This window comes from Callospermophilus lateralis, chromosome 3 (genome assembly GCF_048772815.1).
Source record: "Callospermophilus lateralis isolate mCalLat2 chromosome 3, mCalLat2.hap1, whole genome shotgun sequence".
Taxonomy (NCBI): domain Eukaryota; kingdom Metazoa; phylum Chordata; class Mammalia; order Rodentia; family Sciuridae; genus Callospermophilus; species Callospermophilus lateralis.
This window is the reverse complement of record NC_135307.1, coordinates 76,046,502-76,118,590: the sequence shown is the minus strand read 5'-3', so window position 1 is coordinate 76,118,590 and position 72,089 is coordinate 76,046,502. Positions and strand designations below refer to the sequence as shown.

The 72,089-nt window shown below is 40.2% G+C and overlaps 1 protein-coding gene and 1 long non-coding RNA gene across 5 annotated transcripts; one reads left to right on the top strand and one right to left on the bottom strand.

Annotated features, from left to right (window-relative positions):
* Positions 1-31,221: 31,221 nt before the first annotated feature.
* On the bottom strand, positions 31,222-38,263 carry Bmp4 (bone morphogenetic protein 4). 3 transcript variants are annotated; one of them, XM_076848376.2, is made up of 4 exons: positions 38,214-38,263; positions 34,731-34,855; positions 33,269-33,595; positions 31,222-32,297 (listed from the first exon to the last, which is right to left on the bottom strand). In XM_076848376.2, exons 1-4 carry the CDS (start codon positions 38,261-38,263, stop codon positions 31,441-31,443), a joined length of 1,359 nt encoding a protein of 452 aa, XP_076704491.1. In that variant the 3' UTR covers positions 31,222-31,440. The 3 variants fall into 3 exon arrangements, with proteins under 3 accessions (XP_076704491.1, XP_076704489.1, XP_076704490.1); XM_076848374.2 differs by having other exon boundaries at positions 31,225-32,297; positions 33,269-33,648; positions 38,007-38,258; XM_076848375.2 differs by lacking the exon at positions 38,214-38,263 and having other exon boundaries at positions 31,225-32,297; positions 33,269-33,648; positions 34,731-34,893.
* A 146-nt stretch (positions 38,264-38,409) lies between these two features.
* Positions 38,410-54,027, top strand: LOC143393876 (uncharacterized). Of its 2 annotated transcripts, none has more exons than XR_013090651.2 (4): positions 38,410-38,544; positions 40,892-40,946; positions 48,870-49,028; positions 53,798-54,027. It is a non-coding gene; the product is annotated as an uncharacterized LOC143393876 (long non-coding RNA). The 2 variants fall into 2 exon arrangements; XR_013090650.2 differs by lacking the exon at positions 53,798-54,027 and adding an exon at positions 50,719-51,869.
* The last annotated feature ends 18,062 nt before the right edge of the window (positions 54,028-72,089 follow it).

Sequence of the window (72,089 nt, the reverse complement as noted above, 5' to 3'; positions counted from 1 at the left end):
GAGGACAATTAAAATTTGAAAATATAAAGTTTTTCAATTTATTAATGTAATATCTCTCTCTCTCTCTCTCTCTCTCTCTCTCTCTCTCTCTCTCTCTCCATTTATTTAGGTCTTCTTTTTCCATCAGTGTTTGATATACAAAGCTGCACATATTTTCTGATTTTGACCTTAGTAGTTTGTGCTGTGGGTGCTATTTTAAAAGGCACTCAAATTTTTAATATTTTTTTAGTTGCCAATGGACCTTTATTTATTTTTATTTATTTATATGCAGTGCTGAGAATCAAACCCAGTGCCTCACACATACTAAGCAAGCTTTCTACCACTGAGCCACAACCCCAGCCCCATAAAAGACACTCATTTTTAAGTTTCAATTTTCAATTACTTACAGGCTACTACATATAAATACTACTCATTTCTATATATTTATCTTCGTTGATCTTGCTAAACACATTTATGAATTCTAGCAGAAATCTGTTGTTGTAGATTCCTTTGGATTTCCCATACATGACCATCTCATCTACCAAGGAAGAGAGATATTTTCAATTTTGTTTCATACTCTTCTCAACCACAAGGTGGATTTCAGACATCTACCTGAGGATAGATATGACCTTCACAGCCTTAATAGGACTGGGCTTAAACATAACATTCCCATTTTGTAGAAAATCCCTTGTTCCCTACCTCCAGCTCCAGCTTAGTCTCTTTGTGCCTTCATAAACAGATACCCGAGACTAGATAATTTATAAACAACAAAAGTATTCTCCTCACAGTTTAGTAGAGCGGGAAGTCCAAGATCAAGGAGTTTGTAGGTGCAGTGTCTGGAGAAGGTCCACTCCTCTCATAAGTGGTGCCATCTAAGTTTCCTCGCATGGCAGAAGGGAGAGAAGGGCAAAAGAGGCCTAGCTAGTTCCCTTCATTGCTTTTTTTTTTTTTTTTTTTTTTTTTTTGGATTGAACTCAGGGCACTCAACCACTGAACCACATCCCCAACCCTACATTGTATTTTATTTAGAGACAGGGTCTCACTGAGTTGCTTAGCACTTCACTATTGCTGAGGCTGGCTTTGAACTCGTGATCCTCCTGTCTTGGCCTACCAAGCTGCTGGGACTACAGCACAGTGCCTGGCTGCTTCATTGTTTTTATAAGGTTGCTCATTTCATTCATGATGGTGCCTTCATGATTATCATATCCCAATGGCTCCCCCTCTTAGTACTTTTGCATTGAGAACTACGTTTCAACATGAACTTTGAAAGAGACACAAACATTTGAACCATAGTGCCCCGTCACTGAAAGATTTTTACAATTCCCATATTAGTGCAGGAAGTGGAGAGGGATGGTCAGTCCTCAACTCTCACTGGAATCTCTGACTTCTGTTTTTTGCCTCTAACTACCAGTTCAGTCTATGAATCATTTAGAGGGTTGATGCATGTTATCTTTCCTCCGTAAAACATGAAAATATGTAAATCACATAAAATATGATGCATGTTATTCCTCTGTAAAACACTCCTGCGTAAAAGCTCTGTTGGATTTCAAATAAAAGGGTAATTTTTTTTTTAAATCACATGGATTTACTTAAGTTTTGGTGAAATGAAGAAGATTTAAGTTGGAAATTTGCAAAACAGCATAAAATTAGAAATCAGTCACCCTTTCTCCTAAAAGTTCTCTTGGCTGCCACCCTTGTTAATGTCCAGGCTACTCCAACAGAACACTCCAGGTTTCCTCCTTCATTGTCCTACATCTGTCCTCCACCATCTTTCACTCCCCACCAAATGACTCCAATTAAAATCTCCTGTGTGATAGGATAAGACTAGCATCATAGACTTACCTTTAAGCACCAAATAGTCCTGTCCTGCATATGAACATGACTAGACACTTCTTCAAAACAGGTTTTGGGATGCCAGTTGAAATACTATAACCCCTAAGTTAAAAGAGAAAAACATGACCTGTGATTCCTCCTTGGCCATGATGTTTTGGTTCTTCCAAGAATCAAAATTTGTATTTCCATTTAACTCCTCTGTCATAGACTGGGATTTTCCAAATAGTGATCCATGTTTGAAAAGGTACACTATAGTCCTAAGGAGCTGACAGCAAAAGAACAACTGGACTTTAAAAATTGCAATCAATGTTTGTATCATCCTGTAAATTAAAAATAGGTTATTTTTATTTATTTATTTATTACAGAACTAGGTACTAAACCCAGGTCTTCATACATGCTAAGCAAGCACTCTACCACTGAGCTACATCCAAAGGCCTTTTTAATTTATTTTGAGACAGGATTTTCCTAAATTGCTGAGGCTAGCAATGCCTCAGCCTCCCAAGAAGTTGAGATTATAGGCTTCACCATCATGCCCAGCAAGAGGTTACTGTTATCTCTCTCTCTCTCTCTCTCTCTCTCTTTCTCTCTCTCTCTCTCTCTTCTCATTTTTGATGAATATAAGATAATGTTAAGAAAAAAGTAGAATTTGACTGATGGAAGGAGTGGGGGAGAGAAAAACTATTAGAGTGAAAGTGTTTATCAGACTTAGTATTTGCACAGAGATGATTCTTTTTTCAGCAGTAACATGTTTCAGGGTCATTTTCTTCAAAAGGCTACAGGCCAGATTTCTGTGGGCTATTCAATCCATGAATTAAAGTGATTAAACCTATAACTACTACCAACCATAACAATCAAAATGTCAACTAATGATTCTCTAGCTGAAAGTCAGAGCTCAGGGGTATAAAATAATTTTCCATTAAATAATAATCATTTTTCCCCTGAAGTCTTAGTCTCATGTTCCTTGAAATTAAGTTCTTGCCTAAGTTTTCTTTAAAAGCTTTCCTACCAATTCCAGTTCCCAGAACCAAAATGCTTGTCTAATAATTGGGAGTCTTAATAAAGATAATACAGGACTGTTTACACCCTGTTTTTCATATTTTTTTTTCAAAAAAAACTGTTGGAATTGCATAGGTCCTGTTATCATCCTTCATCCATCATAACAAAGGGAGATATTAAAGATGTTCTCAGTCTCAGAGCTGAATTATGTTGCATGCCTGATTATTATTTCTTGCCATTTCACCAGCAACAAAATTGTTTGGTCTAACACACATGTAAAGTCTGCTTATTAAGCTCAACCACAACTAAATAATTATAAATAACAATAATGAAATATTTTCCTTTTCATCCAATGGGTCAGGTGTATGAGAAGGTATGACAATAGCAAGTAAAAGCGATGGTTCCAGGATGTAAACAGGTACGCACACAGTTCATGGGAACACAAAGTGGTGTATCCCTTTTTAGTATAATTTCAGGATCTATGACATTTTAAATACCCATTTATAGTCATCCCACTTCTAGAAATCTGACTTATGTGCTTAATAGGGATACATGAACTCATACATTCTTTGCAGGATTGTTGCTTTAAAAATTAAAGATCGGATAAAAGCAATGTGTCCCTTAATGGAAGAATGGATGAAGAAGCTATAATAACCCTATGCAATGGAATAGCCTGTGAATACTAAAAGAATGAGAGATCTATATGAACTGAATTGCCTGGAAACTGCTCATGACTTGGTTACATTAAAATTTTCAATACAAAATTAAAGCAATGTTTTTGAAAAACTAACCAGTTATCAATGGATATACAGGAATAACTGACAATTTATATTGCCCCCCAGAGTCATGTGTTGGTGAAGATCAAGTTCTTTGTGGGGTAGTGCTGCCTTCACTCTGTGTTAGTAACATTGTTGCATTTTATAACAAGTTCACAGAAAGTCTCTGATCTAGAAGAAAGTATCACTTATTTGAAAAGCCAGATCTGTACCATAGATTAATTCAGAAGTAACTGTCTATTTCACAATAGGTCAGTTTACTTTCAAATGGATTCAAATCAAGAATCTTTTAAATGGCTATTTTTGTTGGTGCTTTAAAAATATGCTCCATTTACATAAACTTTAGAAGAATATATCTGTTATGTAAATCAAGGAATATAAACAATCTAAGATCCCTGGCATTCCCTTTTTAAAAAGTATCCTGAACAACCTTTGAATCTGTCTCTCTTTAGTTTGCAAGTACAAATGGAATTACCCCATCATTCCTGCTCTCTCTGTTTACAATTCATCACTTTGCACAATGCAGGTCAAGTGCAGTGTCTAAAGACCTAAGTTTTATCACCAGAAGCCACACAGGTCCTCAGTTATCATTCACTCAAATGCTGTTACTTCAGAATTTGCTGGTATATCATATTTTTACATAAGAAAATAAGTTTCTATGAACTGCATTTTGGCAGGGGTTGGGGAGGTAAGTCACAAAACAGGAATCACAAAACACGTTGGATTCAACTGTCTAGCCAGTGAGCGACAAAGACAAAGATCCCTTTAATCAGAGGTACTATTCAAAGCACAATTCAGCTGGAATAGACATCAGAAGTAGCCAGGTTCTGGGCCAAGCACAAAACATCCCCTCTATGACCTTAGGCAAGGATTTAGCAACTAACTTCAGTTTCTTCTCACCTGTAGCAGATCCTCATCGTTTTTCTCAGAGACATGTATAAATTAATTGATATTCAGAAAGGGATGTGGGGAAAAAATGATACTTGAAAACGCTAAATATTCAGTGCTTTTCTTTTTGGCTTTCATGGTTTTATTTTGGCATCAGAGATCACATTACATACGCTGAGAAGCAGGGAATATCACCAACGTGCATCTGATTATTCTTTCTTAAATGACATAAGGCTTAACCTCAGGAACTAAAAATAATTCCAAAGAACTCATAAATCATCATACATTATTAATAAAAAATTTGTCATTTCCAAGGCATCTTATTGTCCTAGTAACACCGCTTGTTATTTTTATTAGCTATGTTCCACAAACACTCAGAGGTATTGTAGTTTTGTCACCATCTCACTGCTTAGGAAATAGGCGAAGATTGAACAAGGCCCCTGCACAGACAACTTCCCAAAATTAGACATCTTGGTTTCTAAATTCCTAATACTCTCTCCTAGGAATTACATCTTGTATATAAAATAAAGTGTCCATACACGCACCCATAAGCATCTAAACAAAAAAGAAGTATGGTTTTTAGAGACTTTGCAAATGTCAGAAACAGCTTTATCCTGTCAAGAAAAAGTTCTATAAGCTCAAAAATTCCTTCTGAAATTTTTTTCATTGAGACAAATCATGTACTGAAAATTGACTTTGTTGTTGTTGTTGTTGTTGTTAGATACACATGACAGCAGAATGAATTCAGACATATTATACATACAGGGAATATAACATTCTAATTAAGACCCTTTCTTGTGGTTGTACATGATATGGAGTTTTACTGGTGATGTATTCATTTATGGACATAGGAAAATTATTGTCTTTTAAAAAAATATTTCTTAATACCAGAGATTTCATTAACCTGCATTACTACTATCTTGCTAAAAGATGATCTGTTATCTGCTCCCCAAGATAAGCAAAGGGCAGACCAGGACCAGCTCTGATGCCACACTGGGGTGGGTGTTTGAACAACACCCACCTACTAACAACCAAGGGGAACCCAGGGTGGAGGGATAAGAGGAAGTTATGTGAAATGCTCAGGTTTACAATCTGGAAAGCTCACTCTGACTTCCTGAGGATGGATGGTCTAGAAAAAGACAGTGCTATATATAGGGAGTCAAATTAGGGAACAGAGGGATTGTGAGAGATTGTGATGGTTTGAATTAAGACAGAGGCAGTGAAGATGGAAATACAAAAGGAAAAAAAAAAATCTAAAATGTAAGGTAGGCAAAAATCAGTGAGGCCAGAGGGAATGGAATCCTGAGCCCAGGAATAAGGATTGACCTTAGGCAGAAAGAGGAAGATCTTTTCAATCATGACAGGGGAAAGGGGAGAACAAATGATAAAGAAGAAATGTGCCAAAGCCAGCAATGAATGTCAGAGGAAGTTGAGGGAACGTGGCCAGAAGATGGTGGTCAGGAGAAGATAGCAAAGGACAGAGATGTCCTCAGAGGAACAGCGCTTTCAGCAACCATGTAAGGAGAAGCAGGGGAACGGGAACCTGGGAAAGCAGCCTGAACTGTGGAGTCGCCAGAAGAAGGACCCCTGGAGAGCAGCCATATCTGCAGGAGGCAGAGAGAAGCTCTGTGAACCTGGGAATGCGTTTGCCATAGAATAAATTTTGTTCTGCTAATTCCTCAGCTTCTATCAAAAATTTTCTGAAGTCTAATTCTGACCTCAAATGTATGCTTTTAGGCTTTTGCTTCCAAGAAAGTGTCATCTATAAATTAAAAGGGTCATGTTTTCTAGTTCTACTCACCAAAGGAAATACTGAAATATCGGGCCACGGGGAATGTGCAGACTGCTATCAACCTAAGGGTGGGCAACCTTGGTTCCAAAGCTCCATGCACTCTGGGACATGTGGTCCCCATGCACTGATCACTAGGCATGATGAATAGTCTCAAAAGTCTTCTAAAGTCATACAAAATAAGACAAATTTCAGAGATGAGAACATGAGCATGCACATGAACACACATACACCAGGAATGGTGTTATTCAGGCCAGATATGAAACAAAAACATGTTTTAAAATACTAATAAAATACCAAGTAAATGTCCCCGTGATGATATGAAGTGCTTCATAATTGAAATATAAATTTAGATAAATAAAATAATCATCTAGGGAAATTTTGTAATGTAGCCTACAGAAAACGAACATTAAAAGCCCTAAGTTCATCTCAAACATTGTGCTTGTCAAAATATTTCCCAAGTTTACTAATACAGACCATGAGACAAAATAATGTCAAGGACTCTTTAAAGCAACATATAGTACTCTGCTCAGAAAAAAAAAAATGTGTTTTTTCCATTCCATAAAAAAAAAAAAAGGTCATCAATTCAACCCAAATATTCATATAGAGGTTCTTCCAAGCTATGGAGTCTATTATGCAGCAGAAAACATCAGTTAGGCAGGTGTCTTTTACGAAACCCTTCTAACTAGGGACTTCCTTTTAATGCTTATCTCCTTTCACTTAATCTCATTAATTCCAATTTCTCGAAGCCAAAAATGACACAAGCAGAAGATGCTATTTATGGAATTTTTTAAAAGCTTAATCTCTATCCAAGCTGAAATAGTAATGATACACATGTTCTGTTGCAACCACAAAATAATTATCTCTATTCCCTACCACATCCGTCCATGATTTTGTGCTTCTAGAAAACTTTCTATCCCGGGACACATAGTTTATATACACAGGGCCAGATACAGAAGCTCAGCCATTGTGCAGGAGAAACTGTGTAGGGCCAGGTCGCCTTGTTTGTTTTTTCTGGCAAGTTTCCCTGGAGGACCCTGCTGGAGGGAAAATGCATAGTCTTACAGACAAAGATGAATAACCACCCCTAGAATTGTCCTTCCTCTTTCAATTATTATTATTATTATTTTAATCTTGAAGAGTAAATTCAAGAAAAAATTTACTTCTCTTTCTAGGTAGTAGAGAAAACTCCAGGACTTCCCTGTAAAGGAAAGGAAGCCAATTGCATGCAGCCATGTGATTAGAAAAGGAGCTTTTACTCGTGTCCTTCTCCATATAGATTTAAGAGGGTTTCTGCTGACATGAAGTATGTTCTTTACTGAATTCCTCAAGTGAAGCAAAACCACACATATCTGGTTCAGAAGCAACACACTGAGTCACTAGTTTACATAGTAAATGTGAAATAGTCATTTGCAAGCCTGTGGTGTACCTGTGAAGTAGACTGCTGTCTGGGAAGAGAACAAAAAAAATTTTTTTAATTAAAAAAAAAACACATTTTAAAATTATCATTCCAAAAATCAGTTTACAAACCACCTTCACAGCTACTTGATAATAGAACTTTACCAACAGAGAGGATGCTGGACAGAAAGCAGGGAATCCTGGTGAATAGATTTTCCTAGTGAATGAACTCTCATAGCTTTCGCAGAACAGACACACCTGATGCAACCTAGTTTCCTCCTTTGAAATTCAAAGGAGTGGCTGCTCTGAAACCCTCTGCTAGGAGACTGCCTTTCTTGTAGTCTTTGGACCTCAGGGTCACATCTTGGTCTGGTCGTCTACTGTGGCCACGCATGGCATAAGTTACCCAGCACCCCTCAATGCTACTTCTGTCATCTCAGCCTCAGGTTCATCTTTCCTTTGTCTCCCACTGCAACAACCTGGGTTTTGGCTCTGGTGATCATTGGTAACTGGTGATCATTGGTAACTGGTGATCATTCCTAACTGGAGTTGAGATGCCCCGAGCTTTCCCTGCCCTGCACACTAAGGCCAGATTAGTTCTCTCAGAACACTGTTCATCTAATGGCTAGAAATGAAAAATTTTAAATCCTTAGGAGCTCCATCCTCTGCCCACTTCCCATCTATAGCATAGCTTTATCACCCACTCATACCCTAGCACATGCCCTACCCTCAAGCTACCTGGCTCAGTTGCTATTCTTCAAGTCGACCTTTTTTTTTTTTTTTCTTGTCTTTATTTTTATGCCCTTGCTCCTTCTTTTCCCACTACCTAGGGTGCTACTCCATTCATGGAAAGCCTCACCATCTCTGAAAGGCCAAGACAAATATCTCCTTCTGTGTGAAATTTTCTATGAAAATCCAGGATATATTTTCTTTTTCTTTCTTTTTCTCTCTCTTTCTTCTCTGAACTTCATTCATTCTACATAAGATGCTTCCAAAATTTTCCTGGCATTTTTTAAAATATATGCTTGTGTTTTAATTCCCACCTTATTTATACATTCAAGGTATGGATATTAAGAATTTATTGGGGTAGGGGGCAGAACTCAGGGACAGAGCATTTGCCTAGAGGCCCTGGGTCCAAGCTCTGGCACCAAAAGAATTTATCAAATTTCAGGCACTGCACTAAAAGTTGAAGATACTGGAGAAAATGAGATGAACATAGTCCCTGCTCTTGTAGAGCATTAGTCTCACAGACAAACTAACGAATACATTATTTCTTGGATAAATAATTACAGAATGAGTTTTATAATGAATAACAATGGCAATTAGTATTCTAATTTCAGCCTTCATAATAGGGACCCTCAACCTATAGGGCGCATCAGGCAGAGTTTCCCAGAGGATGTGATGTTTAGACTGAGATGTGAGGGATTTACTATTCAAAGAAAACTTTGATGAAGGACTAGGGCTATGGTTGAGTGGCAGAACGCTTGCCTCGTATGTGCAAGGCACTGGGTTCACTCCATAACACTGCAAGCAAAAATCAGATGACAAGCATACCAGGCCAAGGAAATTGCAAACCAGCGGAAACCTAAAGAAACCAGTAATATTTGACCATAGAAGGAAGTGGAAAGAAAAAAAAATTACTCAGAACAATGATGCATAGGAAAAACGAAACAGATGATACAGGGAATTCCAAGCCATTTAAGAATTTTATACTTTATTCAAGTTCACTGAGAAACTTGTTGAAGGTTATTAAGTGAAGGTAAGAGGTAATTATATATACATTTTAAAAAATCACTCTGGAAACAGCATAAATACTGGAAGGAAAGGGCAAGAGAAGTTGTAGAGAGGCCTGTAAGGAAGGTATTTCAGGCATCCAAAGAACCAATGTTTGGACAAAAATGATATCACAAAAATTAAAAAAAATGAACACAGTTGATAAGTATTGAGTTTAATCATTTGAAATGGTGTGCTTTTTTGTAGTAAAAAGGGATTGCTTGCAGTTGCATTTTTAGAAAGCAGGTGTAGCAGGACTTGTACTTCAAGGGGTACAGGAGATACAGGAGACAGTGTTAAGGAGAATGTCCCATTTTCTGAATATAGAAATGATAATGCCACTTACTGGAAGGAGAAAGGAAGGAAGAGGAAAAGATTTGGAGAAATAAATCATGATTTACGTTGAGTTTTATGAGAACCCTCTGTGCTACCCAAGAATGCATTTGTACATTGTGATCTGGAATTAAAAGCAAGATCTGGGGATGAAATTTAGATTTGGAAGTCACCAGCATATGGAAGCCATAGGAGAGGATGAGATCACCTAGAGGAAGGGAAAAAGAGACAGACAGACAGACAGAGGGAAATGGAGCCAGAGTGCTTAACAAGTAGTGTTATTAAAAATCACCTGTGGAATCATCTTTTTTCAAAATACAAACACCAGAGGCCCAATAAATCAGATTTTCTGGGGTTTGGATATGTGGGCCTTAAAAAATACAACTCCCCAGGTGCTTCCAATGTACATCTGTGATTAAAATACCCAGAGGAGTAACATGAAAAAAGACCCCAAGATAGATCTCAAAAGAAAAGCCAACACTCGAATTTAGGGAGGAAAGGGAGGGATGGCAAAGGAGACTGGGAAGGAGCAGTAAGAAAGGTAGAAAAGGAGTGGAGAGTAGAAAATGAGGAAGTGGCCACATGTGTCCAGTGCTCCCAGAGGTGAAATTAATAGTCGGAGAGCTAAAAAGTGAACTCCCAACATGATGACCTCAGATAGAGCAGATTCCATGGAGTGAGGGGTAAGAACATAAAAGAAAAAGGGCTAAAGGTGATTAGGAGGTGGGGAAGGAGAACTAAGAAGCTTAGCAGGGAGTGTAGAAATGAGCAGGGGTGACAGCGGGCAGGGTCAAGGGGACATGTGGTTTCCACTGGGCCATAGTTTCTTTCCTGGGAACGGGAATTAATCCTATGTGGGACTTCTCTGCCACTATCTCTAATGCTCAGCACATTGCCATATACACAGCTCATAATGAAAAGCGTCTTAATTTAAAATCTTGGTAAAGTGCATCTTTTAGAACTTGAATCCCCACAGAGACATATACTTCAAACCAACTTGATTTCATTACTTTCATTGATTCCAAAGACTCACAGTGTGACCCCATGATGTGCCACACACCCTGCTCACCACCAAGTGTACACAGATGGCGTGGTCTATCATTACACACTTTTTAATGGGCTTATGCCCAATGGGGACCATATAGGCACAGAGGAATGGGTTCTGGGGGAAAACAGGAGATTTCTCGAGGTTCTTCACTGTAAAGCCTAAATTGAAAGGTCATTTGAATTTACAGCATGTCACTCAAGTCACGTGAGTATAACTATATGAACTATATTTTTGAACTTCCTAAAGGTTCCTATGAGAAGGTCAAGAGAACTGGGCTCCATCCTCTCCTTCGGAAGCTGTGCAGGAAGGATAAGACGCCCAAAGTCAGGAAGCTACCCCCAGGGAGCCCCAGCTCACAGCTTTGGTGCCTTACTGAGATCTTCTGTCTGCACTGCCACTTTGAAGAACACTTTATGGCTTTGTGACCTACCTTCTGCTCAGCTGGCCTCTCCCTTCCTTGGAAAGCCTGCTGAGGTAAAGGACAGAACTCCCTGAAACATTTTGAAACCAGGGAATCAGACTATACCCAAGACCCAAGTTCAGAGAAATCTGAAGAAAGGAAGAGCTAGGACTTCAATTAGGATAAGCTCCCCAAAAGAGGGGGCACCCAGCACCTGATTGGGGTAACCTGGCCACTAGGGGGCTTTAGCGACACACTGGAAGACGACAAGATTCAGGTCAAAAACATTACACCTGTTCTCCAGTACACTGTAGCGCTCTTGACCAGTTCTTGAGAATAGATTCATATTTTCTCCACCGAATCAGATCTTCCCAATTCTTAAAGGTCTCATAATATCTACTACAAGACGTCATTCAAACCCTAGGGTCAGAATGAGCATAGAGCTTTTAAGCAGTATTGTCATAAATGATTCATGATTAGCAACTTCTGCAAGGATCTAGGAAAGTAAAATCACAGACTGTCCATGAACAAAATGAGAGGTTGTGGAGGGACAGCCACCAACTGAATCCATTGACTACTTTCAAGGGAGAAAAAAAAAAAAAAAAAACTAGAAGAAGAAGAGACTTAGGAAGAAATCGACTGGAAGATGCTTTGGTCATCTCTGGGGAATTCGCTACTCCAGGGCATAGTTTGATTTCAGAGGCATTTGGAGTTAAGACCCTTGCTTTATAAATGAAATCCAGGCAAATCTAAGTGCTTACTTTAAAAACATCCTTTCCTAGCTGTTCAAAAGAGAACAAACTTAGGCCCTGTCATAAAATGTGCCTGGAAACTATTAATGTATCAATGGCCTTAAATGGAAACATTTCCTGTAAATACACAAGATCCAACACAAGTTAAGTAAAAGTCACTTTTTTTCCACAGGATTTCATACTTCGTAACTATCAAGTAGCTTTGGTAAAATTAAACCCTTCATTTACTAATACGCCTTTACATTCCAAAATTTTAAAAGCTTCATCTAAAATTTTTAGATATTGGTAAATAAAAAGTACTATATGGACTTCATTAGTCTCTACAAGTTTTAAAAGGCCCACCAATTTAAGAGCAGTTTAGCTTCTTTCCGTTTTTTGTTTTTTGTTTTTTTAATTCTCTAGATTGTGGGTTTTTCCTTCTCCCATGAAAAGTCTATGAAAAGTCATATACATAAAAAAGCAAAGAATGGAACAAAGCAGTAGGTTCTTTAATTTTGCAAGATGCAGCCCTGATTAAAGTCATATTTCTGTTCCAAATACATTTATCTAAATAAATCACAGAACTCTACACCTATGTGTATAAATAACTTTGCTAAAACAGCTCAATCTAAGGATGATATTGTTTCATTTCTTTGGTATCAATTTTAGGTTTCTAAAATGGATTTTTGATGATATTTTTAGGTGCGATATCATGAAGTTGGTATTCATATTTTTTTGCTAATTTAAGCAGTTTAAAAATTTTTTCAAGACCATGTATGTACAATAGAGTTAAATAAACTTTGAAATATTGCAAAACAAAAACAAGACTCTCAGAAGAGATGAAGTGGGCTTACTTGTTGTGCTAGTTTGCAAGGGCTTCCATAGCAAAGTACCACAGACCAGGCACCTTCAACAACAGAAATCTATTTTTCACAATTCTAGAAGCCAGCAGTTCAGGATTTAAGTGTCTGCAGGACTGATTTCTTGAAGCTTCTCTCTGTGTCTTATCGATGGCCCTCTCCCTGTGTCCTCAAGTGGGTTTCCCTCTGTATGTGTCTATGTCCAGATTTCCTGTTCTATAAGGACTCCAGTCAGATTGGATTGGGCTGAGCTAAAAACTTTATTTTCAATTATGTCTTCAGAGATCCTGTGTCCAAATACAGTCATATTCTGGGTTATTGGGGGTTAGTAACTTCAGCATATGAATTTAGGGAGACATAATTCTGGGAGACACTTATCTTGGATGCATTTGTGACATGTTCCTAATTTATCTGGCCTGTTGAAATACTTCATGCATATTAAAACAAAAGTTCACAATATACTATAAACACTTTTAGTAATATTCTGCACATAGAAATTATTTCTATAAATGAAATCAAAATATTTGAGCAAGCCAGCAGTTTATGGAATAAATATTAAATAGAGCTCATTTGGTAAATATCTTAGGAAACACAATTTTATTCAAAAATTTTTAATTTACTCTTTTTTCTAATTAAAAGGATGTCATAAAGAAAATATTTAGAATTTGTAAAATCTAAAGAAAATTTTCAATTCATTAGATAATTAAAATAATCTCAAATCTTATCCCCCAAATTGTCATTGTGAACATGATGAACAGTCTGCCAAATAACTCTTTCTCTCTACACACACACACACACACACACACACACACACACACACACACACAGTTTAAGACTGAAGGAATTGTCCTACATAGTTATTTTCAAAATTGTCCTTTTTTAACTAAACAATATGCTATTGAAGTATATTTCTATGCCAGTGAATACAGTTATGACTCATTCTTTTTAAAGGCAACATACAGTTTCCTTATATGAATGCACAATAATTATTTTAATCTATTCCTTATTGTTGGAAAGTTAAAACTCCAGCCATCTTTTTTCTGCAATTATTTCCAATGCTGTGTTGATTCATGTATACATGTTGGTATATCTGAGATAAATTCCTAGAAGTAGAATTTTCAATTTTGACATTCAGTAACAGACTGCCCTCCAGAACACTGTACCAATTTACACCCCATTAATAATTTGTAAGTTCTGATCTTCCCTCATTCTTGCAAATTTAGAACATCACCAATCCTTAAATCTTTACCAAACTAAGTTCAAATATGATACCTCATATTTTCTTTACTTGCATGTGTTTAGTTACTACTGAAAGCCTCCACCTTTTTTACATTTTACTTAAAATGTTTTTATTTTCATTGCATTTATTTGGTGAAAAATGCTATTTTGAAACTATCACAGAAAAATACAAAATAACAAGATTATAAAGTATTGCAAGCACCCACATACATCTTGTCCATTCATTCTTCCTTTACAGTGAATTCACCAGCCACATCCATAGCTGAAATGGTGATAACTTGTGATCTGGCCCTAAAAAATGAATTGACCAATGACTTCTAACCTCCTGCTCCTCTCACCAGGATATCCCAGGAAAGGCTGCTGGTTTGCAGAGCTGAATGTTGAAGGATCACATGGAGGTAGGTCTTTGTTATCATCAGCCACTACCATGAGTAATTTAAAACTAGAAAAAAAGGGGTCTGGGATGTAGCTCAGTGGTAGACCTGGGCTTAGCATGTATGAGACCCTGAGTTCAACCCCTAGCACACCAAAAACACAATGAATAAGCAAATAAAATTAGAAGAGAGAAGATATGACAGAGTTTTATGGAAGTGGCGGGGAAAGTCTTACTTAAGAAAAACAAGTCCTGAAGCAAAAGTTCAAAATTTTGGCTAAATCTTTTTGTAGCTAAAGAAGTGTTTGGTTCAAGTGTGATACCATTTCCTATTCTTGGTTGGGGGAGGAAGTAAATGAAAATGGGTAGACAGAGAGGAATGGACAAATAAATAATATTTGAACAACTTAATAATAATTAGGTATATAATGATGTACTTTACTGACTGCACATGGCTGGCAAATTATGGGATGGTGAGGAAAATGTTTCTCTTTCTCCTTATGAGTTTAGCCAGAGATTGCAAACCTGAATATTTCTAAGGACCAAACTGATATTGTAATTGTAAAGCAAGTGTTTGTCCACCTTAAATGATTCAGACTTAGGATTATTCAACATGATGTTGATCAAACAGATCATGTTCAGAAGCCTAAAGCTATCTATGACTTGCCAAAGTGAAACCTGCTCTAGAATATACAGAGAATTTGTGTTTTTCCTGGTCCAAAAACAATATCTGAGCTCACATAAAACTTTCCATACCTCTGTTATCACTCACCTCACCCTCATGCCATTCTCATGAACTAGATTCATATGAATCCCAAGAGTCCTATGTTGAATCCCTGACCCCCGGATCTCAGACTGTAACTCTGTTTGGAGATAGGACTTCTAATGAGGTAATTATGTTAAAATGAGGCCTTCGGAGTGAGTGCCAATCAAATCTGGCTGGCATTCTTTTAAGAAGAAGGAATTTGGGCACACAATGAAACACCAGAGATTCTCACACACAGAGCAAAGATCACATGAGGACACAATAAGAAGGTGGCCATCTGCAAGCCAGACAGAAGCTTCTGGAGAAAACAAACCTGCTAACACCTTGATCTTGTACTTTTGGCCTCCAGAAGTATGAGAAAATATAATTCTGTTGTTTTAGCCACCGTGTCTGTAGTATTTTGTTATGTAGACTCTAGGAAACTTCTGCAGTTGTTATGTATACGTGTGTGTGTATACATAAATATTATATGTGATATCTAATATATATACACATACATATGCACTCGTATACTATAAATGACATATAATAAATAAATAAATGTGTGTGTGTGTGTGTGTGTGTGTGTGTGTGTGTGTAATGCCAGTGTTTTCAAATAGACTACATTCCTCTGGACCAATAGTTAGTACACCTACTGCCTGGTATAGTGAAGCACATGGAAGTAGTTAGTCAGCAATTTATTGAATTAATGAGGGAGTTTTTACAAATTGTATAGATTTTTGCACTTAGCAGCCATTAGTTTTTTAAAGCATTTTACTTTGTGACTTAAGAGAGTTACCAGTTGAACAGGTTGAGGGGAAAAAAAGCCAAGGATTTCCACTTGATCTGACAGCAACCATGAGCCAAATGAGGGGTGCAAAAGAAGAATTTGAGTCATTTTTTTTTTTCTGTTCAGAGATAATAGCTGTAGGAGAAATGGAGAAATGCTACAGCGAGCATCAGCGTTCCTCATAACAACCCTGACCCCAACACACTTGGAACTGAGTTTTCTCTATTATGGAAGGGGAGGCCTTGTCCTCCCAGGTCCTCTCTGGGATGACGAGAGGAAATGGCCCGAAGCTTCAGCACCCCTCCATTCCCTATATACGATGAAACTGAGTACACCAAGCCATAAAACTAACGCTGCGGGCCTCGGCCATTGATCTGCCGTTGTGCAATTACCTAGACTCTAGGCCATATTTTCCCAATTTGTTGAGAACTATATCATGTGGGAAAGAATTAAAAGGTTTGCTAAGGTCAATACAAACATAATTTATTGCTTCCCCTCAGTCAACCAAGCTCATCTACTTAGGTCTGTGACTAGTTAGCTAAGTTGGTTTTAGCACTGTCCGCTCAGGGGCAAGGTCAAGGTATCAATTTACAAAATCTGTTACTTTCCCTCTGTGGCACAGTCACAGACTATGGCCCTAATAATTCAGTATTATTTTGGTCCCAGGAGGAACCTGAAGGAAAAAAAAAATCAATATGGAAAAGCTATGCAACTCAAAGACTAATGAAAAACCACCTCAAAGTCCATGCTGGGTATGACAGGCCAAGAACTCCTGAAGGAATCTTAGTGAACTGGCATTGCCGTAACAAACTACCATAGACTAGGTGGGATAAACTACATTGCTCACAGTTCTGGAGGCTGAGAAGTCCAAGATCAAGGCAGCAGCAGAGTCAATATCTGGAGAGGGCACTTCCTGGTTTATAGATTACCATCTTTCTATTGAGTCCTTACCTGGCCAAAGGTGTGAAGTGTGTTCTACTGTCTTTCTCTTCTTATTTTAAATATACTACCGTCATTATTGGGACTCCATACTCATACGACTTCTTCTAAACCTAATTACCTCCCAAAGGCCCTAGGAAAAACACAAATTCTCTGTATATTCTCTGTATAATGGCATTTCACTGGAGATTAGGGTTCAGACACATATGAATTGGGGAAGGGGGGGTGATACAGGCACAAACATGCAGTCCATAGCAAGACCTTAATTCTAAATTTTTAGAAACTAGTTCAAGTTGTATTTGCTCCACAAAAGCTTCGATTTCAGGCAATTTGGGATAAACTTGAGAATTTGCACATATTAAAGCTAAATTGTCAGGCTGATTGGTTCCCATTTAAAAATACATTTATTATTCATTTAAACATCTTATCAGTCAACTCTGAATTCCTCAGAAGGTTTGTTTCACATTTTATGATAACTTCACCTGAGTGTTCTTTGACCCTAGGACATTAATTATCAGTACCTATAGATTTGAATACTGCCGGATCGATTTCTCACAAGTTCTTCTTCATGCCAAGTTTAGTTTTCTTTTCTCCTATCATATTTATTATCTGTTCTTGTTTCCATCTCATAATGAACAAATGTAAAAAATCTAAAATTAAAATGAATAGCCTTGTTATCAGCTATAAATGATCTCTCTTCATCAAATTAAAGGAAACACTTCAGTTTCTCTTCTTGATCTTTACCTTTGTTGGAACGTTCCAATTTCACACCCAAAACAACCATAAGCTTTCCTGTACCTCCTTGATAATACAACCTAATTCCTCATTTTGAGACCCTGCAGTGATAGTGCTCAAAAGCACACTTTATTTTTTGAAGTATAAGTACTGTAGATTAATCCAGTACTAAATAATGCAACAGGGCTAGGGGTATAGTTCAGTGGTAGAGCATTTGCCTAGCATGTTCAAGATTCTGGGTTCAAATTCCACCATGCCAAAATAAATCACAGTGAAGTGAATTCTATTTAAAAGTAATGCAATAAAATTAGTTTTCAAATATTCTTTGCCTTTCTCCAAATCAATCACTTTGTAAATGAATGACATATAATTCTCATTAATGATTTCATATTTCCTTAGCTCAACAGGCAAACTAAAGTTTTTATTGAAAATGAAATTTAAAGAAGAGAATAAAATTTGCATGCCTGAAAAAGTATAAAGAGATATTGAGAAATTCAAATCCAATGTAAGTGAAATTGCAAATCAGCACTAAAATATTTGAAAACAATGTTTTCAGTACCACAGTAAGTTTCTCTATTTTGCAAGTTCACTACTAAATGCGTTTAGCCTATTTAAATGTTTATGAATAAATGAACTGCTGATTAAGCATCTTTTACAAGAAACTTACAACATGATATTAAAGATATTTTAAGCATCTCCTTTAATTACAAAGAAAGGCTATTCTCAAGTATTTAAAAAAACAATTATTCTAAATTAAATAGAATGGTACTTCTTTGTTTGCCTAATAGTATTCATTAAAGCACTGGAAATGCTGCTCAATGCCTGACAACTGTGTTAATTCTGTGTTTTATACCAGCAACTAAAGCACAGGTTGAGAAACTATAGAAGCACATGTCAATTTTATAATGTCCCAAAACACACTTTATTTTTTAAATTATAAATTTAAAAATATATTTTTATGCTATGTTACATTTAAAATTACTAAATAAATGTTTTTATATCAAATGTCATTGGTGAGCCAATAGTATTATAAATACTGTGTGCAATTGATTTTAACTTTACAACTGTGTTTATTTTCTGCCTTAAGTGTTCAGATAATCTTATAAATAGCACACAAAGATTGTCTAGCTTGCAACATTAAAATTATTTTTTAAATTTCATTGAAGTTGGTTGTGGTAGAATACACCTGTAATCCCAGCTACTCAGGAGGCTGAGGCAGGAGGATCACAAGTTCTAGGCCAACCTGAACAACTTATCAAGAACTTATTTCAAGAGAAAATATAAAATGTGTTGAGGATATAGCTCAATGGTAAGAGTACTTACCTCATGCTTACTATGCATGAGGCCCTGGATTTGATCCCTAATACTACAAAAAATTTTTTAAAAAATTAATTTTATAGCATTTAAAATGTATCGTGATTTAAATTTTTAAGCCTAGATGAAAATTATATTTGCATGAATCAAATATATATTTCTAGCCACTATGTTTCTTTATACCTATACACAAGTTTTCCTGGACTATAAATTACTAGTATGTTTTACAGAAATAAAATTTGCTTACTGTGCACACTGTAAAGAAGTGGTACAAAGCATATATGAACTGGATAATTAATTATGTGTTCACTTATGAAAATGATGATGATGATATTTCACTTACATTAAGCCCAGTCAAATCTCAGTTCTTCAAGTTTGTATGGTGGCAAAATATTGACATACTCTACATCAGACTCACAAAATCAGAAATTTGCCAAAAGTTTCAAAAGAACCCAAATGAAGGTTCACTTTCAAATGACAATAATGACAAGAGATGCCCAAGCACCTCTTCCAGTTTAAGAAAAGAAAACATCATTTCCCAAATGACTTAACAGGTTGTCTTTACAGAGTGCTTTTCTCCCATGAATCTGGACAAGTCTTCATAAACATTAATTAATTCTCACTATCCTTATGACTCCCACTTCCCAGTACAAACTATTAGGCTAGGCCGGGTGTCGCGTCAGACGCTACAGATGCTATAATTACATAACAGTTCTCCTTTGACCAGTGTTCATCCACGGAGCTCACGTACACACCAATGGATTCTTGCACTGCAGATCAAACAGCCTTGTCTGCAAATACTAAGGTGGGCACTCTGGCATTCATACCTTACTGGAATGGGGCTACAGAGCACCTCTAAATCTCTTACCTTTTAGTGAATCTTAGCAGGGCCAGGCTTGGGAAAGTTTTTGTTGTTGAAAGTTTTAAACAGCAGGTATATGTTAACCTTTTAAACCAACAGAATAAAGCTAATAAATTTAAGGTGTAGGAACTAAATGTCTTCCACGTAATTTATGCCCGGACACTCTGTTCAATGCAAATACTTCATAGTACACAGCAACCTTCTATTTCTCAAAGGACTTGGAGGACAACAAAGTGAATTAACTGAGAAACAAGAATGCTTTTGGGATCATAGCTCAGACTTCTGGAGAGGCTGAATGGGACAAGTTTTGCCACCTTTAATTCAGGATATTTAAGTCTTCTCTCTTTGACCTCAGACAAATTAAAGCATGTCCAGAACCGGTTTTCTCTCCTCAGCGTAGACAAGTGCCAATCTCTTTTCGCTTGTCAATTTTCTTTCAGTTTACAGAGGAAAGATTACAACAAATAAAATTTAATTTGCTTTATTGCAAACTCTTTATTGCAATCTCTAGCTGTTTAGCAGATGAGTGCATGTTTTTATATGAGTAAAATCAAAGGCACAAATTTTGTTGTCGTGCTCTTTTAATTTAATATTGCTTGATAAACACAAATTCAGCTACTGATATAATTTTCATTATTGCCATTTTTAATAGCATAGAAAAATTGTTTCTAATTTATTGCTATTATAACCAGGTTGATATCAATTTACTGATTTAAAAAAAACTGTTTTCTTCAGATTATTCACATGACATATATTCCCAAAGTGTCAAAGATTATAAGGAACTTTTAGTTTTTATGCTCCAGAAAACAAATAAATGAAAGCATTTCCAGAAACTTCAATAATTTATGGGTGTGATTATGTGAGCTATTTAGAATAACCTTTGTTTGAGTTGCAATATAAACTTCAAGTTTTATTAATTTGCATTGTGACTACTAGTAACATTGTACATTTTTTTCAAGTGATAATTTAACACTTGTGTTTTCTTTGTTATGATAGAGCATTTCTCCAAATGTGAAATATAATCTGTGAACTCTTTTCTCTCTTCTTCTCCTTCTCCCTCCCTTCCTTCTCTCTCATTCTCTGTCTCTTGCAATCTGTCTGAATAAAATTATATTACATTTATTTTATATGGCAGACACTTTTGCTAGGGACAGAATAATCTAGCAAAGACAAAAAGAGCACTGTCCCCATCCTCATGGAACTTTCTTTATAGAGAAGAGATGATACATTATACATAAACAAACACAGAGATAGAGAGGAAATTTCATAAACATTCAATGAAGAAAACAACTATAGGCAAGCAAGTGGGACACAACTGTCATTCCAGTGGCTCAGTCAACTGAGGCAGGAGGATCTCAAGTTCAAAGCCAGCCTTAGCAACTTAGCAAGGTTCTAAACAACTCAATGAGACTCTGTCTCTAAATAAAATATTAGAAAGGTCTGGGAATGTGGCTCAGTGGTTAAGTACCCCTGGGTTTAATCCCTGGTAGTCTAAAAAGAACCAAAAAAACAAAAACAAAACAAAGCAAAAAAAAAAAAAAAAAAAAACCTAAATCCTGTGGTTGAACATGTTAGAAGGAGGGAACTGTTTTAGAATAGCACAGAGAAGGCTTCACATTGGAAGAGACAATGGAGTTGAAACCTGATCACTAGGACAGCCACTTGTGAGGATCTTGCAAAGGAACATTTTATGCAGAGGAGACAGCAGACCGTCCAAGACAAGAATGAATGTACAGGTTGGTTCAAGAACAAAAAGAAGGCCTGTGTGGCTGGAATGTAATTAACAAAGCAAAAAGAGACAGTACCATCAGAGAGATAGGCAAGGGCCAAATCATGCATAGGCCTTGCAGAGTTAAAAATCTGTGGGACAAAAAGGGGTTACTGAGTCTAAATTGGATTGACCAAATTTAAGCAGGTTTCTCCCTGTGGAATTTCAGGACGTCTTTAAAATGTGAAAGTTTTGTGTAAATTTTCAACTGGATGATACAGATTCCAGGGTTTCCCAAGCACATTTCCTCATAGCATCCTTTCACACAGGAGTTCTTAAGATGTGTTTCAAGGAAAATGCCTCAGGGAACAGAGGTCCAAACAAGAGGTGGTGATCTACAGCTTTCTGGCCAAATCCAGCCCCCACCTGGTTTTGTATAGCCTACCAACTAAGAATTTTAAATAGCCTTTTAAAATCAAAAGTAAAGTATTTTATAACATGTAAAAAACTGCATGAAATTCAAATGCTCATATCCATAAATAAAGTTTAATTGAGACACAGCCACCTGCATTCGTCTACTATTTTCTGTGGCTGCTGTTATGCTATAACCAAAGAGTTAAGTAACTGAGAGAGCGAGAGAGACCTGTGATCCACAAACCCTAAAATATTTACCATCTGGCCCTGTATGGAAAAACTGTGCCAACCTCTGCTCTAAAGCATCTGTTCAGTAACTTTGACTATAAATTTTCATGTGACCTTGAATTATATTCATAATTTGTGTTTTGTAGTTAATATTTATCAAGAACTTATCATAATTCATATTCTGGAGTTTGCTTTTTATATATGTTTTCTTACAATTTTTTAAAATTTCTGATTATAAAATCTAGTCTTTCTTTTTTTTTTAAAGAGAGAGAGAGAGAATTTAATATTCATTTTTTAGTTTTCGGCGGACACAACATCTTTATTTTTATGTGGTGCGAGGATCCAACCCCGCACAGCGCGCAATGCCAGGCTAGCGCGGTACCGCTTGAGCCACATCCCCAGCCATAAAATCCACTCTCTTTACTGCTAATAATCCCATCATTTCTTTAGTAGTCTCAATACACATTTCTGCAATACATTGAAAAATAGGCAATTCTATTTTTTTCATGTGTGTGTGTGTGTGTGTGTGTGTGTGTGTGTGTGTGTTACTAGGAATTGAACCAGAGGTCCTTCACTGAGGCACATGGCCAGCCCTTTTGGTCTTTTGAGACAAGGTCTTGCTAAATTGCCTAAGTTGGCCTCAAATTTGCAATCCTCCTACCTCAGTCTCCTGAATTGGGCTATTCAATTTTCCTATTCCTAAAACTATGGTTTCCCATACTTTAAAATACAGTTAACCCTTTAATATGTTTAGACATTTCTGAAATTTATTGTAAAGTTACCCATCTACATGAAATCACTTTTGCATGATATCCATTTAACCAACTAGTATTTCTTGGTATTCCTATGCTGCATTTCTCCTAGCTTGTCAGATGTTAAGTGCTAATAATATTTTAAATATATTTCCTGGCTATTTGCTTATTCCACTGATATCTGCTCTGCCTCTCTCTCTAATAACCTAATAACAAAGATCTTTATAAAGTATCATTTTTATACATCGAAGGCTAATCTATTCTTTCCCATGTACTGGCTCATCTGAATATCTTCAAGTTCCATAAAGTATTTTTAAGGAGATTTTTAGTTGGTATTGTATTAGATTAGCCTAGGGGGCATTTTCATTTTCATTATAACAATTTTCCCATTAATAGTCAAATTCCTGTTTATCTATATACTTATATATAGATTAAAAAAAAAAAAAAAAGAAAGGAAGGAAGGAAGGAAGGAAGGAAGGAAGGAAGGAAGGAAGGATCAGAACCAGTATCCCAGCATTACAACACAGGGGTAAAAACAATTCTTTATATATTCATGTTTATCTTAGTAGATACTATTCTGTTCTATTCAAAATTCTGTTAAAAGTTTGCACTTAGTTATAGACAACCATAACTATAACTAAGTGTAAATTACCCTAGAGGAAATAGAAGCCTCTTCCTGACCCTCTCCCACCCTCAAGCCATGCATCTCCTAGAGAAATCCAGAAACTTTCTCAGTGGACTTCAGGATAGGTCCAGGCCATTTTCTTCTGCCTGTCATTCTCTTCCTGCAACATTTTCCTAAATTAACTTTTTTCAGGCCACTATGACTTGAGCATGTGACATTAGTGATTGTAGGGAGATACAGATGAAAGAGGATTCTCCTACAAATCCTTAAAAGGTAACAGTCTTCAAAATATGCCATGGAAGTGGAAGGGAGAACATTAGGGTAAAGTAAGGCAGTCTGGGGGAGGCCAGAGGGGAGGTTCTGGGGAGCTAAAATGATCAAATTCATTTTTATGTATATTTGAGTATAGCACAATGAAACTCATCATTTTGTTTAATTAATATGCACCAATAAAAAATTAACAGTTCACTTAAGTCACAGCTTATCTTCTAACAGCAAACCTTTTCTATTTTTCAACTGCCCTACTTATCAACCGAGCTCATTAAAGGTTTGGTTCCTTCCTTCAGATTCCTGTGACTAATCTCCTGACTTGGAAATAATAGATGATAAAAAGACTACCAGTAGACCATGTGCTAATTAGAAACCCAGAGTGTTCAATCTTCTAGAATGCTGAAAAGTCCCCTTTATTTATGTTGTTGGGTCTCTAAGGTGGGCCACATTTGGTTAAAATAAATTATGAGCAAGTTCTGGAAAATGGCTAAGTGACAACCAAATAAACAATAACCTACACATTGAGTAGGCCCTCAGAGACGGTGATTAAAGTGTATAGATGAGTTTAGGTAGAAGAAACAGTGGCAAACATAATATCAAGATAAGTTTGTATCATTCCCATGCAAAGTATCATCAGCATTTTAGAAATCTCCTCCCTGATTTATTTGGGTTATGTATTTAAAAAATAAAAAGCACTGTCAGAGAAGAGGAAGAGGGATGTTGATGAAGTTTGCTGTCTCCTGCAGTTTTCACCTGTAAGTCTACACTAACTCGCCAAAACAAACAATGTTAGCAAAACTGTGCTTTCAGCAGCTATTTGCTAAATCCTACAGCTCTTCGATCCGGAAAAGCTAGTCAATCTCAAGATAGATAATGAGCAAAATAGCCTGAAGTTTGGGGTTTAGGGAGGGGAAAGATTGATCAAACCCACTTACCACACTGCTAAGTTTTGAAAGACTGTGGGAAAAGGGACTTTGCCTGTTAACAGTCCCCAGTCCCTCCTTTCCAGCTAAATGGAATGCTTTGCTATGCAAATAACAAATCTGATTTCAAAGGAAGTAAAGGACTCAAGACAGTAAAAGGAACTCACCTTTTGGAGGTAAACTCTTTAAAATTACCATTGAACAAATGACTTCTCCATGCTCTAAAAGTCCTCAGTGCCTAAAAACCCCAAATCGCCTAAGATTAGCTTGCTTCTTCCAGGGTCAGAGTGAGTCCCATTGGAAAAACATCTTTTGTCTGCCCTGGTTAAGGTACACAAAGGAAGCATGTGGAAATCACTCAGCAACTCCACATTTGTGTCTGATACCAACCAACTGGAGTCTGAAGGTTGAAAGTGTCAAGGTCAGTCTGAGCCTAGTTAACTGAACCATTTAAATAGGTTTCAATTTGGTAATTATTGTGTTTAGATACTTCTGCCTTTCTTTCCCACCACCCTCAATTCCCAAGAAAACCAGGAGGAGAAATCAGAGCAAGAAAAGAAGGGACAGGGATGTGGTCCAGGGACCAAAGTGTGTATGAGGCAGAGATCCTTTGGTGTGTTTCTCCCTCTGTGGGTCAGTTGACTTTCTCCAGGGAAGGAACATATTACCAAGATGACAAAATCATGTGGATACAAGTTGTCTGATATGCTCTGTTAACAAAAATGTCAGAGCATGGGATGTTCAGGTTACTGTAGGCACACAAAGAAGCATTCTGTTTAGTACAGGGGCCACTGTGCACAGGCTAAACCCTAAGAAGTCAATATGAATCTGAATAAGATTTGGACATGATGCACACACTCCTGATATGATAGTCAGGATGTTTAAAATTGCCTCAGATTAGTAATTTAAATTTTATGCCCAATCTACTTTTTTACAAAAGAGTGGATATGATCCACCTTAACATAAGTATAAACCAATACATTTAGGAATCACAATATGTTAAGGTTATATTATTGATCTTATTGAAATTAAGAAAAATAAAATATAAAATAATAGCTACATGAAAGAAACAGAAAGCCTAAGTAATTGTTTTAGGATGATGAGGCTATAAATGAATTTACTTTCTCATAAAGTTTTTTTCTTTATAGTGTCATTTTGTTAAAGATTAGAAACAAAAGAAGAAAAGACAGAGTTGTGGAAACCAATTGGAATGAGGAATTGCAAATGGACATTAGATACTCAGGTCTGAGCTTTCTGGAAATGAAGTTAACACTTCAGGCTACATAACTTGCTGATCAATTAAAGGAAATTTTTAAGGTAGTTCTCAAAAGATAGCCATTCTTCTACTTTTGAATCATGTCTGGATTCCAAGAACTCTAATTATAGCCTTAACCATACCTTTTGTTATCCTTTAAAAAGAATATTTTACTACTTTTGCATAATAATCAATAGAAAACTAAAGTAAGTACACTTGGAAAGTCAGTCAGTCTGTATTTCCAGACTTATCTGTGGGTTCTTCCCCGAGGCCCTACCTCAGACACAAACTGCTTTGAAAATGCAAATAACAAAGATTAAAAGATTAAATCAGCATGAAGCTTCAGTTGTATATTTTCTTAACTATATCATGGGCAACTATAAGTGAGATTGAGTTGGTCCCTGGTCTCATAGGGAGAGAGAAATTACAGGAGTAAACAAGTCTAATGGTTTAAAATCAGTGTGATTTGGACTTTTAGAGAATTATCTGGCCAAGGCTTCAATTAATACGACTGGAAAAATTACTAAGTCTATAATGAAACTATGTAAAACTACAGTCTACTTGCAGCTTGGCTATGGAGTCCAAGGATTTGGGGCAGAGAAGCTTTGTTGTAGTTTTAAAATATTTTTGCTAGAAATCAAGTTACAAAAAATTAAGAGCAATCGAGATCTCTTCTTGAGAAAATGGGCAAAACTGACTGAAAGCTGGACTTCAGAAATTCTCATTAGCAATACAACTCAGCAAATTATTGTTCCATCTTGTCTTCCTCTTCTCACATAAAACATTTTTCACATTTTTAAAGTAAACATTTCTGAATCCTATAGAATTATACTTTCTAAATTACTTGATCTCATCAGGATACTGTAGAACATTTATATTTTCATCCAGGATTTTTAAAGAATGTTTTAGAGAGAAAAAGCAGAGACAATTGGAACTCACTACAGTTAGTATATTAAGTGACTTATGAATGATAATTTCAAATGGCTTCCTCAGTTTAAAAAAAAAGAAATACTTTTCAAGAATTAACTTTGAACTTTTGACTTATTTTTTCAAAATTTGTGTATGTTGTGTCATGTTCTTTTGTTTTAACATTAGAGCATTCCAAATTTTCTCCTAATTTTCACCAGCCACTTTTCTCTACTGGAGAGCATCATACTTCTGGACTCTTTTAATGCATAATAAGGAAATGTGACCCTTGGTATAACACCTGGGTCACCCCTCTAACCACTTTTGAATTTATTTTCAGTTACACTTTTCTGAATTGTGCTAGTTTGTATCACATGGTAAGCCTGCATAACTCTGCATCAATTCTAACTTGGCATTCCATCAATTATCCTAAATTCCTCTGGAGAATACTAATAGCCTTCTGATTCTCAGGTAATGTAAGGTCACCAATGTTGCTTTAGTTGTTGTTGCTTGTTTGTTTTGTTGTGTTGTGTTTGCATTTTTAAAAGATAATGTATGGGTCTGGTGGTATACTCAGTAACAGAGTACTTGCCTGGCATGCAGAGGCCCTGGGTTCCAATCCTGGCACCACAATAATAATCATTTTTTAAATAAGTAAAAAATAATGTGTGAATCGTTTATAAAATTGCTCTATGTGGAAGCAGAAGTATCATTGAAGACAGTTTGGAGAAGTAGGCCTCAGTAAAGCTTTATTCTCCTTGTCTGGGCTCACTGTAGAAGGGGAAGGCGTCTGGCACCCATGGAGTCCTTGGACCAGAGGCCAGAGGAGGTCAGCAGAAGTGCTACGGTTATGTATTATGGGCTTGGCACTTCTTTTCTGCAAGAAATCTGCCAACTCCTCTGGCACATTCTCAGCCTCTCCTGTTCCCCTCCTCCCGCAAAGTTTGGGGAAGGGGGTCAGGTAGCAGTTTAGCCAAGGCCTGGGGCTCTGCATGAACTCCAAGAGGTTAAGACCAGCTACGCCTTAAAGCCTGTCTGCAGGTCAGACCCCTCAGCCAGTAAGTAGGTCTGTCCCCTTCTTGCTTATGCCATCCATGCCACGGTTCAATCACTCCAACCAGTGGGGCCACTATGCACTCGGTGACAAGAGAGGCTGGCTGCCGAAGTCCCCTAAAGATGTCAACCCCTCTTACACCTCTCCACCCCAGAGAGTCTCCCTCCAGACTCTAGGATTCTGCGCGGCCGTTTGACCCCATTTCATGTTAAATATGCCGAGCAACCGCCCTAAGGACCAGCGTGTGCTAATCAGATCCGTCTGTCTTCATAGAGCTTCACCTGGGCCGCTGGGGCCCCGTGGGAGGCTGTGCTGGACTGGTCTTCACCTCGAGTGGGGGACCTGAAACTGCAGTTGGCCTGGGGAAGGGTCCGCGGAGGACGCCCACGGCGGACAGCGCAGAACAGCTGCCAGGTGCATGATCCCCGCTAGTCCCCGGAGGGGAGGACGCCCCCTGGTGCCCCCGCCACCGCCGCCGCCGCCGCCGCCGCCGGGGAGCGCCTGGAGCCGGCGAGAGGCGGGGCCTCAGGGCCGGATCTTGACGTCTGTCCAAGGCCGGGGGTGATTATTGGGGTCTGCCAGCGCCCCGGGCCGCGGGGAGCATTCTCAGTGTGGCGCTGCCGGCCGGCTAGGGGGGAGTGGTGGTGGAATGAAGCATGGTCAAGACAGAAAAAAACAAAGTCAGCAGGTCACCTGGCAGGTTCTGAGCAAATTATGCAACGAAAGCAAGGGAATGTTTGATGCGTTTCCCCCTCTTTTTTTGTTTTGTTTTGCTTTGTTTTGTTTTCGGTCTTAAGCTCCTAGGAAGCCGGTTCCAGTTTAAGGGTTGGGCAGGAATCGATCAAGCAGTGCCTCTGATGTGGTTACGTCTTTGCTAAAGTCCTCAAGGGCGATTCTCCCTCCCCATCTTTCTTTAAGTAATGGGAACATTACTCTAGGGTGGGGGTAGAGGGTACGGTAGTAAAAGGGGAAGATGGGAAATGGCAGATCCCAAAGCAATGCCAAGGGCCACCCTACAACTTCCATAAGGTACTGGGCCTAATATAAGGCATAAATATAAACTAATACAACCTAGCTCAGCCTCCACACACTCCTTATCTCCCCAGACCCTAGGACTGTGCTTTCCAACAGATTTTAAAGAGTTAAAGCTGGCCACAGCTCCTTGTTTTCCAGGCTAACATTTGTGGCATTAGGACTATTTTGTTAACTAGGTATATGCAATTCACAGAATTTCACGGTAAATTCCCAGACCAAATATTTGGCTGAACAAATAAACAACATTATCCATTCCTGAAAATAAGCCAGTAGGAATGAGAGGCCGGCGGGGAGGGGAAGGAGCGTTGCCGGTAGTGGTTGCTAGAAAGTGACCTGAGCTGGACAATCACCAGGCTCGGGACTCACCCCAGCATCATTGGTTCAAGTGCTGGAGATCTAGGGCTCCTTTTCAATGACAGGACATTTCAGAAAATTGCTGGAAATCGGGCAAAAGAAAACGAGGCCGCCTGAGGGAACCTGTAATGGGCTTCCCCTAAATGATTTATTCAAACTCCATACTATTAATCAAAGGGGCAGCGATCTGGGGGGCTGAAGGAGGGGGGGAGGAACCCTCTTTGCGGGGGAGTTTTGGAGGAACTGTGGAGTCTTGCTGCCTTTGCCTGGGGCTCTGATCTCCTCTCTCCACCTGCGCTCTCCGGGGAGCTGGAGCTTTGGCAACCACCCCACTTCTATTTTTATTGGTTTCCACTAAGCTGCTCCTTTTGGAGGATTGTAGGACTTCAGTAATTAAAAACAAAAATGAATCCTGCTTCACCCACCCCACCCCCAAGAGCATATGCAAGACTGTGTGTACAAGAATGCGGAGGGGGGGGGGCACACACATCACACACAAATATACAAATGCCAGGTACTTGCCTCACAGATTCTCTTTGGGTGCACACACACCACCAGCAACAGCTGCCTTCCCACTGCCACGCCCATCACATCTTCCTCAAGGAGAAGTGCACTCCTACCAGTCCTTTCCCAAAGGACTATACAAAGACACTGACCACTTCTTCCCCCTAACCCTAACCCTATGCCTATGCAGAGAAAATGCTCACATAAGAAATAAGTCTGAGCAGGCTTCATTTCACTGTTGGTTTTAAGAAAAAATACCAAATACTTCTCTGGTTCTTTTAACTCCTATACCCCTATACTTCCAGAAAACCATTTCTCTATCCTTGACTGAAGGAGTTCCCCACCCCCTCAGCACATTAGCATCATCCTTTTTCACTGTGGCCAAAAATTAAACTTTCTCCTTGAGGAAACCCTGGCTCAAACATCAAATCCACCAGGTGTATCACATTCTGCCCAGCTCCAGAGAAGGGTGTGTGAGGGAGGCAGCACAGAGAAAAGGAGGACTGGCATTTGACTCCAGAGTCCATGTAATAGCAGAACACTTTCACAGGACCTACCTGATAATTCGGACCCTTCAGTATCTGACTCCATTACCAACTCTCTCCCATATCAGCCCAATCTTTTGGGATTTTGAACTAAATAAAAGCCTTCACATGGAGTTAAGGAGCAAGGAAAAAAGTCCAGAAACACTGGAGAATCCTACCATATGATATATAACAGTGGTCACCAAACTTGTTGAAGACAGAGGGCTTTCTTTCTTTCATTGGGTAAAATCCCCTCTCCAAAACAAAAGAAAAGACAAAAACAAAAAGACAACAAAAAAAAAATTCCTGTTGGGGGGGTGGGGAGGCACACATGTTAATATGTGTGTAAATTAGTTTTGGTTTGAAAAATACAACACTGGTGCCCGTCATAACTGGAGACATCTGGAGTATCATAAAAGCAGAAGTGGGAATTGATTTCCTGGTTGAGACTGAGCATCACACTCAGATGTGACACACCTCTAACAGGTGACCAAAACCAGAAGATATTCAAGAAGCCCAAAACTGAGTCTTTAATCTGACCTATTCCTTTCATCCCACTGTTCCCCAAGGCATGTGTCATCCAGATGGGAGAGGATGCTGCGTCCTTGTTAACATTAAATAGAAATGGAAAACAATTCATCCTGGCAATTACCATCTCTCTCTGCCATCAGTTTACTTCCTGTTCTTATAACTTAAACCACCTCCAGTTACCACCTTCTGATTTCCATCATGATCCCAACCCCACCTCAACAAAAACCAATCTCATTCAAAAGGTCTGGGGCAGAAAAAAAGAGAAAAAGGCCATAGTTTACCTTTAAAATAATGACTCATTTTATTTTTCTTTTAATATGTAGTTATAAATATATTTTGTCAAAATATATGATCAATATGGTCAAAACATTTGCACGTAAAGTCATAAATAAGGTCAAGGTGAATGTTTAGGTTTTTTCTTTTTTCTTTTTTTTTTTTTTTTAAGATAAAAGTCCAGCTATAAGGAAGCAGTCTGTGTGGTGTGTGAGTGAGTGGATGGGATCGTGTGTGTTTGTGTGAATGTGTGTGTCTGTCTATCCTCAAGGACTACCTGATCTCAGCGGCACCCACATCCCTCTACCACCATCTCCTGATAATTTTTCAGCACCACCTTGTCATACTCATCCAGATATAGCATGGAGATGGCACTTAGTTCAGTGGGAACACAACAGGCCTTGGGGATACTGGAATTGACAGAGTTGACCAAGGTCTGCACAATGGCGTGATTGGTTGAGTTGAGGTGGTCCGCCAGTGGAAAGGGGCAGTCCCCGTGGCAGTAGAAGGCCTGGTAGCCTGGTGGGGCCACAATCCAATCATTCCAGCCCACATCACTGAAGTCCACATAAAGTGAGTGGCGCCGGCAGTTCTTATTCTTCTTCCTGGACCGCTGTGGGTGATGCTTAGGGCTACGCTTGGCCCTCCGGCGTCGGGTCAAGGCATGGCCCCGGCCATCATGGCCAAAAGTGACCAGGAGGGGCCGGAGCTGGGCCCAATCCCCACTCCCTTGAGGTAACGATCGGCTAATCCTGACATGCTGGCCCTGGTGGGTCCGTGTATGATGGAGGTGAGTCACTTCAATGGCCAGCCCATAGTTTGGCTGCTTCTCCCGAGTCCAGCGAAGGACTGCAGGGCTCACATCAAAAGTTTCCCAACGTGTCACATTGTGGTGGACCAGTCTCGTGTCCAGTAGTCGTGTGATGAGATGTCCAGGCACCACTTCTGCCGGGGACTTCATAACCTCATAAATGTTTATTCGGTGGAATCCCTGCTCCCAATCAGGGCCCTGGTCCACCTGCTCACGAAAGAGCCTAAGCTCTGCAGAGGAGACCACCTCATTCTCTGGGATGCTGCTGAGGTTAAATAGGAAACGAAAAGCAGAGTTTTCGCTGGTCCCGGGGATGTTCTCCAGATGTTCTAGGCACAGTTGGGAAAGAAAGGGAAAAGAAAAAGCTTATGAACTTTTTTGAGAGATGGAAAAGTCAAGAAATAGCTGTGTTGGGCAATGAATGGTGAATTCTGCTTATATTGTAGAAGGCTATTAAAGGGAAATAAGTGTACCTTTCAATTTGAAGGAGTAGAGAAGTAGGGCAGTTAGCAAACCATCAAAACTTAGCTAGCATTTGTCAAACACCAAAGACAGAAAGTATCTCCCAACCTCCTTCATACGTTTAATAATTTCCATGTGTCAATTTCTTTACTTCATCACCCTTAGACTCCCCTTTGAAGACCCTCTTTTGGCTTTGTGCACACAGTTTTCTTTACAAGTGGCTGTAAAGAAAGAGGGGCCAACAGCAGAGGCAGGGAGGAAACATGCTCACAGTCACCCTCTCCCTCTTCCACTTTCGAGTATGTTACTAAACATTTCCCCAGCGATCTTGGAAACACAGAGCATGCCTTGTTGATCATGTTACAGAGGGGAAAATAAATTCCAACACAGTAATGATGCTGGTGGATTAATAACTCAGATTTACTTTGGAAAAGAAACATCCGCTAGGAAACATTCAGATCAGATTACAAGGCCCCTATTGAATAAACCTGACAAACACACAGCTGTAATATTAAATTCAGTAGGTGCTTTGAAAAAAAAAAAACGGGCAGAAAACTCGGCAGAAAAGGCTTTGATATAGCAAAAACACACCGCTGGGGCTAGCCCTCGTCTGAGCGGTGTCATTCCCCTTCTCCCGACCCCTCCCCCTCTGTCTCCAGAAAATAAGTCCAGCGGCAGCTCTGGAAATTCTTGGAGGTAAGGGGCTCTGTTCCTCAGCCTCCTGGATTGGGGCTTTGATGTAACCTGAACTCTTCTTCCCCAGGGCTTCCAAGGCCCCTCCAGCCTGCCCTACAAGCCCTCCCCCACCCCCCCACCCGGACTGGGGGCAGGGACTGACCTTCGTGGTGGAAGCTCCTCACGGTGTTGGCACGACTGGCGGGGCGCTCCGGGTACTCCAAACCCATGCCGTGGATCTGCTCTTCCTCCTCCTCCTCCCCAGACTGGAGCCGGTAAAGATCCCGCATGTAATCCGGGATGACTGCGCTCTTGCTTGGCTGCGGGCGGCGGTGCAGCCCGAACATCTGCAGAAGTGTCGCCTCGAAGTCCCGCAGGAGCTCATGGCTCTGCCCTGAGCGGCGTCCTCCCGCGTGGCCCTGAATCTCGGCGACTTTTTTCTTCCCCGTCTCAGGTATCAAACTAGCATGGCTCGCGCCTCCTAGCAGGACTTGGCATAATAAAACGACCATCAGCATTCGGTTACCAGGAATCATGGTGTCTCTGGGGAGGGGGAGGGGGTGGAAGGTTAAAGAATAAATAAACACCGATAAATAGAGAGAAATGGAGATGTCTCCGCATATGTATATAGGACTAGTAAAGGAGGGTCAGGATGCAAATCAGGTCAGAAAGATCAAGTTTGTGCTTTCTCCCTCACACCCCACCACCACCAGCAGCTGCAGCCATGCAAGGCCTGAAAGTAAGAATTGCCCTGTAATTACTTGGTCTAACTTGTTTACAGTCAAATAACCCCAAATCAGATAGCCTCCATCCTGTTAATCTTTTTTTGTCCCAACTGCTATCTGAGCCATGATCTCAGCGTGGCTTCTTCAAGGATAAACAGTTAACATTGAGGGGGTAAAAAAGGGTGGGGGGAGGGAAAATTAAATTGCCATAGCTCTCCACTTCAGACCTTCAGCATCCCCCCTCTTCCTTCACCCCCGCCCCCGTCTTTCTTCCTCCTCCCTCCGAGCCCAACTTCCACAACTTCCAGCTGTTTGCGAGCCGTTGGGAGGGATAGCAGAGAAGCCGGGACAAGGCAAAGACTGGGCGGCACGGTCCAGTGACCGAGAAAGAGTTTGGGAGCTGCCCGGGTGGCATGGTGGTTTATTTTATTGTGGCCGATGAGCTGGAAATGCTCAGCAAAAAACATCTAATCGTGTCTGCTCACTCCCTCCCAGGGAAGAGGTGGGGGATGATTCCGGAGCGGACTCTGAGATTTGACAAGAGCCTAGGAACGCGTCACCCGGCATTGAGCGCTCCTAAGGCAAGTGAGGCAGAAGGGAGTGTTTAGTCCGCAAGGTACAACCCAGGGCTGCGGACCTTTCATCTCTTTAGTCCCCTCGCACCCCCCTTTATTGCAACGCACCGGATCTGAGAGGGCGAGTGGGAGCAAGAAGCACTTTAAAAGGAACCGGTACGCTTCGAGCGCCCGGGCTGCAGGGCCAAGAAGAGAGCGACAGCACTGCCAGAGAGCGGAGTGTGGACGCTGAAAGGAAGGTCCGACGTGAGGGACAGACGGCGATCAGGGATGGGGAGGGCAAAGTGAGTTCCCGAGAAGAGGGAAGGAAGAGGTGTCTACTCACTGACAGAAAACAAGGCATATAATAACAGTCCATGATTCTTGACAGCCAATCTTGAACAAACTTGCTGGAAAGGCTCAGAGAAGCTGCGGCAGTGCGTTGCTCGGAATGGCACTACGGAATGGCTCCTAAAATGAATATTTGAATATAATGAGACTCCGGCGCAGACAGGCTCTGTTTTTCTTCCAGCCCCTCCGAGTCACGTGGCTAAGAGGCCCCGCCCCATTTACTCAGGAGCCCGCCCTCCTCTTCTCCACCCTCCCGCCCCCGCTAGGTCCCGCCTCTCCAGGCAAAGCCAACCTCCGCGCCCGCCGCCGGAGCCGCAGCGGTCTGGGAGGAGCTCCCGGCAGCGCTCAGAGGAGAACCTCCGCCCGGTGTCCGGCCGCTGGCGCGCTCTTCGGGCCGCGAGTGCAGTGCTCGCCTCTACCTGCGGTGCGCGGCGCGTCTGGCCATACCCTCTCACTAGCGGCCTGAAGCCAGAGGATCTGGGGCGCACTGTAGGGACTGCGCGATTTGGAGTGTGAACGCCGTTCCAGTGAGGTCCGGAGCGGGGGTAGCCGAGTCTTAGCTGCCCACAGCCTCACCACTGAGAGGCACTTAAAGAGGAAAAGCGCTGAGGGACCCTGTACACACACACACACACACACACACACACACACACACACACCCCGCCACCTCCTCCTCAGTCTTTGAGAGGCCAAGTACGCTCCCAGCGAGAGGCAGCCAACCCCTGGAGAATGCCTGCGAGTGCTCAAACGATCTGGGTAGCCGATTTAGCTCCGAGCCAAAAGTTGCTGACCCTGTCGCGCACCGGCCGGAAGGAGGAAAGTATCAGGGTGTGATCGGTGTGGGAAAGTTAGAGGGAGCGGCTGCTAGAGTAATTTCTCCGGTTCCATTACTTTGCCGAGAACCCCGCAACGGGTGGGCCGCGGCATTCGTCCCCCGCCCCTCGCGCGCGTGTACACACACACACCAAAGCAGATCCCCTTGAAACCCCGCGGCGAGGCCATTCAAGGCAGAGGGCGGGTGCCTGGGGTCGTTGCTCCAGGCAAATTCAGAAAGAGGCGTCGCCAAAGGGCGCATCACACTTTTCAGATCTTAATATCGCCAAGTTTGTTTTTGTTTTTACAACTCCCGACTCGGCACAGAAAAGAAATCCCACCACATTTCTAGGAGTGGAGAAAACCCTGAACAGCTTTCGGCCTGCACTCGACCTCTGCGTTTGCGTCTCTCTCCCAGGCTTGGCTTATTTTTAAAACCACCATAGTCCACCGCCCTCTACTTCCTTCCCCCACCCCCTTCCTTCTTTGCACCAGCTGCAGAGTCGCAGCAAATATTCCTTAAAGAATTTTACCAACCCACAACTCAAACAATTACTGGGTGTCCTGATTCTAACCAAAGATGCCGCACGCGTGGCTCGCTTAGCGCAAGGGACTATTGGAAAACCTGAGCTGGCGTAACTCTGCGTTTAGCCATAGTGCGTGCGCCGGGTCACCCCCCGGGGCCCGAGTCCCTCTACTCCCACCCCGAAGCCTGCTTCACCCAGTCTCCTTTTTCTGAGGCTATTCCCAGTTTCTGTCCCGAGTCGCTTCGGAACTCGGGGACTCCGTGTGGCCGCCACCCTCTCTCCAAGAAACTCAATGTTATTTGGGGGAAAGCCTTTGAGGAAGAGGTATAAACCATAGAGCAGCTCTGTTCTTCCTCCAGGCCACTGCTACCCGGCACCACCCTACACTGAGGAACGGAGTGCGGAGGCCGGGCGTCCCTGCTTGGCCATCTATGCCCAGCAAGAGCCGCTCAGCTTTTTGAGCAGCTTTTGCCTTTCTCAAGCCCGCGCCACAGCTGGGGAGAACTGGGAAAGGGCTTGAGAAAGCAAAGATTAATTTTGAGAAGTCAGGAGTTAAATAATAATAATAATGCCCTGTGATGGTGGGACCTCCAGAAGTGGGAAATACAGAGAGAGCGGCCGCTGCCCGCGGAATGCGGTACAGTACAAGGGGAGGTATTTGAGATCCCGGTATAATCCTTGGTCCCTTAGGAGTCTCCCAGGGTGGCGGCAGAGCGCTCTCTGCGCTCAAACCACGCGTCTGGGGGAAGACGCGTTTCAATTTTGGATTCACTAGGATTCTTCTCTAATCCTCTTTCTTCCCAAAATTTTTAATGAAAAAGATAAACGCCAAAGAGAACTTTCATCTCCAGAACTACTTCTTCGGGGCGGGAATGCAATTTGTGGCCACTGTCCTTCACTTCACTACATGAATCTTCTCCCATTGCCTAAATTTGTTTAGAGGTAGGCTCACTTGACCAACTGTGTGCCTTTAGGGTTTTAAGAAATCGAAACCTGCAGCTCATAAATTACGATATTCGCAAACCAACAACCAAAGCGGTGCTCAAGGACGCGCCTGAGGCTCCAGGTCCAACTCCTGCGGGAACGGGGTTTGCTGGGACCTGGCAATTCCAGGGCATTTTCCCATGAGTTTGGGGCAGGGAGGGCCTGAAAAAGCTTCGCGTCCGCCGTGCGTCCCATCAGAGACTCCCCATAAGACACTAAATGCAAGGAAGAAGCGTCCCGGGAGCTCTTGGCATTTTGGCCATCGTTCCTGGGAACCTTAAACCATGAAATAAGAGAGGGAAGGCTCCTAAAAGTACCGCAAGTCTAAGAAAATAGCTCCTGGAAAAGGCGCATCCCGAAGTTGCAATTCACAAGCTCACCGAGCGCCTGCCAGCTGGGAGCAAGAATGGGTGACAGTCCCCTTGAGGCAGCCCCTCCAGCTGCGCGCTCGCTCCAGAGGACCACAGGACTGCACTTCCTATCACGGAACCAGCTTCTGCCAGGTATTCTCTCCCCCATGCTGCGGTTCCTCAGCCTCCTCAGGGTCTCTGAAATTAACAGCCAGCTCTCTCCTACCTCTCTCGGCCCTTCTCGTCCTGGAATTGCAACCGCCATCCCACGGGCAAAGAGTTCAGCTCAAGACCCCACAGTCTTTCCCAACGACCTCCTACCAAGGATTTCTCTTATTTCCCGCCTCTCCTGCCTTGCACCTCCAAAAAAGTGGAAATTGCCCGGGGCCACCTGACGGAGAAGAAGGTGCCTGGGTGGAGGCAGTAGCAGATACGAAGGTGTCTTTCAGCTCCAGCATCCCCACTCCAGCACCACCGTTGGAGAGCAAAAATAGGCCACCTTAGTGCCTTAGTTAAGGTCTCAGTTCCCAGCTTCTCCCCTAAGGATGCGCCCCGGACCCCTCTGACTAGCGCCCCTAGCCAGATAGCCTTGCTCACCATAGGTCCCTGCAGTAGCGGGCTCGCCAGCAGCAGCTCCTGGGGACCTCTGAAGGGCTGAAGTAAACCTGGGCGAGGGCCGGGGACTGGGGAGCTGCAGGCTCGAGACAGCTCGGACGGGAATCCCATCAGGGACCAGAGGCCAGATACTTAGGCCGGTCAGCAGCGTCTTAGGCTCCTGTCCCTGGTCTGGGATACTCAACTCACCTAGCTTCCGCGCTCCTTCCCTCCCACCTTCCTCTTCTGCCTTCCCGCATCTACTCCTTCCTTCTCTTTCCCTCCCTCTCTTTCTTTCTTTCCTTCCTCCTCCTCTTCCCCAGGAGCCCCTCCCTTCTTCCCTCCTCCCTGGCTCGCCTCCCTTTCTGGGGATAGGAGCCCCGCCCACATCCTCCCAACCAGCTGCCGGGCCTCGCCTCGCAGGCCCGAGTCCCGGAAGCCCGCGCAGCGCGCCCCAGCCCTAGGATGCGGCCAAGGCTGGGACACCGCTCTCTCCAGCTCCGGGAAGCAGCCGGGGCTCACCTGGGGACCACGTGCAGAGGTACTAGAAAGCATGCACCGACTAGTCGCGGTACCTTCCAAAAATACCCATGGGAGTCTGGGCTTCCCTGAGTTTAGAGTAACTGCTGCCCAAACTGATGATTAAAACACTGAGTAATCACCATTTACCCTGAGTAATTAGAGATAATGAAACACCTCTAAAATCAGGTTATGGAGAAAGGAGCTGTTGGATTGGTTTAAAGGGTGGCCTTCCATAAACTGTTAAAGAAGTTCCAAACGTTGAGAAACAGGCTGTGCACAGAGCTGCGTGCCTGAAAGATACCTCTTCAGTTCTTAAAAGGTGACTTTCCATCCAATTTTTTTAAAAGTGTTACGTGTGGAAAGCCTTAGTGATGACCCTTAGAAACACGATCCCATTAAAAGGGCTGCTTTCTCTCCTCTGTCCGGACCTTACCTTTAGAGGACAGAAGTGCCTTTGCAGACAGATTGGGGCCCTATTTTTACAGTTAGAAAAGTGTGTTTATAGTTCAGAAGCCCTCTTAAGCACTGCCGCAGCAGTTATTTTTGTTGTTGTTGATTGTTTATTTGTGGTGTAACTAAGAACACCTTACCTCAGCAATCTGACCTTCCAAGAAGGTAACAACCACAGAAGCTACCACCTTTTAGGCCACAAGGAGACAAGAAAAGATACCCTTTGGTCTGTTTTTATAAGAAGAAGGGGGATGTGGAATTGGCCCTTTTGTGCACCCGCCCCCCCATGCTAGTAATCATATTAGCAGGGAGGTGGAATGTGGCTTTTAAACCTTCCCAAACAGGAACTCATTTCACACACTGCCTCTGATGGAGCTGTAAGGGAGCTATCAGCCCCATCTCTGTTTTACAAACAAGGAAGGGGAAGGACAGCAAAGTTAAAGGGACTTGCCCAAAGCCCTGAAGTAAATCACAGCCTCTGCTCTGCAGTCTTGAGGTAACGCTTCAGGGCAGAGTTGAGGCTCACAGCCCTGAGCTCCAGGTAGCCAGGGAGGACTGACCATTTCCTGTCCTGGATTTCTTTCCATGGATAGACTTTATACTTCCCTGTCTCAGCAAAGCATTGAGCTCTTAAACAGATAATGGCCTAGGATAGCTCATCTATAAAACTTTACATTCACACACCTTCAATATTTAGAAAATAGAAACCATTTCCTGTAATCTGGGAGCATAGGTCACAAAAGATGAGAAGTGTGCATGGAGAGCAGAGAAACAACTATCAGAGCAGGACCAAAGCATCCTGCTCTCTCTTCCAGGCTTGGTGAGATTTTTTTGTCTGAATAACAGAAACAAAGATGTATGCCTTTGGCCAAGTCTTTTAATGCTTGTGAAAAGATTAGGACACATATTCTCCATGCTCCCCTTAAATCTGAAAATGATTTTATTATTTTATTGTAGTTTTAATGAACATCCACCTTTTCATTTTAAACCACTCCTGAATCTCGCTCCTCTAAGAACCTCTGATTAAACAGGGCAGGGCCATAACACCAGCCTGGAAAGATGACTGAAAATATACCTGCAGCTTCCAACACAGTCAAAATTACAATTAATTATTAAAACTAACAACACAAAATTAAAAGTCCATTAAATAGTTACTAATGTCTCTCCTGCGGCATCAGGGCAGTATGCTCCTTTAGCACACTGTAAAGACATTAAATGTTCACTGAGCCCCCTACATCAATCACTATTATTTTAATTATTAACAAAATGTGTTCTTTAATATTTAAATTCAGAAACAACAAGGTTATGATATACTTAAAAGCAGGAGGATGTTATTTTATTTTAAAGCCCTATGTCGTTTGTTTTTCTAATCCCACATGTTTTTGGATGACAGCTATTATCTCATTTTGCTGAAGCCCAGACAATAAAGTGGCAATCGCCCACCCATGAGTCTGTGAAACCCACTGTCTGGGAGTTCCCAATTAAGCCACCTGACATACCTTGTTTAGATACTGATATGGATCTTTAGGTATGTGATGGGAGAACAAAGCTGTAGTTCTCTTGGGACAGCTTTATTTCCTTCCCCACATTTTAGATGAGTGCAAACCACCTATTATGGACTGCTTTTAATCCACTCTTTCCCCCCCCCCAAGAACAAATTACTTGTTGGTTAAAGAGCCTATCAAACACAGACCAGTGATCAGAGGTGGTGAGGGAAGTCCATCTAGTTCTCTTCCCCCTCTCAACCTCCTCTTGAATCTTGATTGTTTTACAAAACATGATATAGATAGACCAAATAAAGCTCTACTTTAAAGCATATAAATTAAGAGAAGAAGCCCATATAATTCAGGAGCAACTATGGCTCCTGTGCTCCTCCTGCTCAATGAAAGAAATTTGTTTGTTGGGTTTTTTCCTAGAGAGCATCAAGAAAGAGTAGCTGGTCAACAAGCTCTTGGGACAGACTTTCTCAAGGTAGGTTCTGAGGGTTATAAGTTTCACAATACAGGTGGGAGTGCTAATAAAATGCAGATTTCCTGCCCCTGACCCAGATCTGGATCTAGAAATCTGCATTTCATAAGGTTCCCTCATGATTCTGAGCACACAGAAGTTTGAGAACTACTGTTTTAAAAGTGATTTTACTTAGTTTCAAGACTGATACATACCATTAAAAACAGATACCAAGACATTAATGAATAAGCAAGGAAGTTGCTTGCTTAATACTTTATAAACTGTTAAATATGGCCCTTATAGTCTTACTATGCCCAGAACACACCAAAAAAGTCTACAGAGGTTAAAAAAAATTCTAATTCTGTAGACATAGTAATATTTGCTTCTGGGTCCTAAACTAAGAACCACATGGAGTCTTCAAACTTTCTATTGAAGCTATAGGGGAATACTTTGAAGAATTCCCAGGACCATTGCTAACTGTTGAGAAGCAGTAAGATAGAGCAATTAAAAGTGGATTGGAAGGTGTTTTAGTCAGCTTTTTTTGCTGCTGGGACCCAAAGACCTGACAAGAACAATTTTAGAGTGCTCATGGTTTTAGAGGTCTCAGTCCATAGATGGCTAATTCCATTGCTTTGTGCCCCAGGAATGGCAGAACATAATGGCGGAAGAGTGTGGTGGAAGAAAGTGGCTCAGGACATGGTCACCAAGGAGCAGGGAGAAAGAGACAGCTCCACTTTCCAGGGAAAAAATATATATCCCAAAGACATGCACCCAATAACTCACTGCCTCCAGTTACACTCTATCTGTCTACATTACCACCCCATTAATCCCTATCAGTGGACCAATGCACTGACCAGGTTAGGGCTCTCATAACCCAATCATTTCATCTCTAAACTTTCTTGCATTGTCTTACAAATAAGCTTTTGGGAGATACCTCATTCTAAACCATAGCTGAAGGAATCTCTGAAACTGGCTTGGACCCTTAGTTTTTCTTTTATTAATATATACCATATGTTACATATCTGTTCTCTAGCCCTCATGACAACCCACATAAAATCCCTGTTCTACAGATGAGAATCTGAAATTTACAGAGGCTATATAAGTTGCTCAAGGTCACAGAGCTGTAGTGATGGACCAAAAGTCAGACCATGTCAGTCTGTCTCCTCCTCCACAGCCAAACTGGGCCTGCAGGGAGATGGATGGATCCCCTAGGGGAATAGACCCTGTGGATTCACCTAAAAAGTCCTGCCCTGAAGGCTTTTCCCAGGCCAAGGCACCCACTGCTGTACCTTGCAGTGTGCTAGTACAGGGAATTTCAGGAGACTTTCCCAAGTTCTCCAATGACGGAACAAAATCAAGACCCCGATGTTTGTTTCTTCTTGACATACAGCCCACCTTAGGGAAAGACTTTCTGTTCCCTCTTCTGAAAAAAGGTTGTGATCTTGAAAAAAGAATCTAGTTACCTCTGCTAGGTCAGTTTCCACATTGTAAAATGTGATGACTGAACAGGTTTTTCACAGGTTTCTCAAGCCCCAAGATCTACAGACAGTAATCCTAGTAGTTAAGTCATAGTCAAATGGCTTATCCTTCAGTGTCTCAGTTTCTTCATTTATAACCTGAGAATCATTTTTTTATTTCATTATATTCCTGTAATCATTAAATGAATTGATATACTCAAACGGCCAGCACAAAGGGGGTCAATAAATATTAGTTAGTATTATTCCTTATAAGAGCAGTGATTAAATGAGCAAAGTAGAAGGTAAAGAAACACTTTGCTGTTGAGTTTTATTTAAAGGTCATGATAAATGTTTGAAAGGAAAAGGTTGTGTCTCACCTTTATTGCGTACACCTCAAGTGTTTATTGAATATGGGCTGCTGTTTACATGAATAGCATTCATTAAATTACATTCATTATAGTTTTACTATGAATATACTTCTGCCAAAATAACCCACAACTGTCAAAGTCATACCTACTGAGATCAAAGAAATGATGGACTCACTGACACCTCCAAGGCATTTTCCATCTCTGATTTTTCTGATTCCTAAGTCCTCTCACTTTAGAATTTTCTCTGTCCATCTTGTTAAAATCTAAACCTGCCAGACCCCGTGACACATGCCTGTAAAAAAAGCAAATCAGGAGACTGAGGCAGAAGGATGGCAAGTTTGAGGCCAGTCTCAGCAACTTAGCAAGACCTTGTATCAAAATAAAAAAATAAATAAATAAAACAAAAAGGGCAGGGTATGTAACTCAGTGGTAAAGCACCTATGGGTTCAATCCTCAGTATGAAAACAAAAACAAAAAACCCTAAACCACTTCCTTTTTTCCTGGTCAAGAAGTTTTTGTTTCGTTTTTGGCAGTCCTGGGGATTGAATCCATGGCCTTGCAGTGCTAGACAAGCATTTGACCCCTGAGCTGTACCCCCTAACACCAAGAAGAATTTTTAACCCAGTTGTACAAATTGTTCCTTCTCTAAACATTCAAGACTGTTGTCCACTCTTGATACACCTCAGTTGAAGCTATTAATACTGGATTCTAATATTTTCTTGTGAAAAAAAAAAAAGAAAATACAATACTGTTTCAGTTCCCTGTGTCTTGAATTATTGTCTTGCTACTACTCTCTAGAATATAATCCTTTAAAAATAATTCCTTCAAAGTATAACATGAAAAATGGGCAGATAATTCTAATTGAGATCCCAGTGATATCTGATGGATGAGAAGAGTGCTTCATGTTTAGAGCTTATATGTTTAACATGTATGATGGCAGACAGGGCACAGATGTAGACAGTCTTTCTTTTCCAAGAAAGGTAAAGATGGGAGTAGCACACAATGAAGGATATTTAGCTTTGCCTATTTAAGTATTTAAGGCTTCCTTTCCTAAAAAATGGTCAACTGTACCCACCTAATTCTGTGTAGCAGGTGTGCTATTTGGAAGTAAATTCTTATAGAATGTGTGAAAAAGGTTAAAACTTTGGAATGCCTTTGTTCTCAGTTCACAAATCCTTCTCATTCACTATTTCTCTCCCTGGTGTGCATGAACAGTGTGACCTGGACAAGAATGCAGAGTCACTAGAGGATAGGTCTTGGAGGCAGGGTGCAGTACTACTCTGATGTCTGACTACCAAGTGATTATTGTGGTTTCCCAATCATATGTTAATTGGGTAGTAACAACTAACATTCTTTCCTCAATTCATGCTAAAAGCTTTCTATTCTTTTGCATGGAAACCTTTATTCATAGGAATATGTGATCCAAGAATTTTTTACCATATAAGTAAAGTTGGGTATTTTTACTCATAGTCCAAGTGGAGGGAACCCTTTCACTAATGTCCTGTTCAAGAATAATTACAAATTGTTTGTAAGCTCCTCTAGGATTATATACAGATTAAACTGATGCTCACTATGTGGGAATTCATTAAGTTATGTACCTGAGATTTATGCACTTTCTATTTATGTTATATTTAAATAAAAAGTTTATGGAAAATATGACTTTGACCAACAATTGAAATACTTTCTTTGACCAACAATTGAAACCCCCAACAAGAGACAATGCTTTGAGCCAAAGGGATTTGCAGGGCAAAACTAGAAGTAGCTGATCTATGATCTGCTGGTGGCCACAACCCCTGAAAAACTAAGGCCTCAGGAAATCCACTCTGGGTTCCTCTTCAAGGTTGGCCATACCAACCAAAGCCTGGCCTCTGGGCATCAGAGAAACCCAAGGTGGAAGGCAAATGCCCAAAAATCCCTGTTAACTTTTCTCAAACCTACGGAGGGCCAGGAACCTCTAGGCTAAAACAAAGATTCCCAGAGGCATCTGTGACTGGCTGAGAGTTTGGACTGAATATTACGGGCATCAATCTCTGGGGGGAAATGCCAGGGTCCCCCAATTTTTTTCTATAAAAATGCATGAAAACAAAACACAGGTAACAGCTTAAGAGAAAGAAATGGGCTCTATGTCCAGATTCTGGAAACTCAAGGCTTGGGAGATGGTCTGGGGAGAGAATAGTAATAAAGAAAATCGGACTCCAAAGAAGTGACTTGATCCTTCTTCAAAACTGAGTCCCAGCTTGATGCAAAAAGATAAATCTAGGTTCATGTGGCCAACACTTGGTCCTCTTCTGGGTCTTGAGTCCTCAGGGCCAGGTTCACAGATCAGCAAACTCAATTTCAAGGAAAATAGATGTGTTGAGAGAATGAGCTGCCAGTGGAGAAAGTAAGGTGCTGGTTTAATCCAGGGAAAGAGTCTTCCCCTTGGGAGGCAGCTAAATTGCACCCTGAGCTCACCTCCTGCAGGCAGATGGAGTAGGTCCTACCAGAGCTCATTCCATGCTGCACCTGGCCTTCCCTGATTGCTGGGGGTCTAGCATGCTAAGCTACCGACAACAGCTTCACCAGGTCCAGAGCCTTCCTATCCTCCCCAGACCAGCTGCGGGGGTGGGCACATCTTTTCCCAACTCCTTATTCTTCTGCCCTCTCTGGTCAGATGCATGTGCCCTCTCCTAAAGAAACATCATGATTAGGCCTAGATGCCCAAGGGCCACAATGGCCTGGCAGATCGTGGCTGTTTTCAGAGGCTCAGGAGGCTGCCCGGTCCACTCCTTGGGCACTCCTAGCGGGTCCCTGCGGCGATGCCCTATTAACCTGTTCGTCTGTTCACCATAGGAGAGGGTTGGCGGGACCACGCCGCACAGCTCAGCCTGGGTGCTCTCACTGCATCCTCGCCTCTACAGTACGGCCCCCAGCCTCCACCACGTGCCAGTGCCAGTCTTTCTCTTGCCCTCATTATTTTTAGCTCAGCGGCTGCACCCTCCTACCTGCAAGAGCTCGCCCCGCTCTCAAGACTCGTTTTGCAAGATTTGTGCCCCAGGTGGCTAACCTGACCCATACTTGAATAAACAGCAAGCACCCAACAACCCTGGTGAGCCACTCACACGGAATTTGCATTCAGCCACCCCAGAGGCTCCTGACAGCAGAGCTTTCCCACCTTCTTTTTCATCTACCAGGCCTTAGAAACTCTGAACCATTCTTCCAATCATAAGTAAATAAATAAAATTTAGAAAAAGAAAGAGATGGGAGGTCTTAAACTGATACTCCTCTGGGAGGTAGTGAGAGGCTCCTGGTACAATTTTATCCTTGGCCCCTGGCATTCTCCCCCTGAAGTCCTAAGGATTCTGGGACAACCAAGTACAGAATCCCCAATTATATTTGGAGAAAATTGAATTTGGAAAGTATTTGCAAGCTTGCTTCTCATGCTAGACACGGGTTCCACTGCTGTTTCCAAGGACAGGTTGTCCAGGGGCTAGAGTGGGGCTTTTCATATCAGTTAAGGATAAGGGTGTGCTTCTCTCAGTGTCTGCTCTTGCCAAGTGCAGCAGTAGTAACTTCAAGTTTAAACAACACGGGCAAAGTGGGATTTGTAAGGCCAGGTGTGGGTGAAGGGACCTGATGTAGAGAAAAGGAGCAGGAGGTGTGAGGTTCAAGCTTTGGGTTGCTGTTTCAGATGGGCCCTGGTGGGCTAGAGGATCTTTGCAGAGCAATCTCGGTGGGCCTCAGGCTTTCCTTGAGCCAATTAAACAACAGTTTCTCTCTTTTTTTAATATTTATTTCTTAGCTGTAGTTGGACACAATACCTTTATTTAATTAATTTATTTTTATGTGGTGCTGAGAATGGAACCTAGGGCCTCAGATGTGCTAGGTGAGCCCTTTGCCAACTGAGCCAGGATCCCAGCCCCAAATTAAGCAAAAGTTTAACTGAATAAAGGAGTCTTCTTTATTCTTCTTCTTTCATAAGGGGGGGGGGATGTCTAATTAGATTTTGTGGCCTATGCTTCAGAATTCTGATTTTCATTTTGAAAATCTGACTTTTACTCTTTGTTCATTTCCTGCATGTTAGGGTGTCAACTACAAGTGACAGGTAAACATGACTTCAGCTTGAGCCAAATGACCTGTGTGGGTCCTGGAACACTTTGGATGATCCCATTTTATTTCTATAGTATTGGATAGAATGGTTTGGCCAGTATTGGATGATTGAAGGTCTAAGAGTCTTAAGGAGAAAAGTGAGTGTTGACTGTCTTTGTTATACTTAAATTTAAAAGTTAACCTGTTTAGATTAGAGAGTCTTAAACTTCCTATAAAGCTTCACTGGATGGCTGTTAGGGGGATCTAAAAAACTGACATTTATGCATAAAATTTTTTGTGCATCATTAACATGCTTGGGGATCATAAATTCATCAAATTTTCAAAGGGATTTGGGACCCAGAAAAAGCTAAAAGTCTTTCTCATACACACCATATATAATACTAGATTCCTTTTGGGATCTGTCTCTAAATGGCCTGCAAAACAACTTTGATTCAGTGATACATAGTTTTCACACTCAACAATGTTCTTAAGTTGTCACTGGGTTAACAGAAAGTCACTCTGTTAAGAGCTAGCACTAGCAGGCCAAAGGCCCCTAGCAGAATAATGACTTGGAGCCCAAATCCCTGCTCTGCCCATGTGAATTAAACCCACCATTTACCCACCTAAGACTCTTGTGACTCTTAGTGTAAGGAGCAAATGTTGAAGTGTATGTGAAATTACTTTACAGATCACAAAATATATGGCTGGTGGCATTTACGAAAATACTGATGGGTTTTCACATGCTAGTTATAATTAAATGAACAATTATGTAAATAATTATAATTAAATGAACATTTGCATATTTTCTTCAACCATATACTTGTAAGGAAAGTCAACATACTTTGAATCCCTAATAATTATTAGACATTTTCATGTTTCATTATCTCACCTAATCCTTGAGACAACCTATGGCTTATATGCTATAGTTATTAACCCCCCGACACACACACACACTTTTTTTTTTTAAACATTTGAGGAAAGAAACATAGATTAAATTGCCTAAGGCCACCCTGCTAACAAGCACCAGGTTCCCACTCTAAACAAAATCCCTGCTTTAAAAAGTGGATATTAGATAAAGTGCAAATTTTGCTCAGATTTAAGTAAATTATATTCCTTGTGAGTTTGTTATAAAAGTACAGGAGTTTAAAATAGAGCATCCACACTTAAGATGTTCCGTCTTCTCATGGACTTTTTGCTAAAAATTTGTCTTTAACTTCCCTTCTATTTCCTCCACAGTTCAGGTGTATTAGCATCTTAACCAAAATTTATGCACATATTTCCTTATTAGTGGCATAGAGCTTCTTCAACTAATTAAGAAGGCTTAGGAAGGAAAGAGCACCTCTGTCCTCATCTCCTGCAGTTCTTCCAGTGACCCTTTGTAGTAGAAACCATTATCTTCAACAACCGGTGGAGGCTCAAACTGTTATCTGTCCACATGGTTAAATATCTCACTCAAGGTTAAATAACCAAAACAGTGTGTGTGTATGAATGTGTGTGTGTGAGTGTGTGTGTGTGTGTGTGTATGTGTGTGCGCGCACATAGCACCAAGTCATCGGCTAATGAAAATAAAACAGATTTATTTTGCTGCTCCCTGAGTTTGGGGCACATTAAAAGAACTACTACAGGCTCTGGTCCACTCTCTTTTAAATCATTTCTGAAGTAATTACCATGGCAGGTAGATTTGTTCAACAGATAGTTCTCCATTTTTGTTCCTCTTTAGTGTAAAATATATAATAGCTGAATCTGTACACAGTTTGTGGAAGATCCAGAGAGAGTAGGCAGACATCTGTTCTTATCTTTAATCATTATGTTTTAATTATGTCTTGAGAACTAGTATCTCAGAAAATTAATAACAAGAGCAAAAACAAGTATGGATCATAGTAGGGGCTTTGCTCAAAAACTTATGAAGTGTGCTGTGTTTCTATATAGGACTCAGGTTGCTGAGTAGATGAAAACGTTTTAATAACACTTTGGTATTTATACAAGGAAGAATTGATGAAATGATTATTAAAAGTAAAGTAGTGTGGTTTGATCTTTTTTTTTTTTTTTAACAGACTTGAAGACAGCCTGTCTTGGGCATAGCTAAAACCAGTTCATACTATATATCTTACTCTGTTCTGTGCTGCTGTGCCAGAAGACCATGAACAAGGTCATTTATAAACAACAGAAGTTCATCTGAGGCTGGGAATCTCAAGATGGAGGGGCCACATTTGGTGAGGACCTTTTTGCTGTGTCATAACGTGGAAGAAGGTATCACATGGAAAAAGAGAGCATATGAGAGAGAAGGGGCCAAACTCCTCTTTTATAAGGATGCCATTTCTTCAAAAACCAATTTGCTTCCTTCATAATGGCATTAATCCATTAATGAGAGCAGAGACCTCATGGCCTAATCACCTATTGTAGGTCCCACCTCTAAATATGGCTGCATTGGAAATTAAGTGTCTAACACATGAACTCCGGGCAACACATTCAAGCCATAGTACTGTTGTCTGAACTTGGACATTTCCCAAGTTACATGAGATATATGACCTCTAAATTTTAGGTATTGGCAAGTTTTACCTGTAAAGGGCCAGATAGTAAATATTTCAGGCTTTTGGGGCCACTATTATCTCTGTCATTATTTCTTCCTCCTTTCTCTTTTTTTTTCTTTCCTCCTTTCCCTCTTCCTCTTTCTTCCTCCTTCCCTTCTACAGTTATTTACAAACATATAATCGATTTGTATTGCCTTTTTAGGGCTAGCATAGCAAAGTACCACAATTGGGTGACTTCACCAGCAGAAATTTCATTATCTTTCAGTTCTGGAAGGTAGACATCTGAGTTCAAGATGTCAGCAGGGTTGATTCTTTCTTTTTCTTTTTCTTTTTTTTTTCAGTTATGTATATTATTTATTTATTTATTTCTTACATACATGACAATAGTGGAGTGTATTATATTCATAATTATCTATTCACAGCACAGTTTTTCTTATCTCTGTGTATAAAAGTTTGATTCTTTCTGAGAGCTGTGAAGAAGAATCTGTTCAAGCCTCTTTTCTAATCTTCACTGGTTTGCTGACCGTCTTTCGAGTTCCTTGGTGCTATGGTTTGAGTCCATATGTTGGAGACTTGATCCACAATGCAATGGTGTTGGGAGGTAGGACCTTACAGAGGTGCTTAGGTCGTGAGGGTTCTGCCCTCATGAGTGGATTAATGTCCTCATCCCAAGAATGGGTTTCTGATAAATGGGTGAGTTTGGTTCCCTTCCCCTCCTCTGGCTCAAGCTCTCTCGCCCTCGCCTTGTCTTGCCCGTCTGTCTTCTGCTGTGGGGTGATATAACAAGAAGGAAAGCCCTCACCAGATGCCAACATGTTGATACTGAGAGCAGAGACCTCATGGCCCAATCACCTATTATAGGTCTTACCTATAATAGGCTCCCAGTTCCCAGAACTAGGACTTCCCATTGCCTGTGAATTACTTAGTCTGTAGTATCCTGTTACAGCAGCGCAAAATGGGCTAAGACACTTGCCTTATAGAAGCGACACCCTGATCTTGGAATTTAAGTTTACATAGTGTTCTCCCTATACATATGTCTACATCCAAATTTACCCTTTTTATATAAGGTCACTGTCAGATTAGGGGCCTACACTATTCTAGTATTATTTCAAGTTAACTAAGTATATTGACAGTGACCCTATTTCCAATCAAGTCACATTCTGAAGTTCTGGATATTATTTTAACAAATGAAATTTGGGGGAGACACAGTTCAATCCATAAGACCATTCTTAGCTCATCTAGATAGGTCATGGAGTGTATGTACTTTGTTGATCCCTTTAGTAAAATTCTTATTTATTCTAAAATCCTATAATTTTCTATTCTATGTGACTTTTTCTATTCTACATGATTTTTTTTTTTTTTTTTTTTTTAGATGGGGGCCTCACTACTTTGCGAAGGCTGGCCTTAAACTTGTGATCTTTCTGCCTCAGCCTCCTGAGTAGCTGGGAACAAGCAACCATGCCCTGTTGTATGGGACAAATTGTCTATTGTATTTATTCAATTAACAAATTTTATTGAGCACTTACATATGCTCAAGCACTATCCCTGGTGCCAGGACACAGAAGTGAAAACCTGATAAAAATTCTTTTCCTCCCAAGTCTTAATGTCTAATATGAAAAGCAGACCCCCAACAAAATAAACAAAAACAACCCAAAATACATAAGATGGCAGTAGGTTCTAAGAATAAAATTTAAGGGGCAAGAGAAAGGGAGCCATTCAATTGAATTTTAATAGAGCAGTCAGGGAATGTTTCACAGAAAAAGTAACATTTGAGCAGAGAAGAGACCTGAACGAGGTGAGGAATTAGCACATGATATCAGGTGCTATGGTTTGGATATGATTTGATTATGTTCCCCAAGGATTCATGTGTGGAAAGTGTGTGCTGAGTGTGGTGATGTTGGGAGGTAGTAGAACCTTAGAATGTAGGTTAAGTGCAAGGTAAGTAGGTCACTGGGACCACTGCTCTCAGAAGAGATTAACGTAGTTCTCAGGGGACCCAGTTAGTTCTGTGAAAGTGGGTTGTTATTTTATAATAGGGAAGGTTCAGCCATCACTGGGGTGTTTTAGAATCCCAGGACATCAGAGTGAAATTATCAGTTGTCAGATTCAGTTGTCAGTGTTTGCTTTAACATCTGACAAAGCTTCCTGATCTACATCCCTGCAGACCATTGGGTGCTGTGGGTGAGGCGAGGCCCTCCTCTGCCATGGCCCCCTAGGAAGCTGTCCTTCTGTTGAATACTGTACCTTTGCTCACTCTCAATTCGAGTGGACTGTCCTTTAGTGTATTTATAAATGATGGATTCAGTTTCTGAAATTAAACTTTTTATTTGCGGTTTTCCAAAAAAAAAAAAAAAAAATGTGGGTTGTTATAAACAATCATGTGGGTCATTATAAAAGAGCTCTCTCTACTCTCTGGCTTTCTATCTCACCATGTAATCCCTCTGACATGTACCTCTACCACAATACTATGTGCCAGGAGGTCTTCACCAGAAACCAAAAAACCAAAAAACAAAAAACAAAAAAAAAAAAGGGTTTGCCCAACCTTAGACTATCATTCTTCAAAACTGTAAGTTAAATAAATGAACTTCTTTTCTATATATGTTATCCAGCCTCAGATGTTTCATTATGGCTAGTACATTTAGGGAAGTCATGTTTCTGTCAAATGAAAGAGCAATCTAAAGTAGAAGTGAGGGCCAGAACAGCAAGACCAAGGTGTGCTTGAGTAAAAAGGAGGCAAGAGAGAAGATGAAGAGATGAAATCAGAGATATGTGGGGTGTGAGGTGTTCAATGGTGAATAGTCTTGAATTACCACCTTAGATAAGGGTCAGTGTCAGGATGAGGGTGGGGCAAGCAAAGCACACATTTTAAGGAGGCAGTCATTCTCAGAACTCTGCAAGTGCAGGGTTGGCACCTAAGAGTGAGTTCCTCCTTAAATTTTGCACCCCGGGAATCTCCCAGGCCTCACCCTAGTTCTGGTCCAGGTAAAAGCTTTGGATTCAATAACAAGTGGGACAGGAAGCCTCTGGATGGTTTTTAGGAGAGGGGCATGAATAACATTAAGTTTTATTAGAATTACTCTAACTGCTGTATTTAGGACAAGGATAGGAAAAATGAGACAAGTTAAAAGCCCACTGAACTAGCTTCCCAAGAAAAAGTGAATCAAGGCTTTATACCCAATAATCCACCTAGGGGTGGGCCACCCTAAAAAGCTGTCATGCATATAACCAGTGTAACTTGTGTTGTCTTTTTATTTTCACATGACTTTCTTTGGAGGTCATCTGAATACTAGACTCTATGGCAGTTACTGGGATTCCATTCAAAGAATCAGCAAGAAATGGTCCCTATCTCAAAGAATTAATATTTTCCTTCCTTTCTTCTTTTTTTCCTTCCTTCTTTTCTTTTATATTTTGAAATTTTGCAAAAACAAAAGCAAGCAAACACCAAAAAGTCTAAGTCCTCACTCTTACCTTCTTAGGAATTCACTATGCTTATTTTCTGATGCATGTATCTATGCCCATTCCATTTAGAATAGTAAATAAATGATGATAAGAATTAGGGTACAACTTAGGAAATTGGCCATGATTTATTATGAATTCTCATGAAAATATTAGACCTCCCTTTCACTCATAGGATCAGGAATTTGGGGGACCTAAATATTAGAGGTCCTCACACTCAACCCTCTCATTTGTCTGATGATGAGACTAAGACCCAGAAAGACAAACCTCTAATTACCCACCTACTTACTGGTTGAGTGTGGCAGATTGCATTTTTAAAAGCTGTCTACAGTAATCTGTTTTGTTCCACATGCTCTTGAATGCAACTTTGACACTGATCACTGAGAAGATGGGCGTCTATGTTCCCTGCCTTGAATCTGGGTATATCGCTTTCCTGTAGCTGCTGTAAACAAATCATCAAAAACTTGTGGCATAAAACAACACATATCTATTATTTTACAGTTCGAGAGATCAGAATTCCAAAATATGTCTTAGTAGGATAAAATCAAGATATTGGCAGGGCCAGATCCTTCTGGAAGCTCTAGGGAGAATCTGTTTCCATGCCTTTTCAAGCTTCTAGAGGCTGCCTGCATTCCTTGGCTCATGGCCAGCATCCTTCTGCCCTCTGCTTCTGTATCATATCTCCTTTTCTGATTCTGAACCTTCTGGATTCCTGTTATAAGGACGTTTGGGATTATATTGTAGCCACCTGGATCATCCAGGATAATCTTCCTATCTCTGGGTCCTTAACTCAATCACATCTGCAGAGCCCCTTTTGCCAGGTCAGCTAACAAATTTACAGGTTCAGGGATTAAAATGTGAACATTTTAGAGTGCTCTTTGTTCTGCCTAACAAACCAGGTCAATTTATGACTACAGGAGAATTGAGGTTATGTGATATCCAAGGCAAGGTCATGAAAGTGATATTGTCAATTGTCTTGAATCCCTTGCTTTCAGAACCCAGTTGCCCTTGCCATGCCTTGAGGAGGCCCAAACTAACCCAAGTAGAAAGGCTACAGGAGAAGCCATGTGTCAGTGTCCTGAAGAACAGCCAGCTGTGGCCTCAGATGATACCAGCATCAGTCAGCACCCATGTGAATGAAGATGCCCCCACAAGATTCCAGAACATAGCTGTCACTTCACTTAGCTTTCACGTCTTCCCACCTGAGGCTCTAGGTATCACAAAGGGGAGATAAGTATCTCCACTACACTCTGTTGAAATCTTGATCCACAGATAATATGAGAGATAATAAAACAATTGCTGTTGTTGTAAGCCACGAGTTTGGAGGTAATTTGTTACAAAACCATACATAACTAATATGGAGAGCCACACAGCAGAACCTAGGTCTTTAGTTTCCCAGCTTTAGTGCTTTTTCCCACCTCAATTATTACCTTTCAGTCAAGCAAGAAAACCAGTGGTTGATGAGCAGCTATTAGGAACAATGCCCTCTGGAAAATGCAAAGAATATAAAACTTGCTCTTCATTCTCAAAAAAACATTCCCTTCTCCAGTGAGAAAGACATCCAGGTACAGAGTTGGGAGGCTGGTAGGCAAGGCATGGTAAGAGATGGGAAGAACCCCAAGTGTGTCACAGGAAAAGGAGAGAAAAGAGAGTCCAAGGAATATTCTGAAGGTTAGTTGACAAGACTTCCAGGTGAGGAAGGCGCAGAAAGAAGAGGTAAGGATTCTATTGTTTCTAGCTATTAATGTACATAGGAAATCTAGGGGGAGACCCAGGCCTGAGAAAACTTTATGATGTGCAATCTGGTCATCAGTGGAGCTAAAATCTGTTCTCGAAAGCATTTTCATCACTAAACAATACATGGTTCCCAATGATGGAGCAGTTAGAGAACTAACTGGGATCACCTTTGGGGGTATCTGTACTATTTATTTAAGGAATTAGACTTCTTAGCACTCATTCCCAGTGCATATCTGGTTTTCAGTACCATACATGGCAGATGCTCCAGTTTCACATAAACTAGTAGCAGTTGTTCATCCCAGTAAGCCAGAGAAGGGTGTGTGGAATAGGTGTTGTCATCACTATTTTACTTCTAATAATATATTCAGAATGTGGAGTGCTCCTTCCCCATGTGTGCATCCTCTTAAGCAGAAAGCTTTTCTCGTCCCAGAGATGAAGCAATTTTCTCTCCATTGTCTGTTGAATCCTGAGACATTTTCATATGAATTACAGGAATACCCAGACACCACCCTAACCCTAACCTCTAACCCTAACCCCCATGAACATATTCTGTTTTATTTTTACAATGGGTCACTTTCACAATGAGTTAGAAAGTTTGCTTCCACACATTTATAAACATGGTATTTCTGTCTGAAGTTGGGAAAATGTTTCTTTTTCAACAATGTTCATGACTCCATGGAAAATCAGTGTCTTAATGATCTGATTTGCAGAAAATGCTATTTGAATTTACTTGAGCCACAGAGGAATTACTTCCTTCTACCTTTTATTTCATTCTTCCTACAGGCAGAGATGGTATGTTTGACTCTATGGGAAGTTAGAAAAGCCCATGATTACTATAATACACATGAAACATTCAAATGGTTGAGAAAAAATTAAAGGACTTTAAGTTTTATGGTTTTAGATGGGATATGCATAAAAATAGGCATATCAATGCTCCATTTTTAAAGAAATAATATTTTCCTGATTATAAAATACATAAAACTTTACTTTTAAAATTTCAGAAATTATTACATTGCTGGTGGGACTGCAAATTGGTGTAACCACTATGGAAAGCAGCATGGAGATTCCTCAGAAAATTTGAGATGGAACCACCATTTGACCCAGCTATTCCATTCCTTATTTATACCCAAAGGACTTAAAATCAGCATACTACAGTAATGCAGCCAATGTTTATAGCATAATGCGGTCAATGTATATAACAGCTCAATTCACAATAGCTAAACTATGGAACCAACCTAGGTGTCAATAGAGGAATGGATAAAGAAAATGTGGTATATATATTCAGTGGAATATTATTCAGCTTTAAAGAAGAGTGGAATTATGACATTTGCCAGTTAAATGGATGGAGTTGGAGAATATCATGCTAAGTGAAATAAGCCAGTCCCAACAAACCAAAGGCATAATGTTTTCTCTAATATATGTATGTTAATTCACAATAAGGCAGGAAGCACTAGAGAAGAATAGCATTACCTTAGATTAGGTAGAGGGAAATGAAGGGAGGGCAGGGGAGGAGATGTGGGGATAGGAAGGATAGTAAAAGGAAACAGACATTATTACTTTATGTATATATGTGACTGCATGACCAATGTAATTCTACAACATGTACACTCAGAGAAATAAGAAATTATACCCCATCTATATATGATATAGCAAAATGCATGAGTGCATTCTATTGTCATGTAAAACTAATTAAAATAAAAAATTAGAAAATATGTTAAAGGCACTAAGAAAAAAACAAAAATCTCTTGTGAATCTTTACCCAGAGATAACTACTGTCTATAGTTTGAAAAAAAATACTTTGGGCCTCATGCTTTGCAGAAAAACCCTTGGAAATTCTTAATGAAATTATGCATCACTTGCTGATTTACAAACCGATTTTTTTAACCAGGGTGTTTTGTTTTTGTTTTTTGTTTTTGTTTTTGTTTTGTTTTTTTGACTTACCATATCACAAACAATTTTATGTCAAATTTTATTTAGGAAGACAGGTTTTCGATGGGCTGGATATACTTATTACATTAATGTTGGACTATACATTGATTTTATTTATATTACATTTATCTTCTTTCTCCTTAGTCAATACATATTTACTGCAGACCCACTATAAGCCCAGCATTGTTCTAGGAAGTGAGGACAAGGAGAAGAATGAAATAGACAAAATCATTACCACCTGTGAATTTGCATTCAAAAAGGGAAGACAGGTGACAATCAAATATTAGACAAAACACGCAGTGTGATAGGTGGTGTAGTAGTTCTCTGCCTATTATTTAATAAAAGCTTTGCATATGGACTTCCACGATTTGTATTTTCAGAATAAAATCTTATTTAATAAAAACTGAAAGTCAGGCACAGTGGTGCACACCTGTAATCCCAGTAACTCAAAAGATTGAGGTAGGAGGATTTTAAGTTCAAAGCCAGCCTCAGCCATTTAGCAAGACCTTTTCTCAAAATAAAAAATAAAATGTATCGGGATGAAGCTCAGTGGAGCTCTCTTAGGCTCAATCCCAAGTACCATCAAAACAAACAAACAAACAAACAAAAACGAAAAGAAAAAAATAAAAGAAACAGTTTACAGTCCTTATCTACAGTTTGGGTTTGGATGCATTATAACTGCACCCAAAACTCCAGAGAATCAAGAGTGCTCAATTGTCTAGTACTTCAAAATAAATAATCTCAAATAGGCTTAAAATAACAATTATTATATCTCTTATTGCTCTGTAGATTGACTGGGCTCAGTTGGGCATTTTTTACTTGGGGTATCCTGCACATGCAGTCAGGGATAGCTGGGGCCTCAGACATCCACGGGTCTTATGGTATTTGAACTTTTAATATAATATGTAACATCCCCTTGAGAGAGCTTTCCAAGTTCATAAGGCAGAGGCTACTCTACTTTTAGCCTCTCGCCAGAAATCACAAAAAATCCCTTACACCATACTCTACAGAGAAGACTAAGACTCTAGATTCAATATAATAGAGGTCTTCACAAAGTTGTGTGCATACCAACAGGCATGGTTCATCAGGGAACCTTTGAAGAGACTGGATTCCATAGCAGGAAATGTGGCTTAGACAAAATGAAATTACACAATCATAGATCAACCCCACAGAGCTCAGCATAAACTAGGTAAAGATCCCTTTCTAAAACAATTTCAAAGACACAAGCCTGCTAACTCTCTGGATCAAGTAAAGCTGGCAGAGGGAAGAATTGCTGATAGAGCCATTATCTCCATAGGCATGACTGATGGGTGGGGCTGGTAAACCTAGACATCCTTCTGTTGGGGAGAGAGGACTCCTGCCACTGGGAGTGCGAAAGCAGTATTTGTTTCTTTTCTCCAGAAGGAGCTAAGCACATCTGAATACCCAATTCTGCTCTGTTCAGCGCACCAGGTATGCTGTGCTATCGCTGCTCTACGATACACACAGTGGCAATCTGGTCCTATAACTCCTAAATGCATTTTGGACCTGATGCTAGTCTCTTTAAGTGCATTTCATTCCTATTGTTTCACAAGAACCTCATTTTTCAGATTAGGATACTGAGGCACAGAAATGAAACAGTTTGCAGCAACACATAGATAAGTGGTATCCCAGGATTCAAACCCAAACAATCCAATACCACAGCCCACTCTCTTGATGGTTGCCCTCCTCTGCCTGGAGAAAATCACTTCAATTCTCTGGGTTGCAGGTTCCTCATCTGTAAAGAGCTAACATCCCTTCCCTTACACACTTGTGCTAAGAAGTGAGAGTCTGCCCAGTTTTGCCACTTAGAAGCTATGGAACCTTGCACAAATTGTTCAACCTTTCTGAGCTGTGGTTTACTTATCTAATCAATGAGTACATTATATTCTTATGAGGAGCTGATGGCACGATGCATATAAAGTACAGTGTATAGCATAAGGGGCTTGATAAATGCCATTAATTGGCATTAATATTATTGCTTATGTTGTAACATGGTTTTGAGGTTCTTTACTTAAATCTAATACCCTTACAAGTCTCTTGCTGAAATTTCTGTTATTTTGTCTGATTTTTACTGTTCTCTTATTTTCCCACCCAGGAAACAGCTGCACATTTGGGCAGAGGGACATAGAAAGCATTGGTAGATAGTCACGTTGCCACCACAGATGTCCCTGCCTTGGCTGAGGACAGAAAACAGCAGCCAATATTCACAGAGGACTGCAGATGTTCTCCTTCAACTTGGATCAGAAGGGCTATTATGGACAACACAATGTGTGGGTATTGCAGACTTTTCTGTTCGAAATGGAATATTGCAGAATATGCACACATTCATCCAAAGCTTATTGAATACCTACTCTGTGATGATTGTCTTGGAAATACAAAGATGAATGGGACATACTCCCTGTCCCCTAGGACCACAAAATACAGACAAGGAGACAAAACACACATAATTAACTATAGTGCAGTGTGAGGAGTTCTATGTATAGCAGAAATACAAACAGTGGTTGATCTCAGAAGGAGACATTTTGTTAGAAGAGGCTTAAAAGGAGACAAGGGAGGCTTCTTGGAGGATGTGGTATTTTATCAGTTCTGTAAATAATGGAAGGACTTTAATAAGAGATAGGGTAGGACAAAGATCATGGAGGTGGAGGAAATGATATGAAGGCAGATGGAAAGGAAGGACAGGGAGCCTACCTGTTAAAGCAGGGAGTGTGACATGTGCTACGGATGGCTGGGCCACCTCCAACCATGACTTCACCTTCCCTGGTCATCTTCCATAATGTGACACCTTCTGGTCATTGAGTCATAAGCAGAAGATTGCTGGGTTAGGATTCGGGGAGAGTATTTCCTTTACCCGTAAAAACAGGACAGGCTCAATTAGCAGGCACTTTCCTTCAACTTTTGCCCTTCACAGTCTCTCCTTTCTTCTCCTGGGAATGGTGGGTGAGATTCCTGGAGGGGTATCTTGAGGTCATGGGGTGATAAGCAGAAGAAAACCATAGAGACAGGAGCTTGGGTCATCATCAGGCACCTTACCAGCCCTTGGGTGGTAAACCTCTTAATTTCTTATTTGGTGAGAAAAATAGCTCTCTGTTTGTTTAAACCAGAGTACACTGGATGTTCTGTTAATTCCAAAGGAATTGATAGAGGGGGCAATAATGACTTAAGGCATATAAGGCCAAAAATAAATAAATAAATAAATAAAAGAGGGGGGTCTATATTGTGAAGAGCCATAGAGTCCACATGTGGAATGACTGTTCCTTATGTAGTAGGCAGAGGTGAAGTGTAGCCAGGTGGTAGAGCATCTGCTCAGCATGCAAGAGGTCCTTAATTTTATCCCAGCACATTAAACAAAAGCAAAAACCACTTGTTATTTCCTGGTCAATGGGAAACCAGAGAAGGTTTGTGAATAGTAATAATACTGAAACTGTGCTGTAGGAGAAATTGTTTGACAACAAAAGAGAAAGTGCTTGGAATCAAAGACACTGAGTAAGAAGGAGTTCTAAAGGTTGCTGTACAAAGTAGTGCCTCCTATTACAATCTCTATAACTAGCAGGTATATCTGTATCATCAGATATATGTAGTTGATCATTTCTATATTTAGGTAAAGTGTACTTATAAAACTTGGTCCTGTTACTAATTTGTAAGTCTAACTAAGATGATATTTTGCTCTACAAATCAGTTCCTTAAGCGTCCTTTGCAACCAGACTATAATTTCTTCCCCTCATTCTTTCCCATTTCCTACTTAAAAATTTTCCTTTCCCACCACCCTTAGTAGGAGGGTAGTAATAAGCAATGAAGGGAGGGAGACAGGTGAAGGCATTTCACGGGAAGAACTAACCAGTCTTGCAAATTGTTTAAATGTGGCAGATCAAGAAGCAGGATGAATGAGAAATGACTCCAAGCTAAGGCCTGTGTGGCTCAAAGTCAGGAAAGAGAACGAAAGGCATGCAGAAGGGGTGGGAAATAGTGGGTTCTTCAGGCCAGTGACTGCCAGAAACTGTCTACATTGGGCGGGTCCCTTCAGGGAGACCTCCTGGTGCTGCACCTTGGTTTAGGGGATATAAAGATCAGTGAGACCCTTGAGGATCTCACACTTCATCCATTTGTAAACATTCATTGAGTTGTCTACTGGTAACCAGGCTTTGTGTAAGTGAACACAAATACAATATGCTAAGTTCCAGGGCTCATGGCGTTGGATAATAGAGAAAAACAGATAAACTAACAATGGCAAAGCAAGACATGCCAGAGGTGTGTAGCGGAAATGTTGGGATAAGCAGAAAATTGGAGGGATGTTGCCTTCACAATAGAGAGGACCTGTCTGAATGCTAAGTAGGCAAAAGCATTCCAGACAGAATAGACAGTATGTGACCGAGGTGTCACCACACCTAGTACATCCTGCCATTGGGCTGCTGCAGCAGTGGTGGGGGAGGAGTATGTGTAATTAAGTGGATGAATGAAGCCCAAAATGTAATCTGCAATTTACTTGTACAATTTTCTTAACCTCTCTGAGCCTCCTTTGCTTCTCTGTTAAATGGGAATAATTCCGTGGGACTTTTATGAGGATTAAATGGGATAATGAATGCTTAACACAGTGCCAAGCATAGTAAATGCTCAATAAATGTTAGTTGTTGTTATCCAGTAGTCACAAGCTGGATTAGATGGGCATTTTAGAAAGACAGCAGTAGTGTGTGCGAACAGACTGTGGATACAGGAAATCCACCTGGGAGCAAGAAGACGGAGCTCAGTGTGATAGGTGGTAGTGGACAGCCCTGGAAGATGATCAGAACATAAATATCCAGCTAGCCCAAATAGAGTTTCTTAAATAGGCTGGCATAGTAAATTGTAAATTCAAATGCTTCAAAAATGAAAACAATAACAAACTACTAGTAATCTGGGAAAAAAATGTTTAATTTATGGAATCGATCCTGAAGGTACTGGCATTTCCTTTAATTCTAGAGGGTCAGGTAGCTTCATTCAATGTAATATGTTTTGCACTTTTCCATCCGATTCTATTACACCATGGCCTTTATTCAGGCAATGGAGTATTTAATCAGATATAAAAAGTATGTCTTGAATATTTACTGTGCGCAAAGTATTAGTAAAAGTGTCATAATCTTTAGCACAAGATCCAAGTTTGTTCGACAAGGTTGTTCTTGTGCTAAAGAGCCCTGGGGGAAAAGAATGTATGATTTTTAAAATTTGAAGATGTAGAAGCAAAAAAAAAAAAACAGTTATAAACAACTCTGAAAATTCAATCACTGAGTCTTTCTAAACTAGTATAATACTCAAAATAAGAAAAAAAAATAACCTCAAAACTTTCTCATGGAATTTGTTCAGGTCCCAAATAACATGATTCTACGGTGCTGTCCTGACCTGGGAAAACCAAGACACCTCCTCAGCTGTCTGTGGACCTCAAGAGGGTTTGTTCTCATGGATGCACGTGAGTCTGAATGTTCAACAGGGTTTCCTACAGTTCTCTCAATCCAATGGTGGGTGGTGTAGTAAACAAAATCACCACAGACACTAGGACCATTGATCTAGAACCTACCATGTGCACATTGCTTATCACTAACCTGTATAGTAGCCATAACACAGGCATCGCCATCCCCATTTAACAGAAGAAAAGAATGAGTGCCCAAAGGTTCAGGATGAGGAGGCAAGCTGAGGCTAAACTGGGGTTGGCTGACTCTGTAGCTAAGTTCTTTCCACTTCCTTGGTGCCTTCTGAAACTACCTGGTGGTTGATCTGACTGACTCTTCAATAGACTTTGTGTTTATTGTTCAGACAGACACATAGTTTGATTTGCCTTCTGGATTTTTTTTCTTAACATTTTCCCTTCCAGATTATAAGAACAATAAACACTCATTGGAGAAAACAGAAACATGTAGAAGCATTATACCTACAATTTTTTGGTTAGGTTGCCAAGGTGAAATTTCGTTGTCCTCATTTCAAAAGAGTGCTCACTTTCTCTCTCTCTCTTTCTCTCTCTCTCTCTCTCTCTCTCTCTCTCTCTCTCTCTCTCTCTCTCTCTTTCTCTCTCCCCCCCCCACACCTTTCTCCCCCCTCCCTCTTTATCTTTTGGTACCAGTGATTGAATTCAGGGGCACTCAGTCACTGAGCCACATCCCCAGCCCTATTTTGTATTTTATTTAGAGACAGGGTCTCACTGAGTTGCTCAGTGCCTCGCTTATGCTGAGGTTGGCTTTGACCTTGCAATCCTCCTGCCTCAGCCTCTGCAGGGTGCACCACCATGTCCAGCAGGCGTGCTCTCCCTTATGCGTTGAATTGGAAAGAAAATGCTTTCAATCTTTGTTCTGTCAAATTTCAATGATATCAAATGAATAGGTTCTGTGGTGAGGACAGGATTTTCTTCTTTTTTTTTTCTAAATGAGAGTCAGAGGTAGAGGGTGGCGTATATAAGCAGTTTCTTGGACATGGCAAGAAGGATGTCCTTCTATGGTCACCGTGGTACAGGCTCAGGCTCACATGTTTTAGGAATCCATGTGTGTTACATTCAAGTTATATCAAGTAGATCCCAATCCATTGCCACAGCTTTCTACCAGGGCTTAAGGAGGGTCTGTGTATTGGTTGTAAGCCAGTGATGCAACAATGATAATCTTGTTTCTATGTTAAAAAAAAAAAAAGACACAGAAAACCCGATGTCATATGAAAAGCACAGGAAGAGCAGTTGCCCAGTGCCAGTGCCCCGCTATATCCATGTGCCCAGCCTATGTATTAATGCTACTAAACTCTGAGACTACCCATCGGCACTTGAGATAACTGCTGCCTTTCCCTTTTTCACCAAGGCTTCAAGAACATGTATATTCTAAGATTTTGAGGCAACTCTGCCCCATTTTTCATATTTTTTATTAGTGCTTGAAACTTCTCTGGCTCCCAGCTGGAGTAATTTCTCTAGCTTGAAATGTGCTTTTCAAAGTGATTTGACCTCAATATATTTAAATTAGCAAAGTTCACACAAAAATCTTAATTCCTCACTTCTCTTGTCAAATCGGAAGATCTGGCAGTACTGGCTAGAGTTCATAGATGGCAACAACTGGCTGAGACAGTGGCCACTGCTCCTGGGTGCCCTACTGCTCTGGATACTGGAGTTGCAGTCTCTGGTTTCATTGCTTTAGCACCTTGTGCTTCTTACAAGAGGGGGGCATTTCTCAGTGCTCATAGCTCTAAGGCAGGGAGAAGGAAAAAAGGCAGACGGGGAGGGTGTTGGGCTGCCAGCCAGCTTCAGGCATGAAATGTCTGCCTTGTGTCTTAAACACATCTGATGGTCAGCACTCAGGACCCTTGACTCCATCACAGGTTCAATTTGTAAGTACTGGTCCTGGGTTCTAATCCCACTTTGTTGCAAATTGGTGGTATGACCTTGAACAAGTCACCCTCTCACTTTCCTTCCCTTGTCTGTAAAATGACTTCCAGTGGCCTCTTATCTCAGAAGCTTCCCCTGTGTAGCACACTGTCTTCTTTTTCTCTTTCATCTCTTTGTCAGGGTTACCCTAGGCACTTAGCTCTAGGGCAGGTGATCCTGACTGAGGAAGGAGAAAGAACACCGAGGGAGGGGCATGAGAGGAGGAAAAAACCAATGTAAGGAGAAATTCAACCCAGAGATAAGCAGAGAAGTGGTGAAGAGAAGGAGCTCCAAAGCTGATGTTTAAAACATCTAACAATGAGGTAAGTATGACCCGTATCGTCTTATAATTTACACAAAATTGCATGACATTTTAAGAGAAATATTTATTATAGAAAACATGAATACAACAGTTACTATTATGGTATTATGGTATTATGTAAAAATGTGGATGTGTAACCGATGTGATTCTGAAATCTTTGTAATGTTTTGAATAAAAAAAAAATAAAAAAAAAATAAAAAAAAATAAAAAAAAAAAGAAAACATGAGAACTGAGAAATTTTAAAAGTAAAGGAAAAAAATCAACTATAATTGTACCACTTAAAGTCAAGGACTGTTTAACTTTGGGAATATGGTTTTCCCTAAGCTTTTCTTTAAAATTCTTTTTATAAATGATACAGTATAGAACTTTGATTTAAAAACAAAATATCATTAACTGTTCAAGTTAAAACATGGTATAGGTATACTGGTACACTTTTGTTTGCTTGCTTGCTTTTTACATAGGCAGAACTTCAAGCAAAATGCAAAACAAACTTTTTTGTTATTACAAAAAAAAGTCGAACCAAATTTTTTGTTATTACCCTTTCTATTTACCAGTATAGCTTAAGGGTTTTTACATCATACTGAAATATGAATTATTGGTTTTATAATTAAAGAGTTTTAAATAAGACCTATTTGCAAAGTTTTTAATGAAGGAATAATTGCATTCTGACTTTTAGGACTTAAAAGCATGTTCCTAAAATCATTTTTCTTTTCTTTATTCTTTTTTTTTCTTCTTCTTTTTAAAGTAAAGGTTTTCCTTTGGGAAGGCCTGAGGTGTCATTTCAAAGGTCGAGCATTCCTTATGTCTATTATATCATGAGAAAGCCCCCTTAAAATTGATGATTGTACCAGTTTTCTCAGCGTAGCCTAGAGACAGTTAAATTCGGGTTTAGATAACCTCCTTTTGATGCACAAAGGTAAGAAGATGCGATTAAAAATGTTTATAAAAGTGAAAGAATAACCTCACTGCTGAGAAAGAGCATATCTATAACTTTTCTTGTCATTTAGTAGACTCAGACACAGGAAAGAGGAGAGGCCACTTCTGCCCAAGTAGGGGCACTTGTTTGGAGTTCAGCTTACCTGATTTGCAGAAGATCTCTAATCTTATCAGAATTGAACTACCTGCCTTATTCATTTTCTGCTTTGCTGATACCCAAGCTGGCTTTTTTTTTTTTAAACCAAGAATGCTAAAGCCTGGGGCATACTTCTGGGTGTTCTTAAGACTTAAATGCCACTGCTTAAAGAGTTAAAGATCTCTAAGGATGCGGTGTAAGGATGATAAGGCAAATCACCCACTGGAGATGTTCCCCTTGTCCTTTACCAAAACAAAGTCTGAGGAACATGGAATGCATCCAACAATTTAGGGAAACTCTACCATGCCAAGCCAAAGATTAGTATTAGATTTTTTTTTAAGGTAGAGAAAGTTCTCATTGTAATAATTTATCTTTGAAAACAAGAGTTTATTTTTTCATTTATCAAAAGTTCAACATTTCCCTCTTAGGAAAAATGCTTTGAGGGATACATTATATCCAGGAAAACACTCACTAACAACATATTTGTGTTTTTCAGTTTAAACTAAAAACCCTTCTTAAGAGATTAAAAAAAGAAAAGAAATTTCATCATTAGGACCATCCCATTGGAACTGGCTGTTAAGAGTTTGGTGATTTTGGCTTTGTTTACAGCCTCAGTAATTGTTTTAGTCTACAGCAAGGGGAAAGTTGCCCCCCAAAGGTATTTTTAAATAAAAGGAAAGACTCTCTGCAGTACCTGTTCTGTTGCCAAGAGGAATTCAGTTCTGTACCTGAATGAAAGCTTAGTATTTGGAAACTAGGTGTAACTAGCACTGGAGATAAGGCAATTCAATTGAATTGTAAAGGGGACAACTTTAAAATTTTGTATCAGTTACACTTATTAGAAAAAGAAAGAGAATAAAGGAGAAGAAGTAAAAGAAAAATGCCCTTTTTAGTCAATATGGTCAGAAAGAAAGATTCACTTAAGTGAGTTGCATTCTGATAAAGTAAAAAAAATTTAGCTCTTAAAGCCCTAAATTCTACTCCCTATACCAAAGTCTCAAATTATAAGTAGGTTGACTCAAGATTGGGGATGATGATGTTTTGGTACAGGTTGATTTCTAAATTAAAGACTGTTCCTTTACTTAGAATTCTCTCTTTCAGAATTAGTCATGCTGAATCCTTCTAGATTTTATGATGCTTACTCAAATTTTAAATGAAAACCTTTTTTTTTTTTCTAGTGAAGCTCACTATATGTGATTGACATGTTGGTGGGAGGCACAGGGCCTCTGCAAAAACATTTGAAAATGAAACACTCCTAGTGCATAATCCCTTCCTCGGCTATGAAGGTTTTCAAATAAGTGAAAAAGAGAAAAATGCACTTGAGATTTTTGCCTACAAGAAGAGGGTATGTGCATATGAATCTCACTGTGAAGTGCTGACATTTGACACCGTTTTGAACCCTGAATGCAGCTGGTCATGGGCCTCTGAATTCTCTCTCACCTTGTTCCTTGTGGCCTCTCACTTATCCCTCTGGCCAAGTGCCCTGTGCCTTTCCAGATTCTTGTTCTGCAGAGGCTGAAAGCAGGGCAGAGGCTATGCCCGAAATGTTAAAGCAGGGTTCAGCAACAGTTATCACCGGTTATCATTCCAAAGAGACCTCAACCTGAGCTAGTGGAAATTATCTGTTGGGGTACAACAGCTTTGGTGGGTTTGTAAATAGTCATAATTGAATAAGTACCAGACACAGTGCTTTGGGAGAGCTCCTTTCCTGAAGGAGCTGCTCTGGATATGTTGTTGGGGCTTCTGTGGTGCGGTCGCCATGGAAGCATTGGGTGTGGTGAGAGATTAGGCCGCTGCAAAGTCATTGTGCCTTGCCAGATAGAATTATCCTTTGATGTATACTGGGGTCTAAATTGTTTTCTTTCCTTTGATACATTTAAAATTAAGATTCCGTGTTAATCCCTAATTAATTCCAAGATCAAGCTTCTATTTTAGCTACTTCAATGAGTGATGTTGGAATGCTTTTAGGGAAGTGAAGCCATAATAAAATAATTTCCAATTACCTTAAATACCTTGTGGGCATGGTTATTAGGCATGGCTGTATTAAGTATGGGATTTTTACATCAGAATGGCATGATTTTAAATCAGAAGTCATTTAAAGTCATAAGTGGAGTACTTATGACAAGAGTTCAAAAGAAAAAAACAGGAGAGTTAGAAACTGCTATCAAAAATGAAAGTTTGGGGCTAGGGATGTGGCTCAAGCGGTAGCACGCTCGCCTGGCATACACCACATAAAAATAAAATAAAGATGTTGTGTTCACTGAAAACTAAAAAATAAATATTAAAAATTCTCTCTCTCTCTCTCTCTCTCTCTCTTTAAAAAAAAAATGAAAGTTCACCTTAGTATGAAAATGGTAAGGGCTGAAGTTGTGGCTCAGTGGTAGAGCGCTTGCCTAGCCCATGTAAGGCACTGGGTTCGATCCTCAGAACCACATATAAATAAATAAATAAATAAATAAATAAATAAATAAATAAATAAATAAATAAAATTCTATAAATAAAGGTAATTCTGTCCATCCATAACTAAAAATATATTTTTAAAAATACTGAATCATGAGTTGTAAGACTTATATGGATTAAATATTAAGTCTAAAAACTCAGTTTAAAACAGCTGGAAAAGATGAAGAAAGATGGGAGGAGGTATGGAGAAAGAAGGGAACCTGTGGTTGATCAGAGCTTTTTCTAATCTGAAATCTGCAAAGTCAACCCCTGCTCCTGCAGGGCATCATGCAGGCCCTGACAGGGTCATAGACAGCTGACCTGGGCTGGATCCAGGCAAAACTGTGAGGGACTTAATGAGTCACCCTTTCAGACATTCCCAGCATTCTCATCTCAGGTGTTTGCACCTGAGCCCTAGGAGACAAATTCTTTATAGTAAGGAAATTAAAGAGCATAGTAATGACCACCAAATAATGTGGACATTTGGTAATCATTTGTCACTGATTTGCAGGAGGGTCACAATTTAAAACACTTAGATTCCTCATCTTCATAAATGCAGAATACTTGTCAGAGTATGAGTTTGAGATATTGTTTTGGGGGCGGGGGTTGTCACAATTTCTATTTTTTAATTCAGCCCTCTACCCTGTCTCAAGGAAAGAGTGAACTTGCATTGTTTGGTCATCATTTTCTGTTTGCTCTCATTTTCTCTGGAAGTTGGGTGGAAGCAGGTGATTTCCTGCTTCTTTTTCTCACCCCTAATTAGGGGCTTGAGTCCCCTATGATAATATCTTGAAGGACACTATGCCATTTTCAGCGGGTGGGGCAGGGAGTGAGCAGGACACTCTCCTTCTGCACTCAGGCAACAACCTCAGGGACCACATATCTGCATCAGTCCTGAAAGGGCCTGTACCTGCTCTACTGGTTGCTAAGTACTTTAATATCACCTGCTATGAAGATTTCATTTGATGAGACTCTGGGTCAGCCAGTGAAGACAACTGAGGTCCAGCTAGACACATGTTAGGTGTGGCATCATCACGAAAATTGGGTTTGCAAGGAGCAGTGGTGCTCACAGCCTATAATCCCAGCCTCAGCAATTTAGTAAGACCCTGTCTCAAAATAAAAAGTCAAAAGCACCGAGGATGTAGCTCAGTGGTAGAGCACCCCTGATTTCAATCTCTAGTACCAAAACAACAAAAAATAAATAGAAAGAAGGTTGCATTGGGTTTGAGTGCCCACTCTGCGGAGATAAAATGAGACACAGGTTGAGACACAGGTTGAGCATCTCTCATCTCAAACTCCAAAATCCAAATGCTCCAAAATGCAGAACTTGTTCCAAGCATTTCAGAGGCGGGGTGCTCAGTCTGTGCTGTATATATTCATGAACAGCTACAACAAGGGAATGAGCTGTCTGCTCTCATTTCACACACAAATCTGTAAGATGATCCTGTTTTGTTTTTTGTTTGTTTTCCTAAATTGCTGAGGCTGATCTCAAACTTGCGATCCTACTGCCTCAACTTCCATAGTGGATGGGATTACGGGCATGTGTGCCATGACACCCAGCTATGACCCATTCTTAAACAAGGCCCTTATGATGCCAATATGGGAAGCACACTAGGGCCTTCCAGGTGAAGATGGCCAGGCTGCCGTTAGACTTCAAAGTTTGATGTTTGAGGTTTTATTGGTACAATGATAAAATGTAGGTGGATATAGTAGGCCTCAAAACAGAGCCAAAAGTCTTTAGATCCAAAGGGTTTTAGATCAGCTATTATTGATCTGGCTGACAAATGCAGACCTGCTGAGCCAAACCCTCAGAAGGTGCAGCGCTAGGAATTTTCGTTTTGCAGGAGATCCTGACAGACTAATATGAAGATGAGAACAAGTCTAGAGGCCAAACACAAAGCCCTGAGTACTGGTACTATCATATGCAGAACCAGAAGCCAGTTTCTAGATATTCATGATTACTGCTCAAAAGTTCTGTTGGTGCAATTTCTGAAAAAGTGTGTGTGTCTGTGTGTATGTGGGTTGTGAGTACCTGTGTATCAGTGTTTGAGATGATAAATCTGAGAGTGTGTTTGAGAATGCGTATATGTTAATAACTTGTGTGTGTTTGAGAGTATGTGTGTGTGCATGTGTGTACGTGTGTGTTTATATTGCAGGACAAACAGGATTCTCCTAACTGACCCTTGGGATTTATGCCAGCACCGCTGATTACATTTGATTCCATGACTTTGGTCAAGCTTCCACAGACCAAAGCTCCACACGTCCTTACCGAATTTAACCCCTATGAATTTTATGCACTGGGGAGTCACAGTAGAGTCACTTGAAAAGTTACCTTTAGTTCACACTAATTTGCAGAAGTAAAGCTGCACAAGCTACAGCTTTATCAAAAATTTCTCTGAGATCTCAGTTTGGCATGGACTGAAATTGGGGGCCAAGATTCCTACAAGTCAGAAGGTTGGCCAGTACATATTTCATAAAAGATTGTTTGCACCTCAATAGCCTCAACAAGCTTTTGTTGTCTTTCAGCCACAAACTCCACAGTGTCAAGAGCCTTTCATTCAAATGCATGTAAGTGAGATAACACTGTTTCTGAATGACAAACGCCAGCTCTGGGTTTTCCTCTTGCTCTCTCATTCTCTTTTCTCCTGGGTTGGGCCCAGACTTTGCATGTCAATTCAGTTCAGTTCCATTTAACAAACATTTATTCTACACTCTCTAAGCTCCAGGCTCTAGCCCAAGGGCCACGCATTTCTATTTGCAGGCCAGGGGGAAGGGAGGAGGGTCAAGAAAGAAAGATGAATAAGACCCTATTCTTGCCCTCCAAAGAGTTTCCAAGACACTCTAGATAGCAATATAATACAGGCTAAAATAGGAATTTACCCAAAGTTTAGGAAGAAGGAAGGATTATTCTTTCAGAAGTTTTGGAAAGTACACTTGATCAGGGTCTTAAAAAAGGATAAATATTTCATACAAGTTTTTAATTCTATTATGGTGCTGGACATGTATTATAATAATTAAAAATGTTTTGAACACTTATTACACTTATTATGTATGTATAATCCCCATAATAATCTTGCCTAGTAATAAACACAGCTGTTACCCATATTTCTCAGACGAGGAAACAGAGGCACAGAGCAATTGAAGTAACATACCCAAGCTCATTCTGAAATGTACATAAATTTTTTGTTAGTATTTATATTTGTTCTAATGATAACTTCTGTGGTAATTGACATTTTAAAAATTTTGAATCTTTGAATTCATAAACATAAATCTCAATTTAAAATTGTTACAATTATTAATGCATATTTATTATATAAATCAATGCATTTCACTGGACTTTTATATATATATATACATATGTGTATATATGCATATATATATGTGTGTGTGTGTGTGTACCTTGCTTTGATCATGTCCACCCTCCCTTCTACCATCTCTTGCCACCTGTTTTATCCCCCAACACCCAGGCTCCATCTTCTTCTTTATTGGTCCCTTTTCTACTTCTAGGTGAGGTCATTGTTTCTTTTATTTCTCTATTTGAAGATTCCATGTATGAGAGGAATTTGCCATTGATATTTGCCTTTCTGTGTCTGGCTTACTTCACTTAACATGATGACCTCCAGTTCCATCCATTTTCCTGCATATGACATGGTTTCATTCTTCTTTATGGCTGACTAGTACTCCATTGTCTATGTATACATTAGACCAAAAACTATGCAACTCCAGGAAAACGTAGGGTCAACACTCCAACATGTAGGCACAAGCAATAAGACCACTAAAGTTCAGGAAATAATGCCAAGAGTTAATAAGTGGGATGGCATCAAATGAAAAACTTCTGCATAGCAAAGGAAACAATTAAGAATTGTGAGCCAAGAGAGTGGGAGAAAATCTTTATTAACTACTCTCCTGAGAGAGGATTAATACCCAGAATATATAAAGAACTAAAAAAAACTTAACACCCAAAAAACAAACAACTCAATTAATAAATAAACAGACACTACCCCAAAGAAGATGTACAAATGACCAACAAATATATGAAAAAATGTTCAACATCTTTAGCAATTAGGGTAATGCAAATCAAAATTACACAGAGATTTCATCTCATTCTAGTTAGAATGACAGCCATCAAGAATACAAATATTTGGTTTTTAAAATCCTCAATGACATGACTCTTTATTCATTCAAAAGTTCAATCTCCATGAGTCTGTATAATCTCTATAGTTTTGCCTGTTGCTGATTTCTTGTTTTAGTCCATTGTGACTTATTAGGATGCAAAGAAATTATTTTAATTTTTTGAATGTGTTAAGACTTGCTTTTGAACTATGAGATTTAATAATATGAGATCTATTTTGGGAAATGTTCCATGTGCTGATGAAAAGAATGTGTATTCTGAAGCTATTAGAT

What these genes read in the sequence shown, in the direction of transcription:
- Bmp4 (XM_076848376.2), bottom strand. Translation starts at nt 38,263, where the DNA reads ATGCGGGAAGGCAGAAGAGGAAGGTGGGAGGGAAGGAGCGCGGAAGCT. An exon ending in GGAAGGAGCGCGGAAGCTAG is followed by an intron (nt 34,856 to 38,213) that starts GTGAGTTGAGTA and finishes TATTCATTTTAG; the next exon opens with GAGCCATTCCGTAGTGCCAT. An exon ending in ATATGCCTTGTTTTCTGTCA is followed by an intron (nt 33,596 to 34,730) that starts GTGAGTAGACAC and finishes TATTATGCCAAG; the next exon opens with TCCTGCTAGGAGGCGCGAGC.